The sequence below is a fragment of the Amblyomma mixtum genome, chromosome 1, assembly GCF_055824585.1.
Source record: "Amblyomma mixtum isolate Tamu chromosome 1, ASM5582458v1, whole genome shotgun sequence".
NCBI classification, from domain to species: Eukaryota; Metazoa; Arthropoda; class Arachnida; order Ixodida; family Ixodidae; genus Amblyomma; species Amblyomma mixtum.
Window position 1 is genome coordinate 188,300,750 of NC_143012.1, and position 72,089 is coordinate 188,372,838.

Genomic DNA, 72,089 nt, shown 5'->3' on the forward strand with positions numbered 1-72,089 from the left:
TTATTATTCCATCAAGTGAGCTCGAGCTTGACCAGTTATTCGCATCACGTGACTTCGGTGCGCCTGCGTCTTCTTGCAGTCGGCGAAGCGAGTTATGAAATGCGAAATTGGACATTTGTTAGGTTGGGGCAACCAAAATGAAATAAAAATAATATGCCCCTGCCTGCACCGCTTACGCACAACAGGCTTTGCGAAATTGGACAGAGTGAGCTAGTTGTTATATTGGCACGAAACTATGTTATGTAAAGTTCGTCGACATCAATTAGGCCGACTGAAAAGAGCGAAGGCAGTGGTAAAAAAGAGCTATAACAACGAAAGAAAAATAAAAATTTTTGTGGTTTAGACCCATCATTCCATGTCATTTCTCTAAAAAGCAATCGTTAACGAAAACGTAACGACAGGGAAAGGGGGATTGGGATCCGCGCTGCGCAACTAAGCGATAAACGGGCAGCACTAAATGGGGGCCGATGATGAAGGATGACGCAATGGGAGATTTCCGTCGCCGTTGCGAAAGACGTCCGCTGTTCAGGCTGTAATCGAGAGCTGTTCCTAAATAGACTGGGGCAATGTCAGCTGGCCCCTTACGCGCTGAATGCTGTCCGCGCACAAAAATGCATGCGCTAAATGTCCGAGATCAGTGTTGCAGTATCCTGTGATTTGCCACCCCGCAATTTGACTTCATCAACCGCATCTGGACATCGCTGCCGATTGTCGGCGTTGTAACTAAATAGCGCCGCACAATCGCACGGGGCAAAGATGATTAGCGGACATGTGGATATTGGAGCACGGAATTCTGGGCTGCTCGGGGCCAGAAACAAGAAGCTCGCCACCATGTACGGGCTCATCTTCGAGAACCTGAGCCAGTACGTGTGCTCGGTGTACGGCGCCCACCGCTGGGAAGATATCCGACGCCGCTCTAGGATCGATCTGGCCTCGTTCAGCACGTACGAAGTCTACCCTGACAACTTCATACACAAGCTCGTCAGCAAAGCATGCAAGGTGAGGCGATTATCCTTCCTCGAATGGCCTCGCGCGTAGCTACGCTTTCTCTTGTGCGTGTTGTTGTAGGAAGTTTCAGGATTTCGGAGTGAAGTGTGGTAATGATGGTCACAGCAGTTTTAAGCATGAAATGCTTTTAGCTCCCGTTGTCGGCAGTGTGGTGACGTCACGCCGAGACCGAGAGCCATCATCCGGGCACTGAAATCCACTCATCCGTGCACTGAAATCCACTCATCCGGGCACTGAACTCCAGTCATCCGGGAACTGAAATCCACTCATCCGGGCACTGAATTCCAGTCATCCGGGCACTGAAATCCACTCATCCGGGCACTGAATTCCAGTCATCCGGGCTCTGAAACGAGAACATCCGGGCACCGTACGAGACTTAACGAGATTTAACGAGACTCTCTAAGCCCTCCTACGCGACCGGCATGCAAGCGCCGGTTGGTCTCCAAATGAGACAAAAAATAACTGCTGCCAGTGCCTTGTCAATGTTTATCAAGATATCAGTGGAGCTGTGAGTTTGATAATGCACGGAATTATAATTTCCGATTTCTAATAACGCTTGCAAAAAGCACATAAATGCCACGTTACACTTCGTTGTCATACGTGATCCGGGGGAGAAGCGCTGCATTCAAAGGGCAAGGCATCGCGCCGAACGGGTGGTGGCGTTCCTCCCTTCCTTTACGGTGCGGTTCGGGTGTCCACCGAGATGGCAGAGAATTACTGCGCCATTTCCTTTCCTCAAAAAACCTTGCGTTCAAATGGCAAGGCATTGCGCTGAACGGGTGGTGGCGTTCCTCCCTTCCTGTACGGTGCGGTTCGGGTGTCCACCGAGATGACATTAGGCCCGTAAACATTTCATGCTTACTCTACTCTCGTTTACGGGAGAGGCAGAGATTTTTAAGCATGAAATGCTTTTAGCTCCCGTTGTCGGCAGTGTGGTGACGTCAAGCCGAGACCGAGAGCCATCATCCGGGCACTGAAATCCACTCATCCCGGCACTGAATTCCAGTAATCCGGGCACTGAAATCCACTCATCCGGGCACTGAATTCCACTCATCCGGGCACTGAATTCCAGTCATCCGGGCTCTGAAACGAGAACATCCGGGCACCGTACGAGACTTAACGAGATTTAACGAGACTCTCTAAGCCCTCCTAAGCGACCGGCATGCAAGCGCCGGTTGGTCTCCAAACGAGACAAAAATAACTGCTGCCAGTGCCTTCTCAATGTTTGTCAAGATATCAGTGGAGCTGTGGGTTTGATAGTGCACGGAATTATAATTTCCGATTTCTAATAACGCGTGCAAAAAGCACATAAATGCCACGTTACACTTGTCATACGTGATCTCTTAGGGGCTTCGCGCATCGAAGCAAAGGCGCACAGGGGCCCGGGGGAGAAGCGCTGCGTTCAAAGGGCAAGGCATCGCGCCGAACGGGTGGTGGCGTTCCTCCCTTCCTTTACGGTGCGGTTCGGGTGTCCACCGAGAAGGCAGAGAATTACTGCGCCATTTCCTTTCCTCAAAAAACCTTGCGTTCAAATGGCAAGGCATCGCGCTGAACGGGTGGTGGCGTTCCTCCCTTCCTGTACGGTGCGGTTCGGGTGTCCACCGAGATGACATTAGGCCCGTAAACATTTCATGCTTACTCTACTCTCGTTTACGGGAGAGGCAGAGTTTTTTTTTCTAGGGAAGTTAGCAGTAGAAAGACAGGTGGAAGTGCTGACGCAAAATAACTCAGATTTAAGCATTGGTTGTAAGAGAACGAGTTGGTACGTATATGGAGTTACGAGCACCACATGATAAATAAACTTCTTCTTGTCTTGTCTGCCCGGTCCCGTACCCATTTATGTTACAGCTGATTCCTTGTAATTTAAATATTTCAGACAGCTGACAAGTCATTCCAATCAACAGACCTCGTAACGGCACAATATATTTAGGGAATTCTATTGCGCTGTGTTAGGCTGAGAGAAGAGATGATTACCAGAAAGCAGAGTTCACGAAACCGGCAGTAAGAAGAACTTGGAAGAAAAAAGAAGGCAAACTATTTTCTTGTCTTTCGACGCCGAAATCTTGATAGAAAGAGGTGCGGGGAAGGGTGGCGACTTGGCGCATGTTGCGTTGGTAAAAAGCTCAAATTATGCGCCTCGCTTCCTAGCGGGGCTAACTTCAAGGGCATCTCTGCTGCTTGCTGCGCACATTTCAGCGGCGAGGTGTAAAAGTGGGTGAGAGGGGTGGGGGAGGTGCAGTAGAAAACGTTAGTCATCGGCACCTCTCTGCCGATTCGAACACAAGTGCGGTGCAACGCCTGGCCCTTGTCGACGTATCACCAGAAGGCGGTGGCGAAACGGCCGATGCGCCGTCGCCTTTACACCCCAGCACGGCTCCCCAGGGCCCGGTCCTGGCTGCGCAGCCAAGCTTCACGACAACGTGACCGCACTTGACCGAGTGTCGTAGCAGCAACGGGGGGGGGGGGGGGGGGGGGCACGGCGGTATTGGGGCAATGAATTGCGGAACGGTTGGGACTCGTCATTCTTGCCTGTTTTCGTCCGGCGGCGTGCGCGCCAGCCAGCCGTCGGGGTTGCATGCAGAACCCAGCGCTCCGACCGCCGGCATTCGTCGGGGGCGGCTGATTTCCTCTGCGAGACGGCGGTGGTAGCGCGAACACTTCGAGGCAGCTGCCGCGGGGTGATCCTTCAGCGGCCTCTCTGTCGGGGTCAGCCCGGTCGTAGCGCATGCTCCGATGGACGCCAGCTGGACCGTGCGCGTGCCCATCGTTGGGCAGCACGCGGATGGCTGCACGTAGGCTTCGCAGCACGCCTTGGCAAACGTCTTCATGATGCCATTCGACCGCACGCTCGCTGCGGAGTGTCGCAGCACACGACGCTAAAATTCTGAAGTCGGATCAACGCTCGTAGGCAATGGAGCAGTGTTGCGCACCATTTAGCACTATCCACCGCAAAACAAGTTCGCCATTTAGCTATAAAACGTCTTATAACTTCTTGAAATGGAGCGGTAGTTTCGAGCGTGAGGCTTCCACAGACGTGCTATACTCACAGTCGCGAGCCAACCACACGAAGCTTGGAGTCGTGGCCTCGCGGCAGCGGATTCTACTCCACTTCACGAAGTTGTGAGACGCAGCGGAGCTCCAGGCTAATTTCTTGTCCAGTCTTCGACGGTTATCGAGTTCGCTAAGCCTGAATTCGGTCGAACGGCTCCCTGTGTATACCATAAATGGCGTGGCTGAAGGAGGAAGGGGAAAAGAAACATTGCGAAATTGGCAGTGGCACGCTAGATGAGCCGCGAAAAACACTTTGAACAGAGCAGGCCAGGTGTCCAGGCCCTAAATAAATGGAGGAGGACCTAGGCTCCTCCAGGACGAGGAGTGTGGAGGCTAGCTAGTCCAGTTGCGTGTAGTTAATCACACGTGGCTCGCGGGAAGAGGAGCGAGGAGCTATTCGTTTAAAAGGCAGCGAACTCAAATTCGTTGCCCAGGAATATATGTGGAGCATGACTGCGAAAGTCAGTCATACCAAAGGTCGTCCAAAAGTTTGCGGGCAACTGCACAGCTTATGAAAAGCACAGGAATATTCTGCACTGCAATAACCCCTTTAAATTACCCGATGCCGGCAGTCTTTCATGACGCATGATTGTGCGATTTTTTTTTATTCGGGAAGGCGCCTGAAACTGAACATTCAGAAATCATCCCCTGTGGCAATAAGTGTGTGGAACAGACTTTATTTGCTTAATAGTGCGGTATATCTCCTTGCAATTGTTTATGTGGGTACGTCGTGCACTAATTCTGCAAAGAGCACAATTGCTCTGTACCTTGCTAAACAAGCTTTTTCTCCTTTTGCTGTTCTGACTTCAATTATAATTCATTCTGTTTGCATAGTGTGAGGGGTAACACCATGTATATCCCTGGCTGTCATTGCCGCACGCAAGCCGTATAGATGGTTAAGCGGCGTAGGCATAAAATGGAAATGAGCAGTATAAAGTGTGCTAGTGGGGTAATATGATTAAAATGGGAGTGAGAGGGGAATAGAGCAAGGCAGGGTTTAACTTCTTGACCTGTATCTGGGGCCGAAATATTTCGAAGCATGCTTTTTTATTACCTGTCTTTGTACATAAAAAATGGCCTTATTCAGATGCACCACCGAAAGGAGGATATTTTGCTTTTAATGTTTGTTTACGCTACGGTCGTCTAGCGGCGTCTCATTGAAATAAAATTGCCCAAGCAGCGAAAGGAATTGTTTAATCTCTCTGTCACGACGCGAGGCAGTTAACGGGAAAAAATATAACCTCGAGTATTATGCAGGACTAATAGGATGTGCTGCCTTTACTACGATTAATTAAATAGGATTGTTCATTCAACGTTACAGCTTTAGGCTGCGAACTTCTTATCTTTTAACCGGGCATTGTTATGCTGTCAAGAACTCTGGCGGGAAACCATAAAGAATTAAAGATAAAATATGCCAGCCAGTTCCACCAGGTTAAACGACCTTGCATACTAACCTGACTTCGCGGCTATGCACGCGATTTTGACTTTGCTGCAGGCTGCTAATTACTGACAAAGTGGGCAGAGAGCTCGGCAACGTACTTTATTAATTTTCGCGACATCCGAGGGAAACTGTTGGAACTGGTAGAGCTTGCTTCCAATCTCATTTAAGTTTCACGATGGGTCACTCTGTTACAGCTTTTATTGTTTATTAGAGTTTTATGATAAATCACATCTGCTAGCTGCAGGGCGGGGGGGGGGGACATTCTATGGTGGTGAGCACCAAATTAACTTCTACTAGGCTTTGTGTATCATTAAGAAATACATAGCCATGGTAAACATACAGTTTTTTGTTTGAGCTCTATATGGTAATGAGCACAAGAGAACATCACCCTATTGATTTTGTTGCTGCATCAGGTGAAGGACAGCGCAGAACTAAAATAAAGATTTACCAGTGATTTGGTGAGTAGAAGAATATAAGTATCGGATTCAACAGAAATTTTAGTCAGTACGAAAGTGCGCGCATTTCCAACAGCCGCGTCGAAAAAAGCATAATTTTTTACCTTCAGGACGTGAGCAGATATCTTCCCCGTGTTTTAAAGCTTATACGCTGTACGTACCTAGGAAAAAATCGGGGTGGCAGGGATGTCCAAAATATATTATTCAGGACTGGGTGCTCCGTGAACGTCCGCAAAAGCTTTGTAGCCGCAGGATCTACAGCTCTTTTTTTCTGCTACCTCTCTCCATGCTCTGTGCTACGCATTTATTGGGAAACATGCAACGACGTTACATGGCGCATATTCATGTAAAAGAAAACGCGGAAGAACGCATATTAAAATCAAAATGACAAATAACCTTGAGGCGGAGTGCGACAACCATGGGAGGTATTTGGCCATTGAGAGAAGAGAGACAAAGTAAGTAGCTCGGTAAACTCATCACGCCATCTCTGTTGTTGTTTAATCACTTACTGCCGCTTTCACTTGTGCTGCAGATATGAGGGTTTTTTTTTTTTTTTCAATACTCCAACAGAGAGCTGTGCATTTCAATGCGCGTGGGCTGTGACGCAGAATATTTAAAACTTCAGTGCTCGAGCAAATTAAGAATTACGTATTGCGTGCTTGTCCGACGCTACCTGCCCTGCAGGCGAAGATGTGAGGCGAAAGGGGATAGGGGGAAAGAGACATGGGGGTGCTACATGCGACCTTTGCTTTCACTAAAAACCGAAGAAACATGAGGTCCAAATACAGTGAATCAAAAGGTGCCGAGCCTTTTAATCAATGACGGGAGTCCGAGAAAGCTGCTTGAAGCTGGAAAATTCATTGTTGTGTGGTTCCAAATGAAATGAGAAGTCTCTCGAAACGGCGCCATGAAAAAACAGCGCAGACAGAAAAGCACACATAAAAAAACACACAGTAAACGTACAGCGAAAAAACCTCGAAGGGTAATAAGAGCACGGCGACTAAAGAGCATACTGAACGTATACACAACTCGCGTGAAAACAGCACGCAGAGAAATCAGCGTGTTGAAGAAACAGGACCGCGATAAAACAGCCCGGCGACAGAACAGCATAGGTGTTAACGATGCAGCATAGCGGAAGGAGCTTACGAGAGTGTTATAGACTGCCATGGTGAAATAATTACCTGATTACTTTAGTGAAAAGGGCAGAAAAAACAGTGTGGCTGTATATTTGTATACCAGTGTGCACTCAGAAGCGATTTTTGACTGCATGATGCCTGCCTAGGAATAGCGTTGTTTGTTTCCGTCTCGGGCACTGAATGCTCTGTGTATAAAGCAGTGAATTTTCATAATATTTTCGAGAGTTTCATGCCATACGGCGCTTATAATAAAGATGTGGAGTAGACAGCCTCGGAGATAGGAACCGAAAGTCAGGCGATAAAGAAGAAGTTGCGGATAGCGCGGCTTTCGCCCCCTAATATATTCGAATGTTCCAGAGTGATTTCAGGAAGGATGCAGAGACGCCATTCCGAGCATTCATTCGCTTTTGCATTCATTCATTGATCAGTCCATGCATTTATTTCTTGGTGGACATCGGCAAACGCGTTTTCTTCGCTGTAGTATATTGGAATAAGTTTGCACACTGTAAAAGTTAACAATTTTTGCTTTGGATTGGCTTGCTGTTTGTTAGGCCCATGAGAACACAAATATTAGAGCCAGAGTGCAATTAGCCGGGCCAGTTGGTTCATGACACATGTAGTTAACAGCGCGACAGACGGAACTGAGGATGGCAATTAGCTGTGCTACGTTGAGTTCTTGCATCTTTTCGTTCGTCCTCCTTCTCTCTGCACTGAGCGTTTTCAAGTAAAGAAAAAATCTCTCACAAACTAGCCTCGCTTCACCATTGAGCAAACTTCGCCATTCTATACCAAACAATGCCTGAGCCTTGCCCAGATCCTGAAAAGAAAAAAAAAAACTTTGTACACGTGCCAAGCTTGGACTTTCGGACAAGGCTGAGTCTGGGAAGTGTTCCAGTACGCTCGGAGCAAAAACATTCAGCCTTGTCGCGCTCACTTTAAGCAAACAAAAGCGCGAAGTGGGCCGTTGTTACTGTGTGTAACTCTTGATAAAAGATGTCAATAAGTCGTCGCGCCAGTACTTAGGTTCTATTAGCTCGCTTCGAACACGTACTCCACAAACTTATCCTAAATGGAAGCCAGTCTGTGGATGATAAACATTAAAAATATTTGTCATCAACTAAAATACCACTGCTGTCAAATGAATGGGAATACGCTACGTTTTGTGCAGTAGCAATGGCTCTTTTCGCAAGATACACTTTCATAAAGGCGGCTTTCCGGTGTGTTGTACAGTGAACAATCGCTTATGAATCTTTACTAATTGAAAAATCCAGCCCCGCATCTTGCTGCGCTTTCCTACTGGACATACCCGTGCATTTTTCTCTCTATGCCGCCCTATTACACTTTCACATTTTCGCAAACTCGTCGCGCAACGCGGCACCGTTTTTCACTGTGATGTTTTGGAGCAACGCTATTTTTTTTTGTATGTGCTGTTATCTCAGCGTGCAGTTTTTCCTTACGATCTTCCGTCTCAATGCCGGATTTCCGTGCTGTTTTTTTGCACCTGCTGTTTTGTTGCGCGCCGTTTCTTAGTGTCCCCTTTGGAAGCTTTTGTTTCACCAGCACTTGAAATGAAACTGGGGCGGACAGTAAAAAACAACACCTAAAAAACACGAGGCTACAGAAGCCCCGTGGTGTGAAAAGACGCCAACCAGAGTATACAAGCAATATATATAAAGCTGTAGCTTGCGTTTCGATGTTCGATGCTCAAGCAGCGCGAATGCTTTAGAAAATCAGATTTCATGCGTTTTTCAGTTATAAAACTCATACTAGAAACCTAAAGTTTCGCCTTTTTGAAGAAGAATTCGCCCTGATATGATCCAGGGGCTTGCTGCAGGCTAATTTGATTTCTAGAAGCGCGTCGGTAGGCGGCTTTTGGTGCTCGCAAACCGCCTAGTGGCGGTGAACAATGCGGGCGAGATTACTCTGCCCTCGTAATTGCAGGCAGTTACTTCTTCGTAAAGTGCGTACCGTGTGAGCAGATACTTTGCGATGCAAGAACCAGGTACACAGAAAGGAGCAGTCAGTGGGCTCCTCGCTGCTTCGTGCCAAAGCATTACAGGATTGGTAGCAGGAACGTCAAGTCCAGCTTTCCTTACACATTGGTTGCAGATGTGAGCCAACTGTAGAACATTGTAAGATTGTCTTAAGAACAGATTTATGGGAACAGACTAAACCTTTGGATGCGTGGTGAAATCTTGCTTTGAATAGTTGCCCTGCGCTCGCACCGATTAGTTTGGACGTCCGTAAAAAATCAATGGGGTGCGTTTTTTTCAATAAACAACAGAAAATTCCAAGCTTCCAGAGAAGGGGTCTGCTGATATATAGATTGCTATGGTACAATTTTACGATAGAAGAAAAAACTGCGTTCATAAACACCTTCCCATTGAAAAAATGCTCTTATCCAGAGTTAAAGTGGGCATTAGCGTGTAGAGAATCTAAACGTTCAGTAACTAATAAGTCGCCTTTTGTGGCGTGATCATTGTCTTTAAATGCCAACGTAGATGTAGCTTCGGAAACCTTTAGCTTAAAAAACAAGGCGCTGAAGCAGTCTCAAAGATTCAGAGCCCAGCTTCAAAAAGTTTTCTCCGTTTGTTGGCCAAATCTGCCCTTGCACCGACCAATTCCACCAGCATCATCGTTGTTACAACACTCTTTTTGACTCAAGCTGCGAAGCACAAAATTAATGCGCACAACTGAGCGGCATTTAGCCTACATGTTTCCTGCGAACCGCCATAGAGGAAAGCTATTACAATGACGGAAAGGTGTCAGGCAGGGAGACACGATCTCGCCAATGCTCTTCACTGCCTGCTTACAGGAGGAGGTATTCCGGGGACTGGAATGGGAACAGTTGGGGATAAGAGTTAATGGAGAATGCCTGAGTAATTTGCGATTCGCTGATGACATCGCCTTGCTAAGCCACTCAGGACAAGAACTGCAAAGCATGATCAATCAGTTAGACAGGTAGAGCAGAAAGGTGGTGCTAAGAATTAACATGCAGAAAACCAAAGTAATGTTCAACAGCCTAGCAAGGGAACAGTAGTTCGCAACTGGTAGCGAGGTGCTGGAAGTAGTAAGAGAATATGTCTACTTAGGGCAGGTAGTGACCACCGATCCGGATCATGAGAGGGAAATAACTACAAGAATAAGAATGGGGTGGAGCGCGTATGGCAGGTTCTCTCAGATCATGAAAGGTAGCTTACCAATATCCCTGAAGAGAAAAGTATACAACAGCTGTATCCTACCGGTACTCACCTATGGGGCAGAAACGTGGAGGCTAACAAAGAGGGTTCAGCTAAAGTTAAGAACAACGCAGCGAGCTATGGAAAGGAAAATGATAGGTGTAACGTTAAGATATCGGAAGAGGGCGGAGTGGGTGAGGGAACAAACGCGGGTTAGTGACATCTTAGTTGAAATCAAGAGGAAGAAATGGGCTTGGGCAGGGCATGTAATGCGAAGGCAAGATAACCGCTGGTACTTAAGGGTAACGGAGTGGATTCCAAGAGAAAGCAAACGTAGCAGTGGACGGCAGAAAGTTAGGTGGGCGGATGAGATTAAGAAGTTTGCGGGGATACAGTGGCGGCAACTGACAAAGGACAATGTTAATTGGAGAGACATGGGAGAGGCCTTTGTCCTGCAGTGGGTGTAGTCAGGCTGATGATGATGATGATGATGATTACAATGGTGCTATGTCTTGAAGTAAGCTGTAGTGTTATCACCGCTACAAAAATAAAGAGAAGACCTGCAAAAGTACGCCATCCTCCTGAGTGCAGGAGAGATAGCTTCGGTTTGGCGACAACCCCGACAAAGGAGCAATAAACTATGACAATGTGACGTAGTTAAAAACTGTTTGTTCGGACCAACCTGATGTGTGCTACATGATGACGTGACTGAGCAGGTGCTGAAGGTGAGCGAGCGCGACTTTCTGGAAGGCATGGGCATGTATACTTCGTCTCGTTCCTGGCCCAATACGGCTACGACCGGCTCCTGTCGGTGCTGGGGCGTCACATGCGAGACTTCCTCAACGGCCTGGACAACCTCCATGAGTACCTCAAGTTCAGCTACCCGCGCATGAAGGCGCCCTCGTTCTTCTGCGAGGACGAGTCCTCCACGGGTCTTACGCTCCACTACCGGAGCACACGGCGAGGCTACCTGCGGTACACTGTAGGTGAGTGTGCCCCCCTCTTCATCCCACTCCTCCTTGCTATTATTACGTCTTGTGAAAAGAGGCGTAGAGAATTCTCGCTTGAAGAAGAACAGAAACAAAAATATCATCAGTGGTAGAATACACTTCCATTCTAATCCGTAGGAAGTTTGATGTACACTAAAGTAATCACCATCACCACCCATTATTTGAAGAAGCATGCTTAGGGCGTAAAATTTTGGCACTTGACCATGGGAAGCTGAACTGAGTGCTACAAGAGCTGATGCCTTCTGTCTTCTTGTGGTACACGGTCGGAAGAGGCATGACAATCAATGGCATTCAGTACCTGCTGTTTCCTTAACCACAGTAACGAATGGATACTGGAGCCCTGAAGGAAAACCAGACTGTTTAGCTTTTTGTCTCTGGGAGCGCAAGGATTTTGCAGCGACTGCGAACGGGTTTATGGGATGTTGATCCTCATCTTTGGTTGGCCGATGCGCAGGCGGGAATTAGGCGAGACCGCTAATGTCCCCTTTTGGGTGTGAAACAGGGAATTTGGCGTACCGGCGACAAACCATGCCTGAGGAGTGGCTTCATATGCAGAAGCTGTCTGCGTGACGGTATGTGAGATTGCTTGGTAAATCTTCTTGGAGACTTGAGCTTCATTGCCTTGTTCTCTGTTTAGCTTTAAGGCATATGCGTTAGTCTTCAGTTTCTCATGCCAATTTTTCAGTTTCGCTTGCAAATGCCCCCACCCTCTGCTGAGGTACGCTGCTGCGAAAGTCTCCTTACGAGTTGGGCAAAACACCTCTTTGTTTTATTTTGTGAAGTCGAGTATACGATATACTGCGACTATTGTTATCTGGATTCGGCGCTTCTCCTTCCCAGTCTATTTCACGTGGACGGAGAGCTGTAATCGTTCTTTTCACCGAAGGTGGAGGCGGCTGTTTTCAAACAAAAGCTGAAATAAAGTCTGCACACATTATGTTGAATATCTCCTACCTTTACTCCTCTGCCATTCTGTGAACAGGCCGAGATTGTTACGTTTTCTTTTATTCTTTTGTAAAAAGTATTGCACAGCGGCAGAACGGGATTGTAAATGCAACACAGAATGGCCGCCCAACTTTGTAGCAATAATACAGCAGTAATGCGTGCAGCTTTTTCAACATAATATTTTATCGCTGATAAAATTGGTGATGCAGTTGCAAACAGTACCCGGACTTATTTGTCGCTAGACAGAGGAGCTTCCTAGATTTTTTTTATGGCCTTTATGAGCAACCCCTCAAGCTATAAACTTTTAGAGAACGTAATTACTGCCCTACACTGAATATTTGGAGCTGCAGGGAGCCATGAGTGCCACAGGACACATGCAAGAAGGGAGGCGGCAAACCCAGAAGAAAAGTGGCTTGCGTCGTTCTTAGAAGGCGTTCTCCTCTTCTGTACCGTACATAAAGACGACGCGAGTTTTTGCGCGTGCAGGCCAAATCAAAGAGGTGGGCCGCCACTTCTACAACGCCGACGTGCAAGTGGAAGTCTTGAAGGAGGAGTCCTTCTTCAATACCCTGCACGTCATCATGAGGCTCAACTTCGACAACATGGCCTACCAGCCACCGTCTTTAAAGCTGGTAAGCTGCTTCGTGCGTGTCGCAGGGCCCGAGGCACTGGTGACAGGATAGCTCAAGCCGGAAAGCTTGTTTTGCTCTTAAGTCTCATAGCGATCACCGTAGAGTTAGGGAGGTACTGAAGGCGCTTGTAATCCCGCCTTTACCAGAACTAAGCCTTTACTGCCGTACCAAATGTCCATGGGCTCAGAGAAGAGTTTCAGGCATGGAGGCCACAACTACGCTGCATTTGTTCGGACTGGTAGCACGCTGCCGTGGATCGGCGGGGTTTCTGTGTAGGGTGCTTTCACCATTGCTCACCATGCCAAGCTTCGCAGCTAAGCAACGAGAGAATCTAGATGTTTCGTTTGTTCCGTGTTGCAGAAGCTTATCTCAAGACTTGCACCCTAGTGGCGCAATTAAAATTAATGAAGAACACACAGTAGGGTCTTGAAAGTGTCTGAAACAAACGACATAGAAATGAGAACTTTGCCCATCACCCAAGGCTCTGTTGAAGCATAGCTAAGATGATGTTCTTTGGAAGAGGTGCGATGTGTTTCTCCTTGTTGACCGCAACCGCTAAAGGAGGCTCGAAAGTTACCTTTTCCTGCTCTTTTACTCGCGACACTAAATGTAAAACATAGCGCAATATAAACCGTATGCGGTGCCACAGTACATGGATATACTCGTCACCTTATGCTCTGTCCGGCATTCAGTTTTTTTTTTGAAAAGCTTTTTTTTTAGAAGATCATACAAATCGTAGGCAGATGGCGCAAGTTTTTGCGCACTTTTATGCGCTCAAGTTCTCATTGTTTAGTTTGTCGCATATTGTTTAGTTTGCTAGATTCAATTTGGCGTACATTTCGCGCGTTGAAACCGTTAAACCTCAGATGCGCAGGCTAAGATGAATAACTGATGCTGCATTTAGGAACATAAGAATGATTCTTTGTAACGTACTTCGATGGCCTATGCTTGATGACACGCTTCATCGGTGCATTGTGACCACGAAATTCAGGAGGTATGGCATTGTTGGCTTGCAGGTGTAGGTGCCCATTACATAAACTCAGGGAGCTGTGTTGCCTACTACATGAAAAGGACACGAAAATAGTCTTCATAGAAAAGTTTCAGTCGCCGAGCACACGAGAGCAGCTTCTGCTCTTTAGACAATAGAGCAATGTTCGCTCTATTTAGGAGCCCCATGCAAGTTTCTCGCTTGCTCTTAATTCGCGTGTCAATGTGAGTTTTTGGAGTGACTGGCTAGGAAAAGGATTACAAAAATAGAGAAATGATGGCTTCGGTCAGTACAAGAGGCTCCTCTGCCCGATGAAGTCATTGGTATTACGATTGATTTATCTCTCTCCTCCACGGTATCGCTGAAACAGGTATGACCGCTGTGTGTGACGAAATTGTTAAGATTATTAGAGGGCTCCTGGTTCTCTTCCTGAGGATAAGCGCTAAAGAAACTACAATGCGTGATCTTTCCAAAGCAGGAGCTTGTGGTTTAACCGGCAATGATGAAATAAGCATGGAGGAATGCTATGACATGAAGAAGAAACTCCGAAGAATGACTAGCTCTTTTGGTGTGCGAGTGTGGGGCCCTGAGCAGAAGCTCTACAGGTCAGCAAATACAACGGCTTTATTGCGTTCTGCGCATGCGGGGGCTGCTGGAACTGACACATGACGCTAACTAATGATGCTGGCTTCCTGTACTACCCATCGACAAACGCGCCAGCGTAATGTGGTGCTGCAAAATACTTGCGCAATGTGTTGTTCTTCTCATTTTGGGAAAGTCAATCTACTGAGTCGATCAATAGACATAGAAGCTGGAACGCTAGAAAATTTTGTCACGTTAGCGTATAAAGGATTTGCGCTGATGTTAACTCGAAAGCGGCTTCATGTGGAAGTATAATGCAGCGTCTTTAAAAGTTTTTGCTGGCGTTTGCATGCAAACTTTCAAGAAGAACGGTGGCGACAGCAGACGCGAGCATCCAATGCCTATCATGGCTCGATGGCGTGTTTCCTATTCTGGCAGCATTTCGAAAATGTTCCACCACAGCATTCTTCACTCGTCATATCTTTGCTCACGTCACATTGATCTGTGATCGGTCGACAACTGCGTGCTAGCAGTGTAACTGTTGCCAAGGCCTCGGGCGAGGCATCGGGGCCAGAGAGCTAGAAAGTCACGAAAGGAATATGCCTACAATCCCCTGTGCAGGACAGAAGACGTTCATACGGGGGTCTTGTGGATTCGGTCCTCATTATTAGCGGCTTAAGCAAGCTCTTAGCATGTGGTACTTTACAAATAAAAATGAAAATTCAACGGAATTTATACCTCTTGAGAAATATATGTTCGGTAGTCGTGATTTATGCTCTCCGCGACAAGTAGCAGAATCCCTATTGTTTTTGAAGGATGGAGAAATGTTTAAAAAAGAAAACTCCAATTTTAGTGATAGTTTGTCTTTAAATTGAACGACTTACCTACTGTGGACAGTTATACAGGCTGCAGCGTATAACCCAGATGTGTCAAGGTCTTTCTCAGGCCGGATGTTTGGCTGGACCGTTGTCGCGTGTTGGAAAGTGACCTAGATTTAACTGAGCCACATCCCGCTTATACAAGGACAATTTTCGGAGTAGTATCTAGGTTGCTTACTCCACTAACGGACCCTAATTCAAGTAGCACGAACTAGTGCCTTCTTTCGAATTGCTCCTCGTTCCCTGCTAAAAGGTGCTAACTGATAATTATTTCGCTCGTTGAACGAGGCATTTAAGACACCATTTTATGTCGACGATTCCAGGCCAAATCGGGCTGACCGGCTCTGTTTCTTCTTCCTCAAATTCGGCATCATGTTTTGCACAGCAATTTGCTCTCGACCGCAGCAACTCACAAAGTAGCTTTAGGACCACTTTATGACCCACCGTGTTCATCCCCCGCCAAAGTTTTCTTTTTATCTAGCGCCACTTTTCGCCAACTCTTTCTTGCCGCTGCTGGAAAAACTACCGCGCGCGTCGGTTGCCCGAAAGAATAGAGAGGCCAATAAAGACCAGTCACTAAAGGGGAGGTCGTTCAATAGAGTGGCACCGAGTGGACCTCGGCCACTGTAGTTGACGACATGACGTGGAAGGCCGTTAGGGCATGTCAACCACCGCTTCGTCGTCGCGCTTTTACGACGCGGTTAGGCCATGAGACGAGCTCGCGTGCTGCCACGCGGATCAGTGACGTCTTCGACTGTCGGCAGGGGGCACGGGCGGCGCACGGTGGTTCCGCGACTACGCCACTCGGTAGGTGCCGATGTCCCAAGGCAGAGGACTGTGCTGGAGCAGTGGGTGATAAATGAGACAGGCTACATGACCAGGGTGACCTTTTTGTTCTTTTGATGAGGCCAGTAACGCGGCTTTTATAGCCGATAGCTGTCTTGGCTGAAGTTGTCGAAAACCACCTAAAGCAGCCCTACACCATTGCACTCAATAAAACTACAGCTAACAAAAAAGCAGGATAAGGACTGCTGGTTTCAGCGCAGAAAATAAAGATCGGTAAGGGTTTCGCTCCACTAGTTTCCATCACTGTTTCGCGCAAGTGTACATAAATGTCCAAGATTCATGTGGAAGAAACAGCAATTTTGCGGAATTTCCAAATATCGTGATCAATGGTCCTGCTTTTGTGATAGAGTCACACCGCTGGAAATTTTGTGGCGTACCACAAAGGGTTAGGTCCAGGTAATTTTTACCTGCTTTTCCATGGTACATGCCATTGACGCCCTAGAACGAATCTCGTCCGAGACGGCAGTTGAAGTTGCTCCCCGTTCGTTTTGTCGCTGGCGCGACTATCACTGCTGCGCGTCCTTAGTTGTCCGCTGTACCTCGGCAATGGCAGCGCTGCGCTCTGCGCGAGTCTAACTTTTTTTTGGCTTTCAGATTTCTGCTGTTTTCCCCGCAGCTTCAGATTCAGTTATGTTGTTTACTGCGTGCGCAGTATAATAATCTTTCAGCGAAAAGCCGTCGTCTGTGTGTCTGCATGTGTGTGGCGCCTTCAGTCTTGAGTGCCCGATTGCAGCGGATCAGGGCAGATTCCGGCCACCGTCCTTGCCCGGAAGGGGACTCTTCTCTACTTCTCCACCTTTTGCTCTCCTGAAAATTACTTTCTCTCTCTCTTTTGGAGAACGTTACCATAGGTACACCCTTGGGCACCCGCTGGTAAAATTGAATTTTCCGCTCAGATCTCTCCACCTCCTCAACAGCGCACTTACCCATTGCCAAACTTTAAGGAACTCATCCGTGCGAATGCCCAGGCTGGGCTCCGGGTAACAGCTTACACCGTGAAATCCCAGGTATCTGTTAAATGTCACATACAGATATTTTAAAATGTGTCAAGTACAGGCTTAGGACAGAGCACATAGAGTGGTCAACATTAACAGGAAGCCTTTCACTTCGTGATGTTGTGTGAAGACAGGATACTTTTTGTAATTAAGCAGCAATTAGCTAAGCTGTGCATCATAGCGCGAACGAAGGAAACAGAAACGAGGAGAATGTGTGAGAGCAGAGCGCAAATAAAAAGGACACCGGACGCATGAACTTGCGATCACGCCACTCGCAAAGGTCTCCGGCCAACCTCCAATTGACTTCTGCACAGTAGCCTTGCGAAGCATAATTGACGTGGCTACTTATCCGCATGGTTGGGCAGATCAAAAGTGTGCGAAAGGGTGCACCCGATATTGTGGCCGGATATAGTGAGGAGAAACTATCACTGCCGGTGTTATAATAATGATTTATTTCCATCACCATACAGTTTTGGAGGGGATGGGAATAAAAGCGGTTATCGCTTGTCAAGGTTCCCACCCCCTGTACAGCAAGTAGGCAGTGGCATGCGACGGCACTTCTGAGAAAATAAAAGAGAGAGAGAGGGAGAAAGAAAAAAAAGACAACAGACAAATACACAATCACCAGCGTGTGCAGAAAATCAATGCGGCTTTAAGAAATAACAACAAAAGCAAAAAAAACCTGTTATAAAGATTATAACAGCAACCAATACATGAAATACAAGTTCAAAGTGTGAATGCTAGAAAAATGTGGCTTCAGAAATAAAGTAGTTGAGGAGGTCAGAGTAGCTAATGTTTCCTATGTCGATGTTTGCAGCAATTAATTTATTCAGGAGTGAGGGAAGTTGGAATGTTACCATTTGGCGTCCATTGTTTGTTCTGACTAAAGGAACTACACAGTGTGTTTGCGACGGCGTGGGTATGCGCACTGAAATAACTGAATTGGTTGGTTGGTTTATGGGGTTTAACGTCCCAAAGCGACTAAGGCTATGAGAGACGCCGTAGTGGAGGGCTCCGGAAATTTCGACCACCTGGGGTTCTTTAACGTGCACTTACATCGCACAGTACACGGGCCACGAATTTCTCCTCCAAAGAAATTCAACCGCCACGGCCGGGATCGAACCCGTGTCTTTCGGGACATCAGCCGAGTACCATAGCCACTGAGCCACTGCGGCGGCTTTGAAATAACTGAATTGGGGCTAAGTCAGATGTTTGTAATGCATCTTCTTTGTTCTATTTTATAGGTGCGCAATAGTTTATAAGCATAAAGGTTGAAAACGTTAATAATCTTGTGCTTGGAAAATAAGTTTTTAGTTGAGTATCTATATGACAGGTTATGAACAATTCTGAGGGCCCTATTTTCATGAACGGCAAGTTTTTTCAGACTGGTTTGTGTAGCAGTACCCCATACTAATGAACAGTAGTTTAGATGTGAGCGAAATAATGCACGATATAACAGAAGTTTTACCTTTTGTGGGAGACAACATTTGAAACGTGTCACAAAACCTTTGGCTCGAGATGTCTTTAATGCTATATGACTTATGTGGTCGTCCCATTGCATGTCTTCAGTGAGTATTACGCCAAGCGATTTGAATGATTTTACTAACTCAGTCTGGTCTCAGTTGTAATGTAGCTCGCCAAATTCACTGCAATTTTTGTTTTCTTGGATGAAAAAGTATTGCCTTAGATTTTGTTGCATTAACTGAACGAAGATTGTTATCGGACCATGTCTTTATTTTTTCCAGGAGTATGTTTGCATTTTGCAGTAACTTACTAACAGTAGCGTCGGATAAAAACAAAGTGGTCTCATCAGCATATATTATAAAACGGGCGTTATTATCCACACTACTGATGTCGTAAATGTAAAGGTTGAATAGCAGTGGTCCAAGGATACTTCCTTGGGGCACTCCGCGGGTAACTGTTCGAAGAGTTGACTTGTATTCATTTATTTGGACATACTGTTTTCTGTTGGACAAGTAAGCTTTCAGTAAGAGTAAAGCTGCGCCTCTAATTCCATAACATTCAAGTTTTTTCATCAAGATGCTATGGTTTATGCCGTCAAATGCTTTGCTGTAATCTAAGAAAATTCTCAAGACCAGGTTCCTATCTTCAAAATTCCTCAGTATATATTCCTTCTGGAGTAAAAGAGCAAGTTCTGTTCACCGGTTTTTTCTGAAGCCATACTGGCAGTCGGTAATTATGGTGTGTTTACTTAAAATGCTTTCAACTCGTTTAAGGATCAGTTTCTCGAAAGCTTTGGAGAAGACGGGCAAAATACTAATTTGTCGGTAGTTTCCAAAGCTGTTTTTGTTTCCCTTTTTGTATATAACTGCTACTCTAGCAATCTGCATTCTTGCGGGGAAAGTGGAAGTTTCTATGCATAGGTTGTATATGTTGAGATGTTTACAACAAAAGAGAGAGGCTGAGAAAGAAAAGAAAGCGAGGACAACCGGACTCTAGTCTTGCGGGCTACATCGCACAGCGATACGGGTAAACGAGCAATATGGGACGGAGAGCAGAGTTGGACGAGCAACGACTGTGCCCACGGGGGTCTACATGAGTCGCAGCGCTCTGTCAGATTAATTAAGGAACTTGAGATAGAGTGTATGTACTTCCACTATTCGACAACACAACGAGCGCAAACGATCCTGCAGGTACATGCAATTGACTTGCCTAAATTATGCTTATCTCATTTTGGGGCTCTTTACGACGGTTGTTCTCTTATTTATCTTAAAATTAAGCTTCAGAGTGAAGAATTTTTATGCATTGTTTCTATTTGTTCATAGCGCATGGGTGTCTGTCCCTCGACTTTTAATTCAACTGGTGCTCTCGTTGGCAAACGGTCGTCAACTCAGGAATTCAAGCACCGGCCTTTTCACTCGCCGCCCATTGCTTGTTGTTGCAGAGCTAAGGGTTTCGTTACGTATCATTAGGCATATCAGGAACGCCGAGTTTTCCGAATGCAGGAGTGTCGGTTCATCCTTTCTACTTTCAGACGAACTGGCCGTACAACTTATACAGGCTAAGAGCTGAGCTCGCCAAACGTCTAAAGTTTAACACAGAATATCGCGATGCCCTACCTGGGTGCACTGCCTTCCATGGTTTCAAGGACGTCTACAGAGAAACGTTGTATTTATGGCAGTGTTATCTTCAGAGACCCAAAGTTTCGCAAAGAGGGCCACGAAGTGCTCTTTCGGAATCGCAGAATCAGAGAGGAGTCGACAGACTGGTCAGCGTAAAGGTTTAGAACTTCTGAGACACGCCGACACGCCACACTGACTGCCAATGCCGAAGCAGTGCCAGTGTCTGTGCCCAAAGGCCCGACCATCATCTGCTAGGCCCAAAAAATGTTAGGACATAATGCAGTGTTCCAACTACTGCAAATAGCTGAATGCTTTACGATGCGAAGAAATCAGTCCCGTAGAGAGCTGGAATTGTGACAAGCAAACTCTGTTCCTGCTCCTTATGGTTTCGTAGCAGCGTTCCAGATGCAATAAACTTTTATAGCCAATTTGTGTATAGTTTTGTTGGTTTGCTGCGGGCGCCTTATTTTGCGACTAAAGCCACATAACGACAGGTCATTCCAGCATGCTGCAGGTTAAAAAGCTAGAGTTTCTTTTATTACAGGGAATACGGATGTACTGTATTTGCTTGTGAACAGCCTTCAGAGGATGACCAGGCGTTTGTGAGGTTAATGCTGGAAAGATCGGAAATAGCTAATAGGACATATGGCGGGACTATACAGATACGTTCCTAAAACTTAAGCGTAAGCCAGACATAGTTCCTAATGCTGTCAGGCACCGGAATGCAAGGTTCCACAAGATGTTTAATGCGCTGCCGTTTATGATTCACATTGAAAGATCACCTTGACGAATTTCTCCAAATGCTAGGCACACACCACTTGTTTTGGCAAATATGAAGAATTCGCCTATAGAGCTATAAGTAGGCGCTTTGTGGGATGTCTATGGCCTGCCCCTCTTTTTTTTTTGACAGCAGCTCAGCGTTTGATTGCAACTGAACAAACGATGCATGAACTATCGTGTGACATGAACAACATCACTGCAATTACTGAGATATTTCATTCTTTGCGTTTTCTGCAACTGTCATGCCCTCGAATTTTGTTCTGCTAGTAATAAAGAAATCTTTGTTTTTGTTCGCTCACTGGTAATCCTTATTTTGGTCTCTTTCTTTTGAATGGCTCTGCTTGTTTCTGTCAGTTGGAAAACAATGTAGTGGTATCGGCAAAGATCCTGGACGCCTTAGTAACCAGCCGTCGAATGAACACCCAGGTAGGCACTAATTCCTACAACCACCGAGTTTGCACCATTCGCACTTCGCACGGCCACAGTGCCGCATCGTACTTTTCACTTTATGGGGAAAAAAACTATTTTAGTTAGCGGCGTATAACACCATAATGCAGAACTTTCTTTGATGCTTCTAGTCAGAATCAAAAGAAAAACAATTAAAAAATAATCACTTCGGCCGTTAAAGCGGCCCGGACACATCTAAAAGAATCATATGTGGCTTATACAACAAACGTGATGTGCATTTAGGCCGGCACTGCTCTGTTCCCGCTGAGGAGCAATCACTGACCCGAAGAAGCACAACAACACAGTCCGACAGAATGGGACAGAGCAACACACGACCAGTACTGTTTGCTGCGGTTTGCTGCGTCCCAACAACATCTTGCCTCGTCCAATGTGTTGTGTTGCTTCCCTTTTTACCACCCTGAGTTGCTAAGGTTCTTCGGGTCAGTACTAACGTTCATGTTTACGAAAAGCACAGTCGACTGGCAAACACATACTTGAGAGACCCCGTGTAATAAATAAAAAAAAACACAGGTGGTTCAACTTCCCAGCACCTGGTATCAGTGAGAAGCAAGCATTTAGAGGCCGTGTCTGAAAACAGGGGGCTCAGTTTTAGTGTGGCCAGTGTTGAAAATACTTATCTACGAGCTGTAGGACGTGAGTAGAATATCTGAAATGAAAGGCAGCCTCATGTATGTTCTCGCGATACGTCCTTTTTGCTGGCTGCGGCGGGGACACACCTAAGAATGGCGTCCAAGCAAATGGGTCAAGGAACCAGAGTATTTTGTACACAGCCTTTCTCTGGCGCGCAGCTTTCTCTTGTCCTGCCCAGACCTGGTGCGCTGCGCCGATTTCCTAGATTCGGGTCACGCCGTATTCGCCCTGGTCTTTCTGCATTTGTCCTCGGAAAGACGACAAAAACTCTTCAAACAAACGGAAGCGCTGGGTGTCACCTATAACACTATGCGTATCTGGGCATGGGTTCTTGGCTTTGAGCAGGCTTTCTTCCTTTTATGGCAGGTTCCGGTGCAGCTTTCCATAGAGTGAAGTAGCCCGGTGCGGAAGAACTAAGGCCAAAACATTTCTTTACCCTCCGGATCCTGAGGACGGCATCTCGCACGTGCTGTTTTTACGTTGGTATAGCACATAAAAGATGAACTTTATGGTGCGTTGCTGACGGCTGTGTTTTCAGTTGCATTCGCAGCATCTCCAAGATAAGAGAACAATTTCAATAAACAATAAATGGGCGCCTCATGCGTTATGCAGTGTTAGAACGCAGAGGCACGGTTTAAGATAACAGCAACGAAAGAAGCTATTGATTTCGCTGCAGTCGAAGGTGGACCTTAGAAAAATAACTGCATTTCGAATCTTACAAGCCAAGATGGGCAGTCCTGCTTAGTGACTTTTACATTTTAACGAAGCACGCTTTGGTTTAAGGATTGGAAATATTTGACAATAGTGCGATTTCATTATTTCTCTGTCTGAAATTTATCGACAAAGGACACAGAGATGATCGTTGAAAACGTCCTTGCGTTCATACGAATGCTTTTCCGCGGGGTAACTGATACCGCAATATGAAGTGGTCATGAACATGGAAGGCACGCAGATATATACGACTTCTTACTCACTTGAAGAACCTTCGCTTGTTACGCATATTTTCATCGCACAAGACTAGTTTTCCCTTCTCCACACTGTTAAGCGACGACTACCCATTCGTTAGAAAATTCTCATCGGCAGCGAAAGTCGGCCTACTGGCTTGTGATTAACGAACTTGCTGACAGCGCCAGTCCGCGCATAATGGCTCTTTTTAAAGAACGACAAAGGCAGGGTATCAAACTTGCTTCGGCCACTTCTTCCCGGTTTAACGGAGAGATGGGCGTCAGTATTGCTGGAGCTCGTAGAAGCGCGTAGAAGGAACTGTTCGGCCAGAGTGTAATCACGAGGGGTGCACAATAAAATCGAGAAAGAAAATTGTTATAAGGCTATGGAAGGCTTGCAGCCTGTAGATCTGACTCTACCTTATACGGCGGGCACAGGTAGGCAATTTACTGGGTTAATAGAGAAGAGTTCACTTGCTAGGCGTGTTGAGCTTAACTGTGTACAAGCGGCTAAGAAATATATTTTCCCACCTTTTGACTTGTAACATGCATGAAAACTTGCTGGCCATTCTAGAACATTGATAGTAACGTGCTGACTGCTTTAAGCTGGACTCGTTTTGCGAAAATGCCGTCTTATGTCACGAAGCTGTTCCCGATGAATTAGGTGGAGAACAGAGGACGTTCTTACGCACGTTGAGCAAGGAGCTATGCCTGGGCGTACAAATGAACTGCCATTTGGCAGCATTCACATGTTGGGCGAAGCAAGCGATTCAACGTTTCTGCTTTGCGCAGCCAAAGTGAAAGACAGTGGGTGCATGCGGCTATAAGGTTTAACGTCATTCCTACAGTGGCGCACTTACATTTTTGGTGGAAATATTTTGCGTACACTACGCCTGAAAAACCAGAACATTTAATCGCTGTCGCTGTTATGGTCTGCCAAAGTGAGTTCAATAGAGGACTAATGGCTCTCTCCATAATCTCCAATCGGCACCAAAATGCTCTAGCCACGGTAACTATCATATGGTAGCTATCCTTTCACGTGACTCTCCACCGTCTCGGCTGCGTTTATCTTATGATGTTGCAGCACCCAACAAGAATAAATGCAATGCAGATTCACGAGGTACGCTGAATTTGTAATCTAGACGAAAGTACTCTTTTCTTGCGAGTACTACTTTTTCCATTCAGGGATATTACTGAGGGTGTTTTAACCGACGTTAAAGACACGAAAGTGAAATTTGCCGCCGCGGTGGCTAAGTGGTTATGGTGCTCGGCTGCTGACCCGAAAGACGCGGGTTCGATCCCGGCCGCGGCGGCTAGAATTTCTTTGGAGGAGAAATTCTTGAGGCCTGTGTACTGTGCGATGTCAGTGCACGTTAAAGAACCCCAGGTGGTCGAAATTTCCGGAGCCCTTCACTACGGCGTCTCTCATGGCCTCAGTCGCTTTGGGACGTTAAACCCCATAAACCAAACCAAACGAAAGTGAAATTTAATAGTAAAGGACTGCTGGCGTGCGCGAGAGCTTTCACTTTGTTAAAAAAGTGGGTTAGAAAATTGCCTTAATATGGCTTTGCAAAAGCCATCTATCCTGAAATAATCTCTGAAGGTTGCTTTAACGTTCCAGCAACTTTAACTATGCGCTCTAGTCAAGAAGCAATTCATTCTTTGGAGTGAACGGAGAAACATCACTTTTCATGTGACTTTTCGTGGCGAATCGTGCAAGAGAATGCGATTATGCTAAAAATTGTGATGTGTGACTCTTGCCACCTAAAATTGTAATAAACGTGTACCATAGGCACAAAGGCGTTCGGTTCCAACTACCCAAGATTCTATCTAAGGGCATATTCGCTTCTTTTAGGCTCGATTAAAGTTGTCTTCTTCTTGAATTGTTTGTAAAGTCTGCAGGCGCCAGAAACTTCGTGAGAAAGTGAACCATCAGCAGCGTGTCAAGCTTATGTAGTCTATTTGCAATGTACCGCTCGCAAGAAGGCCACGTATAAAATTGCCTCCACCATTCTACAGACACAAAAATTTGAGAACCTTTTGGCGGATTTTGAACCAGTGCAACAAGAGCGTGCAGATTAGGAAGAAAATGTAGCGCGTAGCATGAGAAAGTCCTGTCTGACAAGCCCGTGCGCGACAGGATAAAAACAGAAAACGATGCGATGTGTAGAGTGTGCTGCTTTCATTTGATTAGTATTTTCAGAGAAAATAAATAGAAAAGTGCGTTAATGACTTCACTCCGATGCACTGTTTAAAATTACTTATAAATGGTGTTTTAATATTGCATGACTCTTGGAAAAGGCGTCTGACAATCAAGAAAAAAAATTTCAGGCTTAACCACTACGACATACTGACGCGATTATCTGCGGTGGTTACCGAACAAAACTATGAAAAGTTAGGAAAGTAAAAGAGGAACAAGATAAAAGATGTGATGTGAGTAATCTTACCGCTGGCGGAGACAAAAAGTTCTACTCGCAAGGTTTCTAGACCGCTGTGTAGTTCACTTGAGAAAATTTTCTGAAATTCCATAGTCTGGACACCTGCACACGCATCCGTAGCTGGAAATGAAGCTACTCAAGAAGAGACCTGAACTTTCCCGCTTTTCGAACCAGTTTGCGTACCAAGGGCTTCACAGACAGAGATCGTCTTGTTTTGTTTGTTACAGAAAGATCAGACAGCATTACAGACTCACTAAAGCAAAGTACACCCCCCCCCCCCCCCCCCCCCCCGCTGATAAATCATTGACAAAGAGTCAGGGCATCTCCTGGCACCGTCTACAAACTCTTACATTCCCGAATCCGGTTATGTGTAGTCTTTATTATCCAGGACAATATTGAAATGAGTGCAAGCTATGTAACGATAAAGCCGATCTCAACCACTTTCTTTGGGAATGCCCTCTTGTCCTCCCCCCCTTCCCGCCCCCCTGGAGGTAAAAAAAAAGTAGTCACTTGACTAATGGGAGGCTCTCCTACTAAGCTGCGATCTGGAGACACAGACAAAGGTTGTCCAACTGGCCGATGACGCCTCCAGGAGCCGAGATCTTCTGGCCGGCGTTTAGGAAAGAGGCCTAAAGCCCCTCAAATTGTCGGAAATAAAATTTCTACAATCCAATCCAATCGAATGAAGTAGTACAAGCCAACGCATTTTATAAGCAAAATGGAATTTTTTTTTTATAAAACACTCGAGTTGTACGGGGGCTAGTCGTCCTGCAGGGTTGCGTCAGTGCCTGGCAGGTAACGAACGTGACTTATGTGTATCTCAGCTGCACAATACAGTATTTTACTTAACAATACTTGATATCGCAAAGTAAAAGAAACGAATGAGGAGAAATTTTTCTATAGCGAATGGGCGACCCAACCGGTAATGGAGAACACAGATTCATGTCGAGTTGCAGTTGATGTACTATAGCACAGCCTAGCACAGTACTCTAGTCACGCTGCATAAGTCGAGAGACAATTATTGCCGAAGCCCAAAATTATACAAGTTCGTTTAATACCAACTATGCAACATATTTATTTTATATGAGGTGTCGACCTTCCCGAGTGGCACTCGATGGTCTCTGTCCCGAAGTTTGGTGGCCAAAGCGTGCTAGTACGATGTGGGCGTGTCTTTTTTGAGATCCGCAGGGAAGGCCACACACCAGAACACAACATTTATAAGCTTCTGTGCGGAAGGCTTTTCCGCACCCAGTCCAGCGTCCAGCCATAAATATGGGCTGCGTGACGGCAATGCACTCTTGATTTAGTAAAGTGTAGCTAGGGCCCTTATTTACTTAAAAAAAATTGGGTTTTATTCAATTTTTCTGCTGCAAATAGATTTCGGTATTATGGGAATTTGGGTTAAGCTCTATTTCAAAACAAAATTTGTTTACACGGATGTATAGTCTTGTATTGCACAAAGCAGAATACTCTGCCCGATATTTAGTGATACCTTGCGCAGAATACAGACAGGTGCCCTATGTTAGCTTTTTAAATATATTTTACTGCTTATTATGCGTGACAGAGTTTATATTGAGGAGTTTAGAAAGTACGTTTCAAGTGAGAGGAGTCGAAAGAAGGGCACTGATTAGACGTCTTATTTCCATCACTTAATCAAAAGCTACCTATGCTAACGCTGCTGTAGTCCAAGCCTCTGGTGTGTCCCGGATGCCAGCTTGGATGTTGAATGAATCTCTTTGAAATGCACAAAGAAAGGAGGGTAGGTCTTTACAGAAACAGAGGTTCTGCACTGGAGATGGTAATGCACGTGACAAAATTGCTCTTATAAATGAGAAAAACTGAAAAACAGTTTTACAGTGCGCATTTGATTTTCATATCGTTTATGAAGAAAACGAAGAAGAAGTAGACCATTTTCTGTTCCTAATAAAAACTATCATTAATAGTAAATTGGCTCTTGTTGCAAAAAATGACCAGAAAAAGCCCAAATTACAGAACCTATTTGCTTAACAATCCAAGTTAAACCAGACTTTGAGCTCAACACTAGATTACCCGTTTTTTACTGCTCAAATTCTTGAACAAATATAACCCGAAAACGAACGGCCTGATTAGAGCTGAGGCAGCATAGCTATACCGAGATTTAGGACGTGTTTGTGTATATTTGTACGAGACGCATTTATGCGTTAAGGCAAGCGACTGTCAACTAGACAACGCTCATTAGCGACCGATTCTAGGCTACTGACAGGGCATTCACAACGCAGCTGTGACGAAATGCGATGTTGAAGATAAGGGACTTAGGAGATATGTTTATGCGTGAGAAGTACTGGTGCCGACGTGATCCAACCAAATCCTGGGTAGTTTTTGTCACGCAGAGGATGGTTCTGGTTTAGTTTGGCAACTTCCACTTTCGTTGAACTGCGCGTAATATGAACAAAAATGAACCGTTTTCTGATAGGATCCTGCCGAAGATATAGCTTCCGCAGTTAACGCTAGGATACCACTGAGCAAATGTCCGTCTCTCAGCAAGCTGAATGGCAGTGTAGGTATGACGTTTTTCACAATCAAAAGGGAAATGGCAGCAGTATCTCGACGTGGAGACTTTAGAGTTAAGCAATTCAACTTGCACCAATGCTTGTTAGTAGAGTACGCTGTAACTGCACAAACAGAAGCAAAAAAGAATCAACGACAAAGAAGATTATGCGGCTTCGGAGCCAGGAACTCTATTGGGACTATCTTTTTCAAAATTTATTTAGAGAGTCTATAGACTGCCCATAGCCTTTTTTTTCTCAAGTCTATAGATTTGCAGCAGGCACATCCTATAGACTAGCCCATAAGAAAAACAAATCCTATCGACAGTCTATAGAAAATCTATAGATTTATGGCCATGCACTTTTAGGAGACTTTTTCTATAGGCAGTCAATAGACAAAGAATAGACAAAAGGGAAAATCTCTAGGAAGATAATAGAGTCTCAAGAAGTCAATACACAGTGTACAGAACATTTATATACGGGTCAGCTTCCCCGCGAGTGTAACCCTGTGGTTGTCGTGTGACAGGACGAGGAGGACATGGTGAGCAGGACGTTGCTGCCGGTGAAGGCATTCGTGTTCCTCGAGATCTTCCCCTTCAGCGTGGTCTTCAACGAGAACCTCACCATCACTAACATCGGTAACAGCCTGCAGGCGGTCATGCCCACGATGGTCGGCAAGCGCATCCCCGAGGTGTTCGACCTCTCCAAGCCCATGGTCGAGTGCTCCTGGAAGTCGGTGAGTGAATAGTTAGGTCAAAACTTGCGTTGTCAGGTATAGTGTAATAAAAACGAAAAAGATCAGTCACTGACTAAGTCGCGATGTTACTGACTTCCCAGTACAAGTACCACTTTCATGCCCGCAATGAAACGACAAAAGTGCGTTGTTCATTGAAGTATGCAAGGGACGACGTGTTATTGCAAGTGGATAGCTTGCATGTTTTCTTCTGATTTGTTTATAGTACATGGCGTTGTTTGCATGACAAATTATCCCAGCTACAGGCCTTTTCCTTTGCCCATGATAGCCTTTTTTGGGGTCAGCTGCGTATGTCACACTTGTATGGGAATTCTACTATCGCGTCAGAAGACTGATCATTGTTCGGAAAATCGTGACGGCTCTTCTCAGGCTGTTTGGTGAATTGTTCTGTTTGGCCAGACTAAACATGTCCGTAGTAAGCAAAAGCTGTGCCTGTCAGTAGCCGCTAAGTAAATTGGTCCACCAACTACACTAAGCTGCTACCACAGTGCAAAAAATAACAAGGAGCCTTGTTTTTTTGACGCCACCTATTATGATAGCTACAAAGCACCATCATCGCTGCCCGGTCAGCACAGCGGCCCTCTTCTGGCTTGGGGTCAAGTTGTGCCACGTTCAGCTGTAAGACTTCGGCTGCTTAGCAAGAAAAAAAGCCTTCTTTTTTTTTTACTGTTAGCGCACCGATTTAAATTGTCCTCTTCCCACAGGCAAAGAAAGAAAATTGCGAGAGGGTAGATAGTTTGACATCACTTAAAGGGAAGCTGAAGAGTTTTTCGAATTCATTAAAATGCTCACGTGTGGATGTGGGAGCTTTGTAAATCATGCGGGTGAAATTTTTTTACAGATTCATAACATAGGAGCGACGTAATCGCCGTTTAAAATTACGCGGTAGCTCTGCCCCCCGCGGTCCGCCGAGCGCTGCTGATGACCCTGACGATGCAAGCCAAAACCCGAAACCGCGGAGCGGTGACGCAAACACCTGTGATCGGTCGCTTCACAGCCTCCGCGGCAGTGCTTGTTTCTGCGTGCGTGCCATAATAAGCTGCTTCGAGCTGTCTTGTGCTTCTTTATTTGTGCGTATTTATGTTTGTGGTGGCGTACAGAAAGGTGTGCAGCATCGAATGAAGCGGTGGACCGATCCTGCCGGCGTTCTGCGCAGCCCTCGGCTGCACAAACATCCGCGGCCGCGACGATGTGGTCTTTCATTGTTGCCCTCAAAAGAAAGAAGCTCTCCGCGAAATGAGTCACTGCTGAGAAGCGAAGGGATTTCAAGCCGTCAAAGCCAACAGTGCTATGCTCTCGCCACTTTCGTGATTATAACTATCACCAGAGCCTGTCGGCAATGCATTCACTGGGGCCTGTCAACAGTCTGCTCGACTTAAACCCGGTGCAATACCGTCTGTTTTCTGATAATTTCATCAATTTCTTGGCAGCACCAGCAGTCTTCTTCATTCCCCTCTGGAATGCAGCGGACGGAGGAACACCTGTTTTGGAAGTAGAGTAGTTACAATGACATCACTCAACTGCCAGGAATACATTTCTAATAACGCATGTAGTCGTAAAGAATTGCCGACTGCCGCATGGCTTCATACATTATTAATAATATTATGTAATTGTGCGCCAAGTGTTGCTACAGCCAGCCTTGCGATTCGTCCTGCTCGGCTGCAGCACGAGTCCATCTAGTTAGTGAAAAAAAAAAACCCTTGCCGCTAGATCTGAACAACAAGCACGATAAAGGCGGCGCAAACGGATGAAAGTATTCTTACAAGGACATGTAGCATGAACCAACTCGCCTAAACAAGGATTTTAATTTACTGCTAGCTCCCATCATGGCACGCAAAACAGAAGGCGCACGTTTGTCACCTAGACAAGTTTTGTCGCAAAGCGCTGCGTACTTGTATGTTATGAATCGAGCCGGCGTGCAGCGACCATGAAGTGGTGCAAGCATAAAATTTGCGTGCAAAAAGAGCCTGATAACTTATTGCGCATGTCAATGATCTTTGTGGATTACAAGCAGATTTGCGGCAGCACTGACAAGCGGCAAGACAAAAATGCCGACGATCGCATCCCGCTTACATTGTATTAGGAAAATTACGTCGGGCAGTGCTATACTGCATTTGCTCGCCTCAGAATTCATCCATTGTATCTCTGAATGTAGTTTGGCAGGAAAAGTATACTTACCAAAGCCATTTCCAACACGTGGAGATGCTGACACTTCGCTTTCGTTCGAGTCAAAATCACGGCTTGCGCCAGCATCGTTTCTTTCTTGGAGAGGTTTGCTCTTTGCAATCGGTTCTAACATGTAGGGGATGACGCCAAGATACTACGGGTAATCTTTGATGTGTTCCATCGTCGTATAAGAAGCAAAATAACAACCTCGAACTGCCGAGCGCCGCGGTTCATGTGCAGCGGCGGCGGCCGAGCCAACGGAGCCAGCGCCATTGTTGACGTCACGAGGTGCCCAACCAATCACAGGCAGCAAAGAGGCGCGCGAGCTCGCCCGAGGCTGCTGCTGCACTTCTCGCCAAAATAAAATAGGTTTGCGCTTTCCTTTGCCTAATTTCGACGAGAAATTCGAATTTCGAGGGTGGAAAACTGTAAAGTGCATTTCTCCACTAAATTTTTCTGGGAAACCTTTCAGCATCCTTTAAGAAGTGGAGTTGCAGGTAGTATAGCTTATACTTTTTATTGATTGCTTATGCAACAGGAGAAAGGAACGAACTAGCGAACAAGCCGGCACGACAAAACCAGTGGAAACTGTGCAACGCTAAGGGAATTGAACAGTGCATTCCAATGAACCCTACAGTCTTCTTATAGTCTTCGTCGCCTTTGAACTTCACGTGTCCGCTTGTTTTTTTTCGTGCTGCGCGCCTCTTTCCTGAGGGAAAGCCATTTTCTTAAAGATCCACGCTGTTTTTATCTTCGTCACCGTCTTTCCGTTTGCCCTAGTTCTCGTTGCGGTTTACTAAGCTGGGAGCGTGCTTTGTGACGGAACCCGTCGGACTTGTTTAGCCACGCCACATCGAAACGGTCATGGACCTGGCCTCGATCTGTGACATCATCAGACCTACATTGGCTCCTCCCAACCCAATGCTGACGTTTGCAGAAGCGAGGAGTCGTCTCGCACCGAGCCCCGAATGCCTCCATATCCGGCAGGCAAATGTGACCTCGCAAAAGAAGCAGCAAAACTATGTAGAAAGCGCGAACAATGCGTATTTGAGACTCGCTATTGCGAGAGAAAAATTTGCGCGATTTATTTGTCCCTGCAAGATAGGGAAGGCGGAGAACAACAGCCAAGGACAGTGTGCAAAAAAGAAGGAGGAACGGCGACACAAACAAAGTGCGTACGAATAGGGCTTCCACGTCCTAACTGAGACGGATGTGCCTCTTTCGCGCCAAAGTAGTTCTGTGCAGTAGTTGGCGCAACAGGCAGTTCTGGCGCTGCTCTTTGGTCTCCCACACAACACGCATTGCGTGACGAACAACGCCTGATAGTAGATCTACGACCACTGCCTTTATCGGATGCATGTGGGTTAGGTTTGCCCCCGTAACGTTCGGCAAGGGCTAGTTCTGCTAGCTGGACATGGTTAGGCTTCGGAGCAGAGTCGTGACGCCACAGCTTGCGACGAATGCCGGATGGCAAGCCATATTTTGTCGCCTACGAAAAAAAGAGTACCCTGGTTAACACTCTTTGTGCTTTTCTGCTGCATGCATGTAGGAAACATAGAAAACGGCCTACCGTTCTTTGTTTATGACGCGGCGCCGCAGCTAAGGCGACATTGGCGGCTGTTGTCGAAACGAGGCTGTTTTCTTTCCCCCAGTCGGAGCGGGGGGTGGCAGCGATTCGTCGCAGCAAAGAGGAATGGTCGTCAGCGCCCGTGGCAACTTGCAGCCTGGTAGGCTCGATCGATGCATGCCGCTGGGGTGTAGGCAGTTCTTGATCCAAGGCCCTGTCAACACGTGCGGACACGAAGCAGTGCTTTGAACGGAACAGCCTCTGTCTTCGGCCCTACTGAAGCGTCCGTGCTTCTTTAGGTTGGCATTACCGACTACGCGTAAGAAAGCCACCGTAACTACAGAATTAACATTAAGCGAAAATTGTAGTTGCCGTGGTGAATATTTTGCGAACATAATTTGAATTTTCCTAAATGAGCGACACAGCACGGAAAGGAGTGGTGGTGGTACGAAAATTATGTGGCCATTGTAAATTGTCTGCGGAATAAGAAGAGCGTATTGACGTTGCAAAAGGAAGAGAGAGAAGCGGGATTTGACGTAAATTCTCGCAGGGGGGTGAAGAATGGCTGTGATTAAGCTTAGATATACGGATGGTTGGGCGAATTGTTTTTCGGCCATATTCAGGACGAAGAAAGAGTACATCCTACAACAGCCTTTCTAAGACAAAGAAGGAGTGCATCCTACAACCTGAAATTTCACTGAAACGGCGCAGAGTATATACATGCCTGCTGACACATGCGCAGAGCGTACAACACAGAACCAAATAACCTCAAAGGCGCCGGCTACCAAGGCCCCCAACTCGTTATCAACAATGGAACTGGCTAGAAAACGCTTTTTTGGACAGGGAACGTCGCGGAGGACCCTTCAGATAAGTAGTAGGCCCGTAATATTACTACGCCGACATTTTAAGGTCATTATCAAGCAGCTTCGTGCGATATGTAAGTGGTAGCGCAGGGGCATCTCCTCTCTTCAGAGAGATTGCGGGCGCATCCTTTTTTCTGAACGGAGCCCTTTCGCTCGCCCAGTATAGCCCTTAGCTATTTTTATCTTTAGCTATGTAGGTGGCACTGGTAGGTAACATAATTGCGTGCATTTCTGACATGCTATATTTACGCAGCTGTGCGCCGTGTGTTTCACTGAACAGCCTGTCCTTCTTTGCAAGGCTAATCCTGTCTCCACGCGCTCTCTACTGCTTTACAGAATTTGATTTGTTTTCTTAACAATAGCGGAGCTCATGTGCACTAACTTTCTAACAGCCGAGTACATTAGAAGCAAATGTTATACAGTACCTACTTTTTTATTGAGGTGCTAAAGACCAGTTCCATATTGCATCGACATCACATTATTGTCGCGTTGTCGACCAATTCCACAAATGCCCGATGCCATAACAATCAAGTCTCAATCGATATAAGGCATCCGGATGAGGTGCAAATGATCAGCGATATACTTTTCCGATGGACTGCAGTTTTTTGTTCTTTTGAGCCTTCTCAGTGCAGGTATACTTCTGCTCCCGAAGAGAGTGTGTTACTCCTTCTAACTATGGCGCGAATGAAGGGAAGCCATCGAAAGGGAGCTACGTGCAGAACGACGGTTTACTTCCTTGGAAAGCACAGCCTAACCTCCCTCATTTTCAAGGCAAGGGCGCACACTCAACACTTTTGTTTAGCAGGCCATTTAATTACATTCGATATTTTGTAAAGAAAAGCGGTTGTTAAGAATGTGAGTTAAAACTTTTTGGGCCATTAATCACTTTTACAAAACTGCTGGAAGCATGCATCCGCTTCACTTTAATTAAAAGGAGTGCTGTGTAGCTATCATGACATATTGTAAAAGAAAATGCACACGCGGCCAAACGTTGTGACGCGACAAATCTTCGTTGGCAATACTCATTGTACCATTCAGTTTTATATTGACCGCGCTGCAGGTGAGCATTTGAATTTGATTTCGTCGTGGGGTTCAATATTGACTAATTAAAAGCGATTGTTTAGGAGTTTAGGTCTTACATTGATCGCGCTGCCAGTGAGCATTTAAATTTCATTTCACCGTGGGGCTGTAGTGGGTCCTCTTCCGGGAGGGTGGAAGGTTGTAGTTTAGTGGAGGCTTGTAGATGGCAGACGCATTTTTTACTGGAGGGCGGCCGGAGCTGCACACACTAGGTTCGGAGGCAGGGGCACTGGGACGGGAGGGGGCTGCGTACATACACTTATACCGTGGCTTTATCACTGAGCAATAACTACACTGCTAACGCAGTATAATACCTTTGGAATAAAACTTGGGGACACTCAAGCTTCGCCCTGAGGATATGACGCGATAGCTTAATGGATTAATTACCATTGTAGCGCATAGCGACGCTGTAAAGCGCAGGCGCTAAGATCGGCGTTCCCAGCCGGCGAAAGAAGAAAATAAAGTTGAACGGCGTGTCCTAGGTGCGCAAGCACGGCACGGGCTGTTCGGTTCGGGAAGCCTGCCACGCTGGACCTCTTGTTCTGGTGCTCCGCTGCGACCCCGCAAATTCTCTACACCGTAAATGAAGACGGTCATCCTACATTCACAGACGCCTCGGAGTCCTCATAACGGTGCTGGCGCAGTGGTGCAGAGGTGAAGCGACGAGCCACTGCTCTGCGATGGCAGGCGCTCCCAGCGGGGCCCGCGTTGCTCTTGCCACGCGACTAATCGCTAACTTAACTGCCACCTGCAAAAGTGGGCAGTTTGCGCGCTATCCGGTGGGCAGGTTGTGATGACGCCGCAGGGCCACGTGACCTAGATGGCTCATGTGTCTTGTAGGTTGCCCTCTGGGGGCCACCAGTCGGAGCCATGCCCGTGATTTTTTGCTCACAACTGCGACACCAACGCCGACACCGCATTTTCTGTAGAACGAGGCCTTTAACGCTATCGCTTTAAAATTTACACACTACGTATGTTGCCAGCATGGTCACTCGCTAGCCAACTCGTCTCCTTATCGACCCATGCGGGCGACAACAGCTGTCATCAATGAAAAGCATCTTTCCGAGTGGCGCGAAGAATATGTCGCTCTGTCGGCCGAGGCAGGCAGGCATGCCTGCTTGCGGGAATGGCTGATCCCCTCACCGCTAGCCCCGCGTCCGGGAAAGAGAGAGGAAAAGAGACCTTGGCCTTGCTCGAGGCCTTGCGAGGAGTTGCTAGGAATTCGGCCGGGGCCAAAGGCTGCCGCCTCCACCAAGTGACGCCGGATGGCATTTAATCAACGGAGACACACGCGTGCGGGCCTCCTCCTTTTTTTTTGGTTCCGTGAACCATGCGGCGCTAATGCGTCAATCCAGGGCGGCTTCGGGACGAAGTCGCGAGGCAGCTGACGGCCGGTACATTAAGTTGGCCCGAAGCCGATGGGGAGGGCGCTGTCCGTCTTGCGAGGTTTGAAACCAGCAATAAAAAGAGAGGAATGGTGAAGAGGCCGCTCTAACCGGCTTTAATTTGACAGGAGCTGCGGCACGAGCAAAACGAAAAGAAACGCGAGGATTGTGTTCCTCAACTTTTTATAAAAGAGAAAGGAATAAGAAGCAGCAGGAACTGCATGCTGTAATGATGCGTAGATCCCCTAGGCAGAAAAAAGAAAGAGCGGAAGCGGTGCAACGAGTGAGTAAAGTCACGAGGGAAAGTGAAATGGGCAGTCTTGAGCCCCAACAAAACCACTAACGTGACGTTGTAGACATGCTCATTTCAGCGAGCGGAATGGCGATTGCTGTATTCTTTGTTTCGCGCGGCGTGTGAGCACGGATGGTTTAAATGAGTCTGCTCAGGCTACGTTGTGGCTTACTGGTTTGCCACTCGGCAACGTAATGTGGTCCACCCTGCTATGGACGGTGTGAAGAAAGCTGATGGCCTAATTTTACGTAACTGCGGAAGTAAGAGTGACGCAACGAGATGGTCGGATGATTGAAGTTTTTTGTGTAGAGATTTTCATGGTTCCTCTAAACATTACAAAGTTTTATGTCAGTCTTGATTAGGACGCTGCAGCCGGCAGATATCGCTTTTGCTGGTTTCGTGGGTTTCTTCACGGGTGGGCGCCTGCTACAGTAAATAATTTCATGCGTTTCAGTTGGTTGTAGGCATGATGCCATTTACAAGGAAAGTGAGGTGAACCCTGTGGAATTTATGTTGTTAGTAAGATTATACTGTTTGACTCCTTGGCTCTAAGTGTCTGTGTTGATGTCTGTTTGGCACAGAAAGACGCATTTATTGGCGAGAATAAATTTATATTAAAATGAACTCTCGTTTAAGCCTCTGCGTTCAAACACCTGGCGTCAAGACCGCAAAAAACTCCGTGATTACCGTTCTGAAGTGGCTGGCGGTGTAACCGGCCTCAGAGTTCCGCATTCCAAAATTCGTTGGGCCTCGTTTCTTTTCGCGTGTTAAAAGAGAATGTGGTAGCGATTACTTTATTTGAGACTTTGGTCTCTTTTGCTTTATGAAGGCTGCTTTCTATCAAATGAGCGTACTTGTCCTTGGAAAGTGTCAATCTTGTAAAGTGTCATTCTCTCTAGAGCTCAGGCTTTCGCTGGTTGGTCTGGCTGCATGATTAGCGGATGCAGTGTGAAACGACGAAGGCGAACAACATTCCTGTTGTTTCACCCTACCTGGATGGAAAATCTATCCGTGAGGGACCGAACTCCGCCTTGCGTGATAAAGCCCACTGTGGTCCTAGTTTCTATCGGGGGAGGGTGAAGTGACCAGATGGCCTTTCCAAACATTTCAGACCAAGCCGCGGGAAATGTTGTACCCATTGGAAAACCAGAGGGCACCCAGCGACACTGGGCATTGAACCCAAAACCTCCCACATGTTCCAATCATTACAGTCTTGTCTGAATTTGTGTTCATCCTCGTCGTTTCGCGATGCGTCCCCTATCGACCTCTCTACAGAAGCCAACCCGAATTTGTCCTCTGTGTTCCTTGAACATGAAATTCACGATTGCGACCTGATGTTCTTCTCTGAACCTGCTATTAAAGGAATGAATTTCTTCCTCCTTGTGTTGCAGCTGGTGATTTCCTGTTACAAATTCCGAACGAACAGGCCACTCTACGGCGCATTGGGGCCCCATCCGCTCTCGATAAAGAAAACACAGCAGAAAAAAGCCGATGACAGACCACTGACATGCAAAAAATAATGGAGGTTAAATAAAATGTACGTTCTAAGCTTGCACAATATCTTGACGACAATTGAGAAACGGTCACTGCGGGTTGGAGATATGGCCTTCGAGTGCGGTCTAGATACAGCGATGAGTTAAGACCCATAGACTGTTGGTTCTGCTACCAACCGGAAAACTCAAATTTTGTCAGCACTCGTAAGACGGTTCGTAAGACGATTTCGTACCACATACTCTAAGCGTCTGGTATGACGCCAAATACTTTTTTTTTCTTGCGTAATTCTGTCCGTGAACAGTGGCCTACAAAGTGTTCGAAGTGAGAAAGCTCCTCAAGGTTGGTTGGTTGCTTGGTTGATTGGTTGGCCTCAAATAAAATGGCACATACCCACTTAGGGGGAGTGGCCAAGACACAGGCGGTGAACTGCTGGAAAGAGGAGCATTTATAGAGGAAAAGGAGAAGTAACAGGGTATAGGCTGACAGATTGGACGACGCAACGACAGGGGTCCTGTTAGCTGTGAGATCGAAGACGGGACGATGGCTTTATGTGAAAATTAACATGCAACGCATGGAATGGTTCAATTTTGCACTGACTGAAAGAGAGACAAATAAAATATTAAAATAAATTTTTGAAAATCAGGAAAATAAAAATAAATAGAAATAAATTAATTAAAATTAGCATGGGAGTCGCTGCGCTTCTAGGGGTTCTGAACCAAAGTCTTGCTTTGCATTTTTTGTTTGAGGCATATAAGGCTAGCTTTATGATGCCTTCAAGTAGCACATATTTTACCGCGTTTCCTAGGGACAGTGCGTCGAATGCGTGCTCGGTACAGAAGTGCGCTGTCTCTGATGAGGAGTTTCTCACTGTTTGGTCACTGCTCTGACATGCGTTTATCGGTTCATGTGTTCATCGGTTCATGGGTACCTGTGGCTCAGAGCTTCCATTTTTCGACCAATGCGGCATTCTTTGTGTTTAGAGTGAGAAAGCCAGTGCTGAAAAGTGTTGGACGCAGTCTTCGCTTCGATGAGCACCGCTTTTTTCGCATGCTCGCAATCTTGCCATACTCTGCTACTCCGCTCCCTTTTCGCTGATTAAGAGGAAAGTACTCAACTCAGAAGAGTGCTCTCGCCAAGGATAGGCGTAACCCACGCCTTTGGGTAGTTGCGCATGTGCGCAGGGGAAGAGGGCATGCTCACATCTCCTTGCACCTCGTGGTGGCCCGTGCCGATGACGCGTCTCCCTCGGGAGCATCGCGGCGCCCAATGATGCGAGGTTGGTCTACGCAAGGACTTGCCTCAGAAATCCCGGGCATTGCGTCCCGGCTTCTGTGTCCGGGTACTGCGTCCCGGGTACTGCGTCCCGGGTGCTTCGTACAGGCACTACGTCTCGGGTATTACGTCCGGGTGACTACGTCCCGGGTACTGCGTCTGGGTACTGCGTGGCATGTTCCACTTTCTATGAATGTTCAATGCCTTCGCTGACGTCTTTCCACTTTTGCGCAGTGGCCGACTCCGGCCAGGCCATAGCTTCGTCCGGCACAGATACGAACGTGCGATCATGCGTGCAGTCAGGTGAATGTGTTCCATGCGAGTGATGTCGGAGATATTGCGGCATCAGGTGCAACACGTCCGCAATTTCAGCCAGGGTCCTATATTGAACTGCGGTAAAACCTCATTAATTCGGACTTCAAGGGAGTGGGAAAAACGTCCGAATTATCCGAATGTCGAATTATCGAATGCCCCCCCCCCCAAAAAAAAAAAAAAACCTGCCAAAAACGGTTAGAGTGAAAGCGAGATTTATTTAGTGGAAACCTGGGCAGTTGTCTCCTTTAAGATGAAAACTGCTCAACAACCGGAATTTCGGGCAGCTCCATCAAATGTTTTAATTTGTGTACACTGTCGCGAGTGCTGGAAGCAGAACTGCTCCGCTATGGTATGGGTATCCGTGGCTTCTTTCATTGTCCAAAATGATAGCTCTGGAGCTTCTTCGCGTGTGGTGTCGCATGGGGGGGAGGCTTCATCGCACAAACGGCGAACAGCACGTGACGACCGTGTAGTTTTGGTGCACTGGAACAACGGAAATAGCATGCAGATGAAAGTGAGGGACCCGTGTACTGTGTGACGTCAGTGGACGTTAAAGAACGCCACGTGGTTGAAATTCCCGGAGCCCTCCACTACGGCGTCCCTCATAGGCTGAGTCGCTTTGAGATGTTAAACCCCCAGTAAACTAGTAAACCAAACCGAAAGCGACGGAAGCGCGCATTGGTGCCGGAGTGGCAAGGCGGCTTCGAATAACGAACAAAAAAGGATCAGCAACAAGGTAGTCGTCGTACCACCAATCGGTGCGCGGCTTGTCTGGCTTGCTGATGGGCACAGCCGATAGCCGCCATCGCTGCGGGCAGGCGAAGAAGCTGCAAAACAAAATTATGCGACCACGCTCTCTTTCATGCTATTGACGGGAACCTGCCGATCGTCTACATACCTGCCTTAGCACGCATATCAGAGGGGCGCAGGAGGAAATGTAATAAGCAGTTCAGGCCTGTGGACGAATATCTGGACGATCGCCTGTTAAGCATGTGATATCCCAACGCAGCGCCCCTTCCGGGGCCCATCCGAATTGATCTATGTGAGTCCTGCGGTGTTCAAAGAAATGAGCTCTCGACCCCATAGACTTGCGTGGGCGTTTGGCGGGAGTCTGGTGGCAGTCCGAATTTCTTAATTGACGGGGGCCGAGTAAACGAGGTTTTCTGTGGCAAAGCTGCCCCTCGTACATTTTCGGTTTCAGAATGAAGGGTGGTTTTCGGATGATGACAGTAGTGATATATGTCTCGAAAACGGACTTCAGCACCATTCCTGGCATGTGTTCAGTTTGAATTAGTTGGTGGGCGTGCGGTTTCACTCTAAAATAACGAATGTGTGCTGCCATTGGCTTATGTAAATTTTCGATGGGAGGGAGCAGGAAGGCCGAATTATCCTAATTTCCAAATTAACGGGTGCCAAATTAACAGGTTTGACTGTAAATGGGATGCGTGACCCGGTGCCACGCAAGTCTTGTGGGGTTTTAATTGGGGAGATAAATACGTTCTCCCCGTTTAACCGCGGCTGACACAGTTCAAAACCGCGCGAACCCCACCCCGTGGTCGCGTACGCTACCGAGTGCACGCCGACCACGGCGGGCCTTGCTCTGAGGGAACAAAGGAACGACACACTTGCTGACACAAACAAGGCATTTATTGCTACAACAACAATAACTGCAGCTAGCAACAAATCACGGTGAGGAATCGAGGACGTCCGACGCACCAGCACGGTTATGAGCGAATGTTCGCCCACGTTAGCGCCAGGGGGAAACTCCGAGGCCGGATGCGACAAGCTGACGGGAACATGTTTTCATCGCGAGGTCGCACGCCTGCGGAGAGCGGAGCCCTGCGCCAAACGTCCGCGCGCTTGCCAGGTTCGCAGCCGAAGAGGCTCGTCTCTCCCCCACGCGCGCGCAGCAAACACGCCATGCATGGCGCTCGTGTCGCTGTGACGCGAGCGCCCTCCCATGTTAGTTAAAGTAACACAACTAAGGAGGGTGCATTGAGGGGAAATGAACCACCGGGGACAAGTTGAGGGTGCACCGTAGGGAAGCGAACCATAGGGGACGAGTCGCGTCTTCACAAAGTCCGCCACCGACTTTCGAGCCCCATTAATTTGGTTCTTTGGTGCGAGTTAAGCGGAATGAGGGCGGCCCATATTGTAGCATGCACTGTCCGTGGCGGCATTGATGAACCCTTTTCAAGATTCTGAAAAAAGCAGCGCTTGCATGCGACAGACAGGAAGTGGACACAACTCCTTGGTTTGTGTGTCGTCCATCAACGCTACTTTTCTCAGAATGATTGCTAACCAACTCACCCAGCAAACCCAGCAACTTCGCTTCCTCGGAAAGAGGCTGCTCTACAGGTGTGGTCTGCTGTGAGTTGCTACAGCGACCTACGCGTGTTGCGAACAAGATGCTAGCTGCCATTTGTACCTCCGCGACTTGAGCTTCGAGGGGAAAAGCACGGTCACCGGAGACCCTGGGGTATAACTTGACACTGCAAAACTTGTGCTGATGTAGAGACACCACTAGTAAGATTTTCTTCCAAAAGCTACTGCAAGAAATTTCTTACATGAGCAGAGACCTCTACGGCAAAGTCGCTCTTCAAATCTGCGCATTTCAAGCCCTGGAAACTTGCCCCCCGTTCTCCCATATTTTGACATTGGCAGGTATTGGCAGGTATGCGGATCTGAAAGCGGGGAACGAGGGGGGAGGGGGCTGAGAAATTCTTAATTGGGAAGCCACATTGGCAAAGAAGGGGTGCAAAGAAATGCATTGCATTCATCCACCTTTGTCGCATGCATGCCAGAGGGTGTCGTACTTTCCCCCATCCAAGCACTTACTTGCCCACCGCACCCTAACAACCTTGTATGACCTCTTGTGCAACGTTGTATGCGTATTTGTAAGTGACCTGTGTGGTTCTTGCACAGGGTTGTGGTGAGGGCGTGGCCATACGGCTGGTGGAGTTCTCGGGGGAGCCGTACGACGAGCTAGACCTCTCCTCCAAGCCGAAGAAAGTTGAAGGAGGAGGAGGGGGAAGGGAGAAGTGCAGCCTCCTGCTGTGTGACACCTGTGCCCAGCACATCCCCACCGTCAGCCAGCTGCACCACTAGTACCACACCTTCCACCGATGCAAGGAAAAGGTATCCTCCTGTCCACATGGGGAATAATGGGGCCTTGGGTCTTGCTCTCAGTCGGCGTTCTAGAAGCTTCACTATTTTTCTCGAGACAGTGAATGCCTGTTACCCTTTGACACACTCGTGTAGACAGGTTTTGACAGTGGGTGCTTGCTACCAGGCCCTTTGATACACTCGTGTAGACAGGTTTTGACAGTGGGTACTTGCTACCAGGCCCTTTGACACACTCGTGTAGACAGGTTTCGACAGTGGGTACTTGCTACCAGGCCCTTTGACACACTCATGGAGACAGGTTTTGTAAACGCGTCTTTTGCTGGTAGGCAAACTACAGCGCAGCCGTACAGAACTCAACGGTTTATTTTGCATGGCAACAAAGGTTGGAGTTGGCCTCACTGACCCTTTGTTATAACTACATTTTCCGTCAGTGCCGTGTGGTGGACCCCAAATGCGCAACCCCCCCGCGCGCGCGCGCGCGCGCGCGCGCGCGCGCGCGTGTGTGTGTGTGTGTGTGTGTGTGTGTGTGTGTGTGTGTGTGTGTGTGTGTGTGTGTGTGTGTGTGTGTGTGTGTGTGTGTGTGTGTGTGTGTGTGTGTGTGTGTGTGTGTGTGTGTGTGTGTGTGTGTGTGTGTGTGTGTGTGTGTGTGTGTGTGTGTGTGTGTGTGTGTGTGTGTGTGTGTGTGTGTGTGTGTGTGTGTGTGTGTGTGTGTGTGTGTGTGTGTGTGTGTGTGTGTGTGTGTGTGTGTGTGTGTGTGTGTGTGTGTGTGTGTGTGTGTGTGTGTGCGTGCGTGCGTGCGTGCGTGCGTGCGTGCGTGCGTGCGTGCGTGTGTGCGTGTGTGTGTGTGTGTGTGTGTGTGTGTGTGTGTAGATTGAGCGTCTTGAGGGAGGAACAGAAGGTGACCGAGTCGCATATCATCCTCAAGCGATGCCTGCAGGACGACGCCTGGGTCAACCAGGTGGGGGTTCCCTCTCTCACCCACCCTTCCGACTAGACTGACCTTTATTTAACGGTATAATGTTCAGGTGTTGAAGTACGTCAGATAGAAGTTGCACACTTCCAGGATTTTGATTGATTGGCTGATTGATTGATCGATCGATCATTATGCAGAAAAAGAAATCGCAAGAAAGTAATGAAATCTAGCTAATTCTTGGGGATTTCTCAACAATGCATGAAAATGATTAAGCGGCACAAGAATACGCGGACGCTCACAGTAAGTTAAGAGCAGAATTGAAAAACTGCACCATTGCCTGAAAACACAGCACACGTCTGCGGATCGTGTTTTCATGACCTGTAACATGCATTTCATCAATCAGGCGGTAAGCCGCCGCGATGGCTCAGTGGTTATGGTGCTTGGCTGCTGACCCGAAAGACACGGGTTCGATCCCGGACGCGGCGGTTGAATTTCTTTGGAGGAGAAATTCTAGAGGCCCGTGTACTGTGCGATGTCAGTGCACGTTAAAGAACCCCAGGTGGTCGAAATTTCCGGAGCCCTCCACTACGGCGTCTCTCATAGCCTTAGTCGCTTTGGGATGTTAAACCCCATAAACCAAACCAATCAGGCGGTAAGCTATTGAGCCCCTAATATGCATCATTTTTTGTAGTTTTGGTATTTTTCAGAGCTCCAGTTCTAAATAACCGTCCATTAGAGTCAAAAACCGCTCGTTGTTTACAGGGGCTATCATTTTACTTCAACACCACAGAAGCAGCCCTCTTTTCGAAGCTCTAGTTTTTCCAAAAAACTCCATACAAGCACTCCAGTCGAAAAAAAAGTATTTTTTTATGGACTTCATTTGTTCCTCACTCCACTCGTACCAACAGTAATGGCTATTAAGAACTCTTACTATTGAAGAATAAATACATTTTTCTTTAAAAGGCTTACACCTTTGTTTCTATCGTAAGCTTCAAGGCTACAGTGATGGTGCAAACGTTCTGGTAAATGGCCACCGACTGTGCAAGTGTGGGTGGGCCACCAACCTTAGGGGTATTGCAGTGATGTCCAAGGTAACTAATGACACTGAGTTAAGAAAAAATGGTCTAAATGAGCTAGAAATCCAGTGAGCATGATCTGCAGAGCTTAAACACTGCTTTTAGGGCCCATTTGCCGGAATAAACTTACCTCTGGACAGAATAGGGACAGAATATAACCAGGTTTGTCCGTAACTGTCCCCAGATTCCCTTTACGGGGCAGTCACATCGCGGCGCCCATGCAAATGAGAGGTGCTGATAGTTTGTCCTGAAAACCAAGGATGAATGGTGCATTGGGCCTTTGCTTTGTTCAGTTTTTTTTCTACAGCACAATGTTTGCGCATATATGGAATTGTTTTAAAGACTATGTCTCTGTTGTGTGACGTAAAGCCTTCGAAAGGTGCCAAGCGTGGGTGCTATGATGTTGGTCACAAGAAAGCACATATTTATCTGTGCCTTTTTTTTACATATTGACTGTCCTGCTTCTTCGCCACCCTACAGTAATACAGCAGGGCCTGAAAGAGAACGATCAATATGGGAAGTGATATGATGAGTGGGAACACCGTACCGAAGACAGAACGTGCAGTGCTTGTTTGCTGCTTGCTTATGCAGGTATGTAAAGCAGAAAAAAAATTTAGTAGGTACTACACATGCAAAAGCACTGGATGCTATTGCTGCAGAACCCTCATATATTCTCCACAGAAGACGCTGTGTTCTATCGGTGCTATAGTTTCATCGTCAGTCAAATGTTTAGGGAAATCCCCCAAGGTGGAGTAGATTTGTAATAAGGGAGTAATTACTCATTGACATCCACCCGAGCGCAGCCACACGGCTACAAAGAAAAGCTATACAGCTTTCTCAGAAACTTTCGCAATGAGTAATTACTCCTTTATTACAAATCTACTCCACCTTGGGGGATTCCCCTAAACATTTGATCAACACAGATCCCACTTCGAGTTATTGATCAATTCCCTTTCGCCCTATCATAAGCTTGCTGTCCCAGTTATCTCAGTTGGTAGAGCGACTGCTCCGGTGAAGCGGTTGTCCTGGGTTCGAACCCCGGACCAGGACGAATTTTTCTTTAACTGCGAAGTTTCTGAGAAAGCTGTACAGCTTTCCTCTGTAGCCGTATGGCTGTGCTTGGGTGGATGTCAATGAGTAATTACTCCTTATTACAGTTTCATCGTCATCTTGATCTGCTGGTTCTTCCTGTTCTTCATCTTCCTATTCTCGGCGTTTGCGATGTCGGGTCTTCCCCTTGTGATGTGCGCAGTGGGCCTCGACTAGCGCGATTGCGTGTGTGGTGCGAGCATTGTGTTCGTCATTTATTGCCCGCAGATGTTTGCAGACCTGTAGAAGCTGGGGCGGACATGCGTGCCCGAGTCCAGTTGACCGGCTCGAATGCGCCCGCCTCACGCAGCCACTCCGGATTCTTCCCTGCATTCGCTGTCGTTGTCCCCGGGCCAGCCCCCTCCCTTTACAACCACAGCACGTGCTGCTTTTTGTGTACAGTCATTTTTTTTTCTTGTATCTTCACTTCTTCCCCCGCTGTACCATGTCCCCCACCTTTCCCCAAGAAAGCAGGAATACCCCCTTTCCACTTAACCCTAACGGCCCCCAGTTTTTGCCGTTTTTGCCCATCACCATCGTCTTAGTTATTGCCAGTGTGCTTGACTTGACCCGTGGCAAATTTTATTGATTTCACTTTAAAATTGCAGCAGCTTCCCTTTTGATAACACGTGTTCCTTTCACCGCTTCAGTGAATGGCTAGCCATCGGCATGGCATCAGAGTAATGTGAGACCAGCCTTTATTTGCATTATTACGGCTTACTGGGGGGTTTTTCATTGCTTTGTCTATGGCAAGCAGTAAAAGGTGGTTTGTAGGTTACAAATTGATGTTGACAAGAATAAAAGACAAGCAGGTGGTTTGCCCTTCATGTTCACTTGGGCATTCTGGCAGTCTTACTCGTATTGTGTGGTTGGGCAGGAGGGGGCAGCATCTTGTACTTTTGGAGTCAAGTTCTTTAGCCAGCGAGGGGTGCGAGTCGGGAGGTTGACATAGGCGGCAATACACACTGCATATTGAATGTTACGACCTTATTTGTAGAGTTGTTTACGAGGTGTTCAGACAATTTTCGTATAATCTGCACGCCCCCCCCCCCCCCCAATTTGAGGCCTTAATTTAAAGAAAAAGTGAAAAGTTACGCGAGTAAATGCGGTAATGTGTTGACTAGTACTAGAATTGGGCGTGCACGTGTATGGTCAATCGGGAGTCAACCTTAACTGGCCGGTGTTATGATTCAAGAGGTAGGACAAAAAATAAATAACAATTCTGGTCACTGGTATCGCGTGTCCCTTCCCTCTCACTTCATCTCCCTTTGATGTCATTCACTTGTTGCTGCAAGAACTGCGGACGAAGCTGGGGGCCAGGTGGTCATGCGCTGTCCACTTTTTACCATTCTTCCCTACTGCACCCTCCCCTTTTGCCCCCCCTCCCTCCTTTTAGAAGGTGGTCATTCTCGACTGTTGTCCCTGATATTTCGAAGCTGTTTTGGCAGGAGATGTGTGGTTGCACCGTGCAACTTGAAAAGCATAAGAACAAACGAGGAAAACAAGCTTTGGGGAGTGTTGACACTGTGAGTGTGTGTGCTGAATTGCTGTGCAGAACAAAGGGCGTTTGTGGTGGCCACGTCAGCTGGAGATTGAAGCCGGTGTGCTTTCGGCGGTGGCTGTCCCGATGGGCACTGAAACTCCCGTTGACGTCCCGCGGATGTTCATGATGTCTGCAGTACATCCATGGGATGTTCAGGATGTCTGCAGGACATCCATGAGATGTTCAGGATATCTGCAGGACATCCATGAGAGGTTCAGGATGTCTGCAGGACATCCATGGGAGGGTCACTGCCCATCGGGGTGGGATTACTATCTCACTAGCAGTGCGTGTCTCCTGTTCCTCCACTGCCCTGTAAGATTGTAACCCTCTCCCCCCCCCCTCTGCCTTGTCAGCCAGCCAGAGCTGCCGGTGCAAGTTCTGTGGTACGCTCCCAATAACTTTGTCGGTTGACTGAGCTGAGTGATTATTACCCGGGCTAATGTTTATGAGAGACCAGGTTAGCCCTTATTAACCACATGGTCACAAAAAGGCTGCCCTGTTTTCATGGGTAATCCTCCGGTTGTCATAAAGCAACGTCACAGGGATTAAAGGCTGCTTCGCAGCGGTGTGTTTTTATCTGCCTTTCCGGTTTGAGTGGAAAAGCTCGCTAGATGGTGTCATCTTGGGCTCTGACATGCTCTAAGTGCAAAGCAGAATGGGTTCAGGAGAGTTGTAATTAATAGTAGGTGCAGTTTTTCGGGCTACCTTGATTGCTTTTCAGTTTTTTTTCACTCTGTTATTTTGTAGACTTTGTCAGTTCTTGTTCTTGAGGCTTTGCCGCCAGCGCCTTTTGACTAGCATGCTTAGTGTTGTAAACAATGAGAGCAGTTCATGTGACTTTAATAAAGCCTGTTAAGAGATTATTGCTGTAGAACAGCGAAGATTGTTTGCTCCAGTTTTGTTTTTCTGCATTACTAGTAATCAGTGACACGGCATCTAAACTATCTTGAAAGCACTTTTCTTACTGAAGCGTACTTTTTTCTTTTGATTCTTCAGTTTTAAAGCCACCAACTCCTTTAAAAAATGTGCTCAGCGCTAGGATCGACCTGTGTCTGTGGTTGATAAGGCACGGCAGACGAGGTCCTTGAGTTGTTTACTCGCAAAATTTCAGTTCTGGATATCTACCTGTGCTGTAAAGAGATGTCTTTCATCCTTTCAATGCAAGCAGACTTTTCTTACAGAATTTTGGCAGTTAGGAGTATTAAACCGTGCACTGTTTAACATTGTTCGGGTGTATGCTTCCTTTAACCAAGCAAATTCCACTAATGCGCATAGCTACAATGGAGGAAAATGCTCTTCTCATTGCCACTTTTTTTGCCTTAAGTGCCATTCTTAAGCAAGGAAACGAGAATTCTTTTTTTTTTATCTTGCAACTTGCAGGTTGATCGCTATTGGATTCCTCTGTATTGGCTATGGAGCTGAATATCTTAAACACTCATGATGTTTCAAAATGGCCTTGCACTTTTCCGTGATGCATCTGACTTGCATCACGGCTCACTGTCTTAGCAGCATTCATGATAAGCGTTCTGACGTAGTAACGTTTTTCAAGCTTCAAGCTGGCTGAGAAAGCATCACGTGTGAGTTGTTTTAATATAAGTATTGGGCATCATTCCCTCATGCACATAAACAGCTGCACCAGTTGCGTATTCGGACAAGCAATGATTTCGTATAGCTGTTGTTTGAATCTATATTGCATTGAGCTTTTATGCCTCGTTACTGACTGTCGGGTTTTACTTGCTGCTGCGTTTCGTAGTTTCCTTTCTAGTTCAATTTAGTCCGTTTTACTGTCTATCTTCCAGTTTTTCTTTACGCACGCGTTTGTTCAAGGCATTTGGAGTAAAGCTCGTCTTTCTGTCCTAAACTTCGTTTTCACGCTTCGATTTTGGCCGCACCTCAAGGAATGAAGGACGTACCTTGTAATGAAGATGTTTTTTCTTGTCTCCTGCCTTTTCTAGTGACAGTATTGTTTACTGTAATGCTGCTCTTTTTGGAATGCGCATTTTTTTTTTGAGTACGCACATCATGGTGTGATTTCACTGGGTGCTTAGTGTTGCTGAATGGGAAGAGTGTAATGGGCAAGGCAGCTCCCACAATGCAGGGAAGATTTTGCTCAGGTGAGGCAATTGCTTGCAACACTTGTTAGTCGTCTCTCGTCTCGCTGCTGGGTGTGTGTGCATCTCTGAAGGGGTTCTGGGCTGTGGGGAATCTGTAAAGGCTTCTAGATTGTAAAGTGCAGTTTGCACACATAGTGCAGCCATTAAATTTACCTGCAGTGTTCCGGGTCTCCCTCCCACTCTCCTTGCAGGGAGCCCTTGGCACATCCAAATTTTTTTTTCTTTTCTCTTAGTTTCTCTGCATTGTTCACCACATTTCAAAGCGTTGTTTGGCTAACAGCAGTGTCGTTTATGTAGTATGATTCACGATATTATAGGCTGGGCATGCTCCATGCACGCATGTACAGTACAGCTCCCTCTGGAAAGCTTTGGAGCTGTAGAAAAGTAGCCACAGTCAGCCTGGATGGAGAAGCCTTGCCTCTCTGCTCTTGATTACGGCTTGGGAACGTTCGTTGACGTTTGTACACGTGGAGAGTGTTGCCCAGAGGACGGTTCTTGGCGCAATTGCTGTGGCCTACCATTCGCCTCGCATACCCCACAGCTTGGCAGGTTTCTAGGTCTCGTCGCAGTCTCCTTTGCATTCCTTGCATAGCCATGCTTTCCATGCTTTTCTGGGCTGCAGCTGCCGGTATTGTTATCTCCTCCTTGTCTTTGAGCACACGAGCTTGTGCTGGATGCAGGACTTGGCAGGAGAGCTGGCATGCGGCTTTTTTGTTTGTTGTTTTTACAAGAGTGCCGAGTGTAGGGGAACTCTACGATCAGATTCATGTACATATATGTACATAAGAGCTCTGGGAGTGCTGTGTGGGTGTCAGATTTAGTGCGTAGTTTTAGCTGGCTTTCTCTCTGACTGTCGTTGACACTGGCCAGGTGTCTACACAGTACTGCGCTCGTGGCGAGCAGCTTGGCGTGACTAATATCCACGTAGTTTGTGCGCTCTGGGTACGTGTGCAGAAGCACTGCGTGTGCTGGAATGAGCAGCTACTTTTCTTTGCTGCAACCTGCAAAATGAGTAGCCTTTCCGTAATACTAATCGGATGTTGCTACTGTTCTAGATTTGTGATACCTACTGTTTCCCCAAAAAACAAGCACTACATGGTGCCAAGGGACAGACAGGCTTGGACTTTGTATGCTTATAATTGCCATATAAAAGTTTAGTTCACGCTCTGCATTATGCAGTCAAGAAGACTTTCAAGCTGGGAGCTGCTTTGTGTGCATGTTCTGTTGGCCTGTTTTGTGTTAGTCTTGCCAAGCCTTTTATGCAACGATCGCTGCTGGTAATGTATGGAGTAGAGGTTTTCGAGTGTGCCCATGTTAGCAAAGATTGTGCTGCCCGTGGATTTCTTTGATTGCCGAACAGTGTTTGTGTTGTCGATGAGCGACAGTCGAGAATGGCCTGCCTCAGCTTCTTCATAAATATTTGGCAGCGTCGTCAGAGCTGCCAAGCAGCTTTGTTTGCTCTTCATCCTTCCCTGACTCTGTTCTGCATTTTAGTCTGACAGAGGCGTCTGTGTCGCACCACGGTCAAGTGTGTATTTGTACAAGTGATTCTACCAATTCATTTCTAACCATGGTGTAATTTTTTTCTAGCCAGTAGAGGTAAGGGAAATAAAGCATTTCATGTATTCCCATATGTGCTGTCATGGCTGTTCTCTGTAACTTTCATGTATACGGGAATACCGCCTACGCTTCCTGTAGCGCAACGCTAGCGGTGTGCTGCCATGCACTAAACCGATTGACACCAATCAGTATCGTAGTTTGATTGGGGTGTCCAATGACCCATTGAGCTGTCACAATTGCTACTCAGAGGTCTGAGAGACACACACTGCTGAAACACGGGGAGAGCGGCTAGAAGGGCTTTCACACTAAAATTATGGGGGCACCTAAGCAATTATTATGATGTGTAAATGCGAGAGCAAATCGATGACGTCATTTGCGTGCCGCGTTTCAGCCACGGGTTTCTAATGGCGGGGTTTTTGCAAAATGAGCCAAGTAATGCTCACGCATTAGTAACTATCAAGAGTGTTATTGTGCAGTGTGCTATCGTGGATTAGCGAACAGACGAGAACTAGGCGTGGGATTCCTCATCAATCAGGATATAGCTAGCAACATAGAGGAGGTCTGTAGTATTAACGAGAGGGTGACAGCTATCGTAATTAGGCTTAATAAGAGGTAATAGCTGAAGGTGGTGCACGCTTACGTGCCTAAATCAAGCCATGATGACCAGATCGTTGAAGGCTTCTCTATGAAGATGTGGAATGGGCAATGAAAACAGTAAAATTACAGTACACTGTACTAATGGGCGACTTCAATGAGAAGGTAGGCTAGAAGCAAGCCGGAGACCAGCCTGTAGGCGACTATGGCATAGGCTTGAGGAATAGCAGGGGAAGAAGATTAGTAGAGTCCACAGAGACAAATAATTTACGGATCAAAAATACCTTCTCCGGAAACGAACGTATAGGAAGTGGACTTGGGAGAGCCGGAATGGTGAGAGTAAAAATGAAACAGACTTTATACTATGCTCTCACCTTGGTAGCATGCAGGCTGTGGACGTCCTTGGAATGGTGCGTTGTAGTGACCACAGAATAGTAAGGTCCTGAAAACCTTAGACCTAAGAAGGGAATGGAAGAGATTAGTGATGCAGAAGCCCATTAACGAGTTATCTGTAATAGATAAAGTAGAGGAACTTTGGATACTGCTGCAGAACCGATAATCAGATCTAACCGAGGAAGACGATCTTAATGTGGAAGGAATGAACGATAATCTCGCAGCTATCGTTACGGAGTGTGCAGTAGAAGTTGGCGATAGGATGGTTCAACAGGTTACCGGCAAGCTATCTCAGCAGATTGAAGATCTAATTGAGAAACGCCAAAGCATGAAATCATCTAACCCTATAGACAGAATATGACTGGCAGAGCTGTCAAAGTAATAAATGAGCGGAAGGACGCCGACATAAGGAAGTTTAACACGGAGGAAATCGAGCATGCTCTAAAGAATGGAGGTAGCTTAAAACAGTGAAGAGGAAACTAGGCATAGGTAAAAAAGAGATGTATGTGCTAAGAGGCAGAGGGCAATGCCCCTAATGTAATACCATATTGGGGCCTCTAAAAGAAAATAAATGATGATGATGATCAGCAATATGGATAATATAGTTAATGTAGCCAAATATTTCTACACTAATCTATACGGTAGCAAATGAAATCAGAACGTTGAGAGAGGCAGAAGGGCAGAGCGATGGGATATCCCGCCAGTAGCGAAAGACGAAGTAAAGAAATCTTTAGGACCAAAGCAAAGGGGAAAGTAGCTGGTGAGGATCAGGTAACAGCAGATTTGCTGAAGGACGGAAGGGAGATTGTGCTTGAAAAACTAGCCACCCTGTATATGCAATGCCTTATTTCTTCGAGCGTGCCTAGAGCTTGAAAAAACGCTAACATTATCTGAATTCATAAGAAAGGAGACGTCAAGGACTTGAAAAATTACAGAGCGATCAGCTTGCTGCCCGTTGCCTACAAGGTATTTACAAAGGTAATCGCAAATAGAATCAGGACAGCCTTAGACTTTAATCAGCCAAATGACCAAGTAGGCTTTCGTAACGGATACTCGACAACAGACCATATCCACACAAACTATCAGGTGATAGCAAAATGCGCAGAATATAGCCAACCCCCATATATAGCGTTCATTGATCACAAGAAAGCACTGGACTCAGAGGAAGCCTCAGCAGTTGTGCAGGCATTGTGGAATCAGGGTGTAGAAGAGTCTTATGTCAAGATACTGCAAGATTTCTATAAAGACTGCCCAGCTACAAAGTATTTCATAAAGTCAGAGCTAGAATTCTAATAAGGAAGTGTGTCAGGCAAGGAAACACGGTATCGCCAATGTTATTCACCGCCTGTTTACAGGAGGTGTTCCGATGCCTGGATTGGGAACAGTTGAGGATAACAGTTAATGGAGAATACCTAATTTGCAATTCGCTGATGACACTGCCTTGATGAGTCACTCAGAAGATGAGCTGCAAAGCATGATCAATGAGTTAGACAGTCAGAGTAGAACGGCAGTTCTAAAAATTAACATGCAAGAAACCAAAATAATGTTCAACAGTCCCGGAAGAAGGGAACAGCAGTTTACAATTGGTAGCAAGGTGCTAGAAGTGGTACGAGAATATGCGTACTTAGGGCAGGTAGTGATCGCTGATCCGGATCATGAGAGAGAAATAACTAGAAGAATAAGAATGACATAGTGCATATGCTCATACAATGAATGCCAGTTTACCAATATCCCTTAAGCGGAAAGTATACAACAGCTGTATCTTACCGGTACTCACCTATGGGGAAGAAACTTGGAGGCTAAGAAAAAGGGTTCAGCGTAAGTTAAGGACAAGGCAACGATCTATAGAAAGAAAAATGATAGGTACAACGTTAAGAGACAGGAATCGGGCAGAGTGGTTGAGGGAACAAACGAGGGTTAATGGCATTCTAGTCGAAATCAAGAGGAAATAATGGGCTTGTTCAGGTATGTAATGCAAAAGCAGGATAACCGCAGCTCCTTAAAGGGGCTGCAAAACACTGCTTGAAGGGATGCCGGCTATACTTCAGGTAAATTCTTTATGTCACGCCGATGGTGACTCAAAAAGAATTACAGGAATCGGTGCACAGGAACAGGAGTTATTCAATGATGGAATTTCAAAATACAAGCAAACAAAATGCTGCCATCAACTCGATTTTGGTGGCTTTTCCCGTTCCCATTTCGTTCTCCCATTGACGACATTGGGAGAGGACCTATCAAAGCAGCGTATCTGAGCACGTCCCGGAAGTTTGCACATCATGGTTGCCTGTTCGCTGTAACTCATTCTTGCCAAGGCCGGTAGCATCGTGCCCATGGTTACAACAACCATGTGGACGCCCAGCTGGTCCAGTGATGCTTTATCGTCACGTCTATGGCGCAGATGGGACTATTAATCAATGGCTTTCCCTGACTTATTCAAACTCGAGCGCGAGGTACTTTAAGCATAGCGCGTTTAAAGCATAGCGCTTTAACGCATAGCACAGTTTGCAAGTATATTTACTGTTTGAGCTCGCGCCCGGTGATGTCACATTCACCGCTGAAACCTCCACAGTGTGGTGACACCATCAGCGCCATGAATTTGTTTTTGCGAGCTGATTAAAATTTAAAAAACCGGAATATACGCGGTACGACCAAAGCTAATAGCATCACTATAACTCATTGTATGCAACCAACAGGGAAAACAATTCACGTACTGCAGAATCTGTTTAGTGGCCCCTTTAAGGGTAACGGAGTGGATTCCAAAAGAAGGCAAGCGAAGCAGGGGGCGGCAGAAAGTCAGGTGGGCGGATAAGAGTAAGAAGTTTCCGGGGATACGGTGGCCGCAGCTGGCAAAGGACAGGGTTAATTGTAGAGACATGGGGGAGGCCTTTGCCCTGCAGTGGTTGTAGTAAGGCTGATGATGATGATTATTATTAATCGAAGCCCACCTATCGAATCAGCAACGCGGACTCGGCCATCTAACACCCTCTGGGCTCCCCTTACTGAGAATGTGTAGAAGAGTGGTCCACATTTAATGAGAAGGACCCATGCCGCTTGATGAAGAAAGCGGCGGCGAGCAACTCTGCGTGGCAGCCATGGACATTCACTGGAAGCGCTCTCACTTCATCGTCTTCTACACGCTGCACGTGAGGTGGCGCGCCTAGTAGCAGCAGCAGCGGCCTTACGCAGCAGGAGCAGCACCAGCCGCCGAAGACGATGACGCTGAAGTTACTCTGGATTGAGCTAGACTCTGGTGCCGGAGAGATGCACCGTTCGGCTGCACGCCATCTTAGATCTTAGCACTCAAGCCAGTAAACTAATAATTTCCTTCCTCGTGCACGCCTCATACTTTCGGTTGCAACAAATGCTCGCCTACAACCCGCCATATATCGACACCTCCAAGCTAACAACCCTTACTCCTCACTTACAAAGCAACCTGGAGCCGCAACGACTACCCCGAAAGATGCACCCAGACCTCCACAAAGGTCGCAGGAAAGCACGCGCGTCTCACCACCAAAACTATACAACGCAATGCAGATAGACATCCTATATACGGACGCAACACCGCACCCACAATTCCCAGGCACCCACAGAGCCGCATTCCTGGACAAAAGCACTACCCGAGGAGCACCAATCCTAAGAACCACGAACACCACTGCGACAGAATGCATGGCCATGTCTACGTCTACAGCAAACATCTTCACCCTGCTAAGAGACCACACGTGCCCATCTGTACACACTCCCAAGCAGCATACACACTTTTCCGTATAGGAAAAAATGGTGATCAAAAAATGAAGGAGATAATTGAAGGTGCAGCGATGGAAAAAGTTGGATTGAAAAATTGCGTTAGTGATCCTTCGGTATCATTATCAAGGAAAGACTTAGCTTTCTTAGATTCAAGGCAGCGGGTGACAGTGTGAAACGGGCTCACTGATTGGTGGCTTGCATTGTGTTTTTCTGATTCCTTGACACACCATGAACTTGACAAGATAATCATTGTTAGTCATCTACCGTCATCATCATCAGCCTGACTACGCCCACTGCAGGGCAAAGGCCTCTCCCATGTCTCTCCAATTAACAATGTCCTTCGCCAGCCGCAGCCACCATATTCCCGCAATGTTCTTAATCTCATCCGCCCACCTATTTTTCTGCCGCCCCCTGCTACGCTTGCCTTCTCTTGGAACCCACTCCGTTACCCTTAAGGACCAGCGGTTATCTTGCCTTCGCATTACATGCCCTGCCTAAGCCCACTTCTTGCTCTTGATTTCAACTAGGATATCAATTACGCGCGTTTGTTCTCTCACCAACTCCGCCCGCTTCCGATCACTTAACGTTACACCTATCATTTTTCTTTCCATAGCTCGCTGCGTTGCTTTTAACTTAAGCTGAACCCTCTTTGTTAGCCTCCACGTTTCTGCCCCATAGGTGAGTACCTGTAACATGCAGCTGTTGTATACTTTTCTCTTGAGGGATATTGGTAAACTGCCATTCATGATCTGAGAGAACCTGGCATATGCGCTCCACCACATTCTTATTCTTCTAGTTATTTCCCTCGCATGATCCGGGTCAGCGGTCACTACCTGCCCTAAGTAGATATATTCTCTTACTACTTCCAGCACCTGGCTACCAACTGCGAACTGGTTCCCTTGCTAGGCTTTTGAACATTACTTTGGTTTTCTGCATGTTAATTTTTAGCCCCAACGTTCTGCTGTGCCTGTCTAATTTATTGATCATGTTTTGCAGTTCATGTCCTGAGTGATTTAGCAAGGCAATGTCATCAGCGAATCGCAAATTACTTAAGTATTGTCCATTAACTCTTATCCCCAACTGTTCCCATTTTGAGGCACCGGAATTCCTCCTGTAAACAGGCAGTGAATAACATAGGCGAGATCGTGTGTCCCTGCCTGACACCTTTCCTTATTGGAATTTTATTACTGACTTTATGGAGAACTATGGTAGCTGTGCAATCGTTATAAATATCTTCCAATATTTTCACATAGCACTCTTCTGCACCCTGATTCCGCAATGCCTGCATGACTGCTGAGGTTTCTACTAAGTCGTATGCTTTCTCCTAATCAATGAACGCTATATATAGGGACTGGTTATATTCTGCGCATTTCTCTATCACCTCATTGATTGCGTGAATATGGACCATTGTCGAGTATCTTTTACGAAAGCCTGCCTGGTCCTTTGGTTGATTGAAGTCTGAGGTAGTCCTGACCCTATTAGCTATTACCTCAGTAAATACCTTGTAGGCAACATACAGTAAGCTGATCGGTCTGCAACTCTTCAAGTCTTTGGCGTCTCCTTTCTCATGAATTAAGATAACTTTAGCGTATTTCCAAGCTCTAGGTACTGTACCTATACCGTACGTGATCGTTTTAAGGTTGTCCGCGCCAAATAAAGATCGTGCAGTGGAAGTTTAGCGCTTGCGTTCTGTCCCTTCAATTTTGTGCGCTATGGATCCTCACGTAAAGCATCGTTTCTTCATCTTGAGCCCGCATATACTATATCTACCCTATCCGCGCCACAGCCACAGATCACCATACCTGGGGGCCTGGGCATGAGGGCATGCCTGGAAATGAGAGCATTTTACGTTTGCCCGCGAACTAAGGGTCTGGGCGCCGGTGAATGGTATCCCCATCTCACAATCTCTCGCTGACACCCCCCCCCCCAAAAAAAAAAAAAAAATGACTGGTGGTTTAGCGTTGCTAAGCACGAAATACTGTGCGAAAGCACGGTGGGCCACCTGAATTGTGGGGGTGGGCCAAATCCATTCTGGGGGTTGGTTCCGAACGTTGGTCAACTCAGTTTTGAAATTTCGAGGGTGTGAAACCTAAATTTCAGGTGTGGGTTAACTTCATTTTTAGACAAGGGCCAATTCTAGTTTTAGATTAGGTCAAGCCTGTTATCCCGAGCAAACCCAGATTCACCGGTAGTCAAATCCGAACAAAGTCATTAGAAGGAAAAATTTCGGATTTTCCATGCCGTATTTGGGCACGGGCAATATTGGGGACTTGCCATACTACCTTAGGAACCCACCATTACATTTTTGTCAATACGTCATTTCAAGGTCAAATTTCGAGTTGTTCATGTCTATTTGGGCATGGGTAACGTTGAGGACGTGCGTACAATCTGTCAGGAACCCACCATTCAATTTTCGCCGATTTTTGCGCAGGTCACATAAAGGGCAGATCTCGGGTGGTGCATATGCCTTACGTACCATCGCGGTATGCCATAATCACATCCCCAGCCTTCTGGGCGCCAGATATCTTCAAAGCTTTTTTTATAGCCGCTGCAAACTGAGTCACGTGACCCGCCAGGAGGCTTCAGTCATCCCACGGCTTTCGCCGAGAATACCGCAAGAAATGCTTTAGCACTAAAAGAGCCTCTTGACTGCCACACCACGGCAGAGCAGTACAGGCACAGACGCATCATATACCTCCACACCAGACCACTTAAAAAGCACACATCGGTGACAACTGTACTTTCGCCCACTTGTCCACCCCACCTTCTTCCACTCGTTCTGTACCACCTGCGGAGCCAGACACCCTCATTCTCCCATTCTATCACTACATCTAGGAATGTGCACATCCCCTGTGCTCCGGCCATTCGTTCACGTATCCCAACCTCCTGGGAGCGCGCGCTTCTGGCCACACCAGCCGGCTAAAAGAACAAGTTGAGTGATCATACATGTAAATTGGTTTTTGAGGTAAGGAAATGGCGCAGTATCTGTCTCACATATATTGGTGGACACCTGAACCCCACCATAAGGGAAGGGAGGAAGGTGGGAACGAAAGGAGAAAGAGAAATAATCATATGCAAGACGTGCGCTGCTTAGACTGAAAAGACAGAGTTAAAGATGACAACACGAAACTGAACGATCGGGCTAGGCTAGAGGAGAAAGCCAGGGGGCTCTTGAGAAGCACTCCTGAGAAGGTTATATTCGCTATTCATCATCATCATCATCAGCGTGACTACGCCCGGGGCAGGGCAAACGCCTCTCCCATATCTCTACAATTATCCCTGCCCTGTACCTCATCTGCCCACCTTTCTTTCAGCCGTTCCCTGCTACACTTGCCTTGTGTTTGAATCCACTCCGTCGCCCTTAACGAGCATGGGTTCTCCATACGTACCCCATCCAAACTCAAATCTTGATTTCGACTAGGAGGTTCCCTGAGCCACTTTGCGCTGTCACTGTCTCCGAACGTTACACCTTGCCAATAACGACTAAAAAAACAAAACGTGACAGATCACTGCGGCAGCCGTATCGGAGAAAAAGAAGAACTTAATTTTCCACCGATGTAGAAGGCCCCGTACTCCCCGCCCCTGGCGCGCAGGCTCAAGGGGCGGTGGCCGGGGCCTCCGCGACTAATGACAGGCGAAGTTGCAGTGTTTCTTCGCGGCTTCCGTTGCCTGGCGGATGACTTGTTGCTGTTCGGCGGGGCACTCGCTTCACAGCAAGGCCTCCCAGGCATCTCTACGTTTAATGTTCTTCCTGATGCCTGGGGAGTCAGGACATTGCCAGATTATATTGTTACGAAGAACAAGAAGCTGGCAGTGGCGCGGGACGGAGCGCTCCCGCTAGGCCAGCGACCATTAAATCATCTCTTGTTCATGGTTCATCACGCCTCATTCTTCCGCTGGCCGCCACGTTACACGCCACGCCACGAAGCATCCGGGCCGTAGGGTGCCTGGAGCTGGCGGCCGTGGTCCTTACCCAGCACCTCCACCAAATGTTACGTGGCGGCCAGCCGAAGAATGAGGCGTGATGAACTATGGACAAGAGATGATTTAATGGCCGCTGGCCTTGCGTGAGCGCTCCGTCCCGCGCCACTGCCAGCTTCGTCTTCTTCGTAACATTATGATCAAGAGTGCCTATTTCACCGCTGATTTTACATACATAATCAGTTCTATCTTCTATTCGCGCGAAGGAACAACCAGACTGCACTTGGGAAATCGCCAGCTTTGAGGCGTCGCCAACGACAAATGCTTAAGTATGACGTCACACTTTAAGACATCACACATTAGGATGTGACACCTTATGACGTCACACCAAGACGTCGATACCAAGACGTCACACCTCGACTTGGTAGCCCATCTCTCACCATTGTATGACGTCACGCTATGACGTCACTAGGCATGGCATGACGTCATATGTTATTCTAAATGTCACGCGCGGCTACCGGCCGCCGCTACGCGACGAGTCGATTTGGTAGCTCACCCTGGTATGCCGTGAGAGGTCATTCTAAAGGTCAAACGTGGCTACCAGCCGCCGCTACGCGAAAGGCCGTTAATGAGCGTAGTATCGCTTTCGCAATAAAAAAATGGCTGAGGCTAAACTTGGTTAAGCCTGGAGAATGCGAAGCATCATCGTGTCGCGTAATTTGGAGGCGCACAACCACAGCGACGGCGCGAGGTGGGCCCCCGTTTCTCCACTGTCGTGACGTCATCAAGCCACGTGGTGTGACGTCATGTATCACGTGATTTGGAGGCGCACAACCATAGCGACGCCGCGAGGTGGGCCTCCGTTTCTCCACTGTCGTGACGTCATTTTGTCACGTGGTGTGACGCCATGTATCACGAGATTTGGAGGCGCACAACCACAGCGACGGCGCGAGGTGGGCCCCCGTTTCTCCATTGCCGTGACGTCATCGTGTCGCGTGGTGTGGCATCATCGTGTCACGTGATTTGGAGGCGCACAACCACAGCGACGGCGCGAGGTGGGCCCCCGTTTCTCCACTGTCGTGACGTAATCGTGTCACGTGGTGTGACGTCATGTATCACGTGATTTGGAGGCGCCTACCTAACCACGGTGAAGGGCTGAAGTGGTAGCTAAAGTAGTATGCTTCGCATAAAAACAGCGCCGCATGGACGGCTCTGGAGAGCGACTAGCCATGTGTGTGTATCTGCCCCCTCTCGCACTGCTCGCTGACGCAGCGCGCGGGAGGATAGCTGTCGATTGTTCCAGACTGTCCGAGTCGTTTCTACGCGATGTTGACGGTGAGGGCGTAGCGCTCTTGCGTGCGTTAATAGATGCCCTCCACCTTTTCACTCGCGCGACGGCGGCGGACGACAGAAAGTTCCAGATGCTCCTCGAAGCCACTCTCGGCCTTTGAACAATGAGTACGCGCGGCCAGCGCAAGAAGGAGAAAGAGACTGCACAGCCGACACTGTGTGTATGTGCACGCCTGCTTTGGCGCGTAGAAAAGACAAACGTGGAGCGAGCCTATACAAGGGCGTTGACGGTACGGGCAGGGGGGCTTATCTGTTTTATGCGAAGCATACTACTTTAGCTACCACTTCAGCCCTTCACCGTGGTTATGCGCCTCCAAATCACGTGATACATCACGTCACACCACGTGACACGATGACGTCACGACAGAAGAGAAGCGGGGGCCCACCTCGCGCCGTCGCTGTGGTTGTGCGCCTCCAAATCACGTGATACATGACGTCACGCCACGTGACACGATGACGTCACGACAGTGCAGAAACGGGGCCCCACCTCGCGCCGTCGCTGTGGTTGTGCGCCTCCAAATCACGTGATACATGGCGTCACACCACGTGACTTGATGACGTCACGACAGTGGAGAAACGGGGGCCCACCTCGCGCCGTCGCTGTGGTTGTGCGCCTCCAAATTACGCGACACGATGATGCTTCGCATTCTCCAGGCTTAACCAAGTTAAGCCTCAGCCATTTTTTTTCAGCAGCGTCCGCTTCGGCGGACGCGGTTGTTGCTGCGACGCGCGTCTTTTCTCTTTCTCTTTCCCCTGATCTTTTAATTCTCCTCTGTCTGCACGTGGCAGCGGTGGTGGCTCGGCTCGAGCCAGTAGGCTGGCCCGTGCAATTTCCTTTTCATCCTTCTTCCAGTCACAACAACAACAGCGGGCAGGGGTATCTGCTGTTTCAGCCAGCGTCTTCGCTTCGGCGGACATGGTTGTTGCGACGCGAGATTTCCTTTCACTCTTTCCTCTTACCTTTCAACTCTCCTCTATCTGCACGTGGCAGCGGTGGTGGCTCGCTCGAGCCAGTCGTCAGGCCCGTGCACTTTCTCTTTCATCCTTCTCTCAGACGCGACTACAACGAGCCGCCATTTAAGCTTCAGCGAACAAATTTTGAGGAAAGCCCACGAATTCCTGCTAGTTATTTTCTTTCGTTCAAATTTAAGCAGCACTAACTTTTAGGACGAATACACAGAGGACATGACAGGACGGGCGCTGACTCCAACTATGTTTATTGAACACGTTTTTCGTAGAAAATATAAGAAAAGACGACCGTGAGCGCATGCACATCTGCGACAGACCACAAAAGGAAAGGCCAAGATGACAAAGATGACAGCAAAGGTAGATTAATGAGGGCGGCACGCATTTCGCCCCTTATTTTTAAGCAATCTCAATTCTCTGGGGACGTGTCTGGAGGGAGAGGTAGTGTGAGGAGGGTGAACATCCCATTCCCCTCGCTCGTAACGGCTCCCACAGCTGTGACAATCTCGCGAAATACATGCGCAGAGCTCGTCTTTGAGAACCAGGCATGGGTGCAGCTATGGTGCAGCCAGTCGAGCATATATCCATCTATTTCTCCGTCCATAAAGCTTTCTTCATGGCAATCAAGAACTATTAGTGGAGTGTTTCTTGAAGAAGGAATATGTGTGAAAAATAACAAGTTGTCTGTAATTGTACATGCATGTCTTGCACGAATTGTTTGCCTCAATCTATCGAAAAGCTAAAACAGCGGATGAGCTGCGGTGAAATTTCGCATTAGGAAGTAACGTACGTAATCATCGGCAATTTTTTGGTTGTTTGTTCACCCGTTCTTCCTCCGTCTCCTCGGCTCGCTGCCTCCTCTTGGTGTGGTTCCCACGCCGCAGCCTCGCTTCTTTCAGTCTCTCCGAATCACTTTCCATATCTGCCGACGAATCCCACCGAGCCGCCGCTTCTATATATATATGATGCGACGCCGGCTCCTCTTCTATTGTTGCAATGCGGTTTCACTGGCTCCTCCTCTGACGTCATGCCAGATGGCGCGGCGAGCAGCGCTGCCAGCTGCGGCGGTTGCTAGGCAACGGCTCAGTTCGGGCTGTGGCCGCCCGCCACAGCGAAACCGCAAGAATACGGCCAATGTAGCTGTCGCTACAAAACCCTCCAGATATGTAAATATTGGGTCAAAGTTGGCGAGAATAAAAGGGAAGTTTATTCAACAGTGCAAACAAACAAAACATTGGGAACACACTCATGACTGAGGGCAAAACAAATGTATACAAAGTGGGTGGCCACCCAGAAACACCATGACCTTATTTTAACACACCGTACATATCACAAATTACAGCCTATAGTGCATAGAACGAACACTGGAATCCAACGCAAGATCCCTACATTTGGCGTTGACGAAGGAATCAACCAACTACAAGGTACATGCCACCTCGCGGAACGCTGGGAGGCATGCTGATGCTTTGAATAAGCGTCGAGGAGTTTTTTGCTTCAATTTTCTAGCGCTTGAGTATATTTGCGTGAAATAAGTCACATCACACGCCTTGCGTTAGTCTTCAAGTTTACGTTCTTATACTATAAGATCCTGAGCTCAAAACTTTACAAATACAGTTGAAATAGCGCGTAAATAATAAAGTTGATGTGTGTGGGGGAGAACTGGTTCTCGAGGGAAGGAAAAACGCGATAACTCTTTCAAATCTCGGTGGACACCTCAAAAGGGCAGTAAGAGAACGAAATAGCGAAATAAGGTTTATGGTGTCTAAGTGGTTTAAGTGGACTGGCGGGTCGAAAAACACGCATTTTGTTCTAAAATAATCGATTTGTTGTTTTCGCTTGTTTTTTTCATGTTTAATGTCTCTACTTTTATGAAAATAAAAATTAAAGCTTAATTAAAACCAGAAACGGGTTAAAATTGCATTTAAAGAGCACAGGGTGGCTGTTCAAAGTGTGTCTCGCGACCGACAACTCTCGGCCGCTCTCTAATGCTACCATTGCGGTTCGGATGCGGAGCTCAGCCAAACCTCATTCTTCCAGTAACCATGGTTGCCCGGGCAGCTAGAACGTGAAAAAAAAATAATAATAAAAAGCATGCGCGTGCCGCGTTTTCGAGAGCTGGGAGTGGTTTTTAAATCATGTGGTGTGGATTGGGGATCGCCATTGGCCGCTTCGCATCTACGTGTGGCGAAGCCTAATTGCTGGGTCCATGCCTCGTCGAGCTGCGTAGCTAAACAACGTTCAATTTTTCATTTTATCTTCGTTATGGATGAAGAAGGCAGTAGCAGGCGTAGTCACTGGCCTATGATGTATCGGTCCACGCACAAATATAGAGGACACCGACGCGAATCGCCGGTGAAGACTCGCCGAACGGCAAGTGCACCCGCGGCCGCGAGGCCTAGCGACAGCAACGCCGATTCCTCCTGCGAGTTCGATGCGGCGTTATCAGTGCCTCGCAAAAGAATATCGGACTTTTTGACGACGAAGGAAGAGCGCGAGATGAGTCGTCTGCGATCACGGACCTGATTCTGGTGCTCGGTGCGGTTTGTAGAACATATGGACGTTCGGAAATGCAAGTCTGCGAACCGGCCAGCAAACGCAAAGGACGACTCTGCTTTCAAGCGCCGTGAGGGAGTAACTCATGGTCACTTATGATACTGGCTCATTTTAGTGGCAGTGGCTGCTGAAAGGACAGTTTGACTCGTTTAAGGCGAAAGCGTTTAATGCCTCATGCTATCGTTAACAATCTGTGTCGGCAGCCGTGTCTGCGTCCGTGTCGGCAGCCCTGTCGACAGATGTGTCCGCGTTTTGACGGGTGTCCACCGAGATATGTGAGACAGTTACTGCGTAATTTTCCTTCCTCAAATGCAATTTTCAGTTTCTTCATTACGACCCTCCTTGTCTTCTTTCACTCCCACTTCCTCCCTTCCTGTACGGTGCGGTTAAGGTGTCCACCGAGATGACTGAGAATTACAGCGCCATTTCCTTTCCTCAAAAAGCGTTGCGTTCAAAGGGCAAGGCATCGCGCCGAACGGGTGGTGGCGTTCCGTGGACTCCCCGGCAGCGCTGCAACACGCTTCGCGTTCCACTCCTAAAGGCGAAGCTTAAGCGCAATTAATTAGCAGTCAATTAGTGCTGCATGATTAATCAGTAATTAGTTATTAATCAGTAATTTGTCATTAATTCGTCATCAATTATGTATGACGTCATCCAGTGGTGACGTCACCAATGTCACATAGGCAAAGTGGTGCGGAACACGCTTTCGCCTCTACGCACTTTAGTGCGCCCCCCCCCCCCTGAATTTTTTTTGCTCAATTTTAGTCGCATTTCAGGCTTTTTTTGTAAATAAAGTTTAATTCTTTCAAATTCGTTTTCTCAAAATGCAATTTCTGATACGTTTTTGACTTTGCCCACCTTTTTTTGGCACTTCTATTGCTCGGATATGGATGAAATTTTACCCACACTTTCTGTAAGGGGTGAGGAACGCCTTTATCTCATTTAAATGTCAGTATTATATATATGTGACAAACTTCAAACCTACACCTACTGGGTCCTGGGTATGTAACACTCAGGCTCTTCCGGGCTGAGCTTTTGCAAGGGGTGTGATTGCGCTCGATGTGTTTCCATATTCGTTGCAGACTAAAAGCAGTAATCCCGCCATTCACAGCAATCTGCGTCAAGTATTTCTAATAGAGGTGATAGCAGTAAGAGTAGCCGTAGTAGTACTAGTAGCAGCAACAAGAGTAGAGATATTGCAACCAGAGGAGGCTGAAGGAGGGACAAAACAAAAGGGGAAGTGCATGGGCACGGGAAGACTGGCGTCCATGAGGCCACTATCAGTTTCGCCTTATTGGCTATATCGAACCCAGATTTTCCCACTGAAAAATCTTGCGTGGAAGTGTACGCAAGTCGCATAGTACAACGAACTCCAATTTCGCCAGTCATTCAATATATCGAACAATGCGCCACCGTAAGTGGCTTCTCCGAACGCAGCTCTGTAACCGCTCATCTACCGTAGAGATGGGTCGGCCGCGCGGCCTTAAGCACCTGCTAGCAGCAGCCACCGAACCGGGTGAACGTGCTTTGTGGTTTGTGGTGGCCTTTGGCCTCTTTTACTTAATTTTCACGCCAAACCGCTGTCATTCGGTGGAGCCAGCAAAAGAAGCCAAAGCCTACCGGCAGCCATAGCATTTCGTGCTTCGCTGCCGAAGTCCTTGCGGAAACAAACTGTGCCTTAATTTTAATGACATTATTCTGTATATAGTGTACTCGTGAAATGATATGGATTCGATGCGAAGCAGGTTAGCCCTGAATTCGTCCTACGAGCAACGAACTGTCAGCACGCCGGCGGTCGGCACGCCGCTGGAAGAAGTGCCTCGATAGCGGGGCTACATGTACATTTGCTTCTAGGTGACAGACAACGTAATCAATCACCATTTGATGGCTAGTGATTTATCAATATATCGAACTATTCCGCCATACCCATCCGCTTGATATATCCGGGTTGTATTGTATATTCTCTATATAAAAAGCGGAAATGACAGGGAGAGACCGAAGGCTGACCTGTAGTAGGAATGGAATGGCAGTGTGGCAAATCGTGGGAAAAGCGTCGACAAAACAAGTAGTTAAGCTTAGGGCTTTCATAGTAGGCCGCAGTGTGGGCTACGTCGCTCGGGAAGTGCCTCCCGTGACACTCGTCGACACCGAGCTGCGTTGTCGTCCCCTCTTCCATAGAGGCGACAGCACTGCCTCTCTGTTTTTTTAGGATATACGTGAAGAGAAAAGAAAAGCAAATGCGCATTTGAATGCCCACGCTCTCTCAATTCACACCATCGACGCTGGAGAGGATTCACCGCATGAACTGTCACGGTACCAAGCAGGTTGGCGTGAAGAAGTCACCTTGCATTGACCGGTTGCCAATACTTTTTGTACTACTTTGTTGTTGCTGGCGAGCCTAGCCGCTCCCAATGAGCACAGTAATAAATTTATAGAGCTTAATGTAAATCTCGCGAAGTAGAATTTAATTTACTGCGGGAAATCGCTCAGAAACGTGTCGACAAACTCGGTTTGGTCTCAGACCGAGCTCGCACGCTCATAGGCAGCAGTAGCTCATTTGTCATAGGGTTGTTTCCGTGAACCAAGGGTGTAAGAGCGTCGTAGCATATAGTTCCCACGGCGGCCGGTTTTGTAGACGGGAGAAATACTGAAAACCTCATGCGCAGTGTTATGACGGCGCAGAATAACATTCGCCAGCTGGTCGAAATTACCCCAGAGCTCTTCATTGCAGCCTGCCTCGAATATCCAGGTGCACCTTTGGGGCGTTCTACCGCAGATATCTACATACTTTGCACGCAGCACCACTGCGAGCTACAGCTGAGCGTGTTCGGGAACCGTCGAAGCAACATTGCCGTAAATTCCAGATGAATGCGTGGAACGAAGGACAGGTCATCGCCTTTCAAACGAGTGAGTGGAGGCAGCCACCATAGCAGACATCTTCTAATTTTGTATTTTCCTTTTGTATTTTGCACACTGTACGGGATATAATATTCTAGCGTACTACACAGAATTTCTCGCCTTTTTTAAATGCAAATTCTGTTCACTTCAACACTATACCAACTTTGAGTCCAGAACTTGGGATATTGCAGCCAACTCCCCTCCTTCCTATAATAACGTGCCTGATTAAGGAAAAAGCGTGCAGCAGTTGCTTTATGGGCTGGAGGCGCTGGTCAAGCCGTGTGCCCAAGTGTGAAGTTCGCCCGCTCTGCTGAGTTCCCACAGCTGGCTGTCAAAGGTGAACAGAGACGGAATGGCTTTGTCGTGGGGCAAGCTGTAGCCGCATGCTAACACGATAACGAAATCGGGCGGCTTGAAGCATTTTGAGCACACTGTCGTGCACTTTCCAACTTTGCAATGGCTCTCTCCATCACTACAGAATAAGTGCATTATAAATTTTCTGACCAACTTGCATCAATCGAGTTTGCCGTGCAGGAAGCCTGAAGAAAAAAAAGGTTAGGGTTTTAGCGTATTTAAACCTAGTAGACGTGTGAAAGCATGTGTTAAGCTTGATTGGCTTATGGTTTTGCTTTGCTGGGTCGTCGGCACGTCTGGCGACGATAATAGACTGACGTTAAGCTCTGATCGGGGTTAAGCTGACCTGATCTGTTTACGCCGCAGATGGAAGTCGCAGAAGACGACGATGTGCAATGCACAGCGCGAGAGTGCGTTGTAGTGTAACACGATGCGTGATCGGCTGCGGCGAAAGCATAGTGCTCTCGTGTAGTGGCCAGCAAAGCTGATTTGTTCGCTCCGTTGCGGTTTCGAATCCCGGGCGCGGTATTAATTTACTTACTGCTGAAATGTTTAGCTCTCCTTTCTAGCCGTCTCGCTGTGCTTGGGTTGGTCGCAATGAGTCTTGAGTCTTGGGTAGATGGCAATGAGTCACTACTCTCCAAATACCTATTATAGTTATTTATTTATTCATGATCAAGCTTCACAGATGAAACGGCTTTTGCAGCTTCGGTCGTGAAGAAAACCTTTCGCAATAAAATGCATTATTGGATGAACTTTAAAGCTATTGCGTTTAGGCTTTCGCCTCGCAAAAAAAAAAAAAACTTGCCTACACCGTAACAAAATTGCCTTATTGGTCGACATTGTGACATTGGTCGACATTGGTGACATTGTTAGTGTCACGTGATACCTACTGACCAATAAGATAGCACCGCAAAATTTCAAATACCATCTAGAAAGATTAACGGGAACGACAGCTGGCCGCCAGATCATGGAATGTCTCGGAATCCGTTACCAGGGAAGAAGAGTGGGCAGGGCCAGAGCTCTCCTACACAACGACGGAGACGATACGGGGACAAGGTTCGTTGACGCCGCGGAATACGCAGAACGCTCCCGTTTCGCGGTTGCGGTCGTCGATTCGTGTGGAAAAATGCGCTTAATGGCAAGTGTAGCGTGCGAACGCGCAGAAGAGGCGGAGTAAGCGGCGGTGGCACTCGCCCTCACGCATCCGACGTGCACCATGGTTCTCTGAGACTCGCGTCAGATGGTCAGAAACTTCGCCAAAGGATGGATCTCACAGTGAGCGGCCTGAGACCTGAGCAATCGAGTCCAGCAGGAGGTAGAATTTCAATCCAGAATTCAGTGGTTCCCGGAACACATGGGCGAAGTATCGAAGACGCACCGCAACCGAAACGAGGCGGCACACGCAAAGGCGCGCGAGCTCGCGAACTGCGCCGGCGACCATCGTCCATGGAACAGCACCAAAGACTGCTTGACCAGCTACAACGAAATTACCAAGGCCCTCTGCCTGGCCCGCCGAACCTTCCCTCCGCCCAGCGACAAGCTGGACAGGGCCCACGCGGTGGCCCTCAGACAACTGCAGACGCTCACCTACCCCCACCCGGAACTATAGCTCAGGCTCTACCCTGGTACATACCCGACAAATATATGCAAGGTCTGCCACGCCAATATAGGCACTTTAACTCACATGCTCTGGGATTGTAACAAAAACCAGCACGGTGCTAATTCAGGAACCCTCCCGCCACGGTTGGCCGCTGCCCTGCGCAGCCCCAGCCTCGGGGACCAACTCTGGGCCGTCCAGCAGGCCCGCCAGGCGACGGCGAGGCAACGCCTCGACGCCCCCACGTGGGAGACCTAAGGCCCTGTCGGCGGAAGCTCTGCACGGCTATAAATAAACTTGTTACCTTGCTAAACTTGTTAGCGATGTGTTCGTCTTTCTTCTCTTCCTGCTTCCTTTCTTTGGCCGTCTGCCGTAGCGCTGAAAAACTATTAGTTTAAATCAAGTATACCAACTAGCCCAAGAACTAACTCTACTGAAGTTACCAACCAACACGGAACTCTCTGAATGGTCGAGAGAAGTCTCGTAACCTTGTGACGTCCTCACAGCTTGCCCATCGCTGAAGATGGCAACTGCCCATCGGACTGGGAACTGCCCACTGTTGCCAAATTCACTGCAGTTGCCACCTGCCGCCCACCGCGGCGCTGCGTATGAGCCTTATGACAGCTCGGGAACAGCAACCTGGCTGCCACTGGCCACCTACCAGGCCACTGGTGGGTTCTCTTAACCGCTGCAACAGTGCACCAGGAGCAATGTGAGGGCTTCCTGCTATCTATGAAAGCGATTGAGAGAGTCGTGACGTCAAGAACACGACGTGACCACCACATGGCCAGTCATAGGGCACCGTCGAAGATGAAAATGTCAAGATCCCCCAAATTTTGCAACTTGACTCTCTCCCGATAGTTCCTAAGGTCCCCCACACTTTTTCAAGTAGGTTCACCCCGCAAAAAGGATTACGGTGAATTAGGTGGTCGGATTAGTAAAATGCTTTCTGATAATCCAATGGAAGGTGCTGGAAGAATCGCGAAGGTGATAAATAATGCATACCACATAGAGGCAATAAAACCGGAACTGTGGCCTGAAAATCACTAGAAGAGTAGACACCCATTGTAGACAGCCTCAGCTAAATGCTATCGTATTTTCTTCTTTAAGAATGTTTTTAAGAATACCCTCAAGATGTTTTGTACATAGCTCGTATTACCTAAACGCACGCATTATCGGAATGACATGCAGACGTAACCGGCAAGCAATGCGAGCTACTTTGCGACAACTCCACGGTCACCAGAGCTTTGCAAGCCCGCCAAAAGATACTAGAACGCAGAAAACCTCGACAAGTGCACCCGCCCAGAACTGAGCAATAATCTGTATATGGTTTTTCTTTAGCGCACTGTCGTACGCCTTGCCTTGAGCTATCGAGGATGGTAGTTGGAGCGCACCGAGTTCTCGTGGCCACAATTCGCAGCTGAGCTATTCAAAGCCCTGCCTTGATGCCCTTCTACATTAATTTTTTATTTACATTTCTGCAGCGCCATGCGGGCATAATTGCAGGGGGAATACACACAAACGCAATCAATCGTAAAACATGTGCCAACTTTTTCTTCAGGATAGGAAAGAACCGATGGTAGATGATGAAAACGAGCGTCAACAGAGCATTCACATTAGTCAATTGTTCCGGAAAGAACAAGAAGAGGAAAAACAGAAAAACAGCAGCGGAGCATGCGTGCACATCGCATTTACAACAACAGTGCTCAAAAGTTGGCCTGGCATTGAACAAAAAGATTCTGTCACTATCTCGAAGCTTTTCCTGCTAACTTAATCCAGAAACCTTGTCTGGTTCCAAAATTTTCTTGGCTCCTTTTTGCTTCTATCGAGAGCTTTGGCTATCTGTTTGCACAGTTACTTTCGTCTATATCATTGTCATTTTTTTCGCCCATTTCCTCTTGAGAAAGCTGCGCCTTCTTCGCCTCTCTATGCTCTCTCGAAACTGTCCGTCTTTCTTGGGTGGCCTCATTATTTTCTTTTTCCACCAATTTCGGGGCTTCGTCTTTCCTTTCAAGCGGTTTGCCAGCTTTTCTTGTTACGTTTTCGTTTTCGGGTAACCAGTTTTAATTCCCACAATCCAGCTTTTCCAAATGAAATTCTTCTGTTTTTTGCTAAATTCCGCCTACTATCTGCACTACTGATTGGTCGGTTAAATTTGCGTTTCGTTATTTTTTCTCTCCGCTTCTCTTTTGACTAGATGCATCATTTGCTGTCTAATACGTTTATGATCACTTCCCAATCTGTGCTTCTCTTTTTGGTTTCTTTCATTTCCTTGAGCTTGCCAGAAACTATATTCTCTGGTTTGAAATCCCCAACTTCGTGTCGACAATTCTTTTCTGTATTAAAGGGCCCGAAACTAATTTTTACCTCCCTGATTTTTTAATGTTTGCTGACCTAGCAGAGCACATAGTAATTTTTGTATTTCGCGTCCACCGAAATATAGCCGCCGAGGCCTGGATCTATTTCTACGATCTTGTGGTCAGCTAAAGCCACTAAGCCAGCATAGAAGGCTCTTGCTATAAATATTCTCTGGCAATAAGCAATACTGAATTGGCGTTGCTTGTTTTGTATTCTGCACCTATTTTGGCTTTCACAGTTATGTTCTCTATTTCCTATGATTAGGTTGTGCTATTCTCAGAGTTCTAGCATTAACATCCGTTTACCGCCTATGTACCCGTCCACAACCTCTGTGTGGCGATCGATTTTCCTTAATAAAATTGTCTCGTCTCTGTCGCCAAAGAGTCTTATATCGGCATTAGAGCAGCATTAGGGCTTTTTACTAACTCTTTCTTTTCTTGCCTGCAACTCGCCAAAGCCTTTTATATCGGCATTAGGGCAGCATTAGGGCTTTTTGCTTTCTTTTCTTGCCTGCAACTGCTTCCTATTGATGAAGAGGCTACCCTAGCTGCGCCCTTTTCCCAGTAATTGGTCCAGATGCGCTAACTCGTCTTTTATAATTTCATCTTACTGTTTGCTACATCATCCCTTGATGGATCAGCATGCCAACCACTCCGCCTTCCTTTTCCGTTGTTGCCTTGTCAAACCCTTGCGAACGCAGCCATCGATAAAAGGTCCAGGAGATGTATCTCGGGA

The 72,089-nt window shown here is 47.3% G+C and overlaps 1 protein-coding gene across 1 annotated transcript; it reads left to right on the top strand.

The window, feature by feature from the left end:
- Positions 1-11,096: 11,096 nt before the first annotated feature.
- On the top strand, positions 11,097-42,310 carry LOC149370274 (soluble guanylate cyclase 88E-like). Its single transcript, XM_089577429.1, has 4 exons — positions 11,097-11,256; positions 12,712-12,857; positions 28,541-28,750; positions 42,128-42,310. The coding sequence occupies exons 1-4, from the start codon at positions 11,097-11,099 to the stop codon at positions 42,308-42,310; spliced, it is 699 nt and encodes a 232-aa protein (XP_089433555.1).
- The last annotated feature ends 29,779 nt before the right edge of the window (positions 42,311-72,089 follow it).

What these genes read in the sequence shown, in the direction of transcription:
- LOC149370274 (XM_089577429.1), top strand. Translation starts at nt 11,097, where the DNA reads ATGCGAGACTTCCTCAACGGCCTGGACAACCTCCATGAGTACCTCAAG. An exon ending in CTACCTGCGGTACACTGTAG is followed by an intron (nt 11,257 to 12,711) that starts GTGAGTGTGCCC and finishes TTGCGCGTGCAG; the next exon opens with GCCAAATCAAAGAGGTGGGC. An exon ending in TCGAGTGCTCCTGGAAGTCG is followed by an intron (nt 28,751 to 42,127) that starts GTGAGTGAATAG and finishes GTTCTTGCACAG; the next exon opens with GGTTGTGGTGAGGGCGTGGC.